We start from the raw sequence: 60,948 nt of genomic DNA, 5'->3' as shown, positions 1-60,948 counted from the left end.
GTTTCTTCCAAGAAAGCCACACCATCACCACCGTACATCCTGCTCTGACCCCAGCAAACGCTCCTCTCCACGGTGATGGGAAGTCAGAGCGCTTCTTAAAGGCACCTTGGAGGGTCTCATTGAGAGCCCTTTGTCTCCGCCTCTCTGTGCACATAATCAGCAACCTCTAATTTGTTGCTAATCAAAATAAATGTCTCCTGTAATACTCCCCGAAACAAGAGTAGATCTTTGGTGTCATCAAAGGATAGCCACCCAGTCACAGGGGTAAGGTCAGTGTTAATAGGAATATAACGAGAAGGATCCCTATCTAGAATGTATTATATTTGAAGAACAAGAATGGTACCCAGCCCAAAAGTCAACACTGACCTTGGCGTCCCTTCTAAACATCACTGCAACTTTTAGGACCTTTGTATTAAGCTAGAGCTGTGATTTGAACCTTATGTGGGTTTCTCTCTTCTTCTTCATTTCTTTTTGTTCACCTAAAGTTCTATGATTTGGATTGTCCTATAAAAATGGGTGGGGGGGGGCTGTGGCTGGAGAGATGGCTCAGCGGTTAAGAGCACTGACTGTTCTTTCAGAGGTCCTGAGTTCAATTCCCAGCAACCACATGGTGGCTCACAACCATCTGTGATGGGATCCGCTGCCCTCTTCTGGTGTGTTTGAAGACAGTGACAGTGTACTCATACATAAAATAAATAAAAATATTTCTCTGTTTAAAAAAAAGTGGGTTTTGGGCCCAGGCATAGTGAGGCACCTCTGTAACTCCAGTCTTTAGAGCAGTGGTTCTCAACCTTCCTAATGCTGTGACCCTTTAATACAGTTCCTCTTGTTGTAAAATTATTTCATTGCTACTTTGTGACTATAATTTTGCAACTGTTACAAACTTAATGTAAATATGAGGTGCATGATATCCGATATGCAACCCCTGTGAAATGGTTGTTGAATCCCCTGAAGGGGTCGCGACCTATAGGTGATACGAGTACCTAGTCAGCAATGATGCTGTACCATTCAATGAGGTAATATATGCCAAACATACTTGGTGGTGCTGGAGGACAGCAGCAGGAGGCACAATGTCGGTAATCATAAACTCGAAATAGCCACAGTAATATGCAGCTTATGAACTCAGACTATGGTAGCAGCCGGTAACATCCCTAGGTGTCAACTTTCGTTAACCTACCTGTGTCTTCCATATGCTCAGCCTTCTTAGCTGCGTCCTAACTGGCTCTTACCTAATGCGGGTGACATCTGCTTTCCAAAAAGCTTCTCCAAGCTGTGCAGATATTCAGAGTTTCTGCATCCATCATTCTAAGTCATTGAACCAATGCAGTGAAATTAATCCAGGAACTTTACTCTTCAGACAAGTGAAATTTTTGCTTTCTGTTAATTAACCATAACAATATATGAAGCTAATACGACCATTTTCAAGGCTGCTAGAACAATTCTAATTAGTTAGTCAGATTGATTGAACACCAATCAAATAATTGTTGTCCATCAATTTGAGATCACTACGGTTGGGTTACCCCCAGAGATATAGGGGTGAGCCATAGATACAGCAAGTAGAGAGACAGTGCTGAGATTCTTAAAATGACTCTCAGCTCGTGGATGCAAATGTATATATGTATATGCAGAGAGAGAGAGAGACAGACAGACAGACAGACAGACAGAGACAGAGAGAGATAGAAAAACACAGAGAGAGACAGAGGCTCACACAAGAGAGATAGAGACAGTCTTTCAGTCAGGCAGGCAGGGACAGAGGAGAGGGAGGGAGAAATAGACAGAAGGAAAGAGAGGAATAGACAGACAGACACTGAGAGGGAGAGAGAGGGAAGAAGAGTCAGACAGAAAGGGGGAGAAAGGAAGAAAGAGACAGACAGACACAGAGACAGAAGAGACAGAGAGAGGGAGGAGGAGGAAAGAGGCAGAGAAAGAACAAACGTCTCCAGAAAGCCACCCACCATACTGGCAACAATGATGGTCTCTAGAACACACCATTATTTTAATCTTTTTCACTGTTTGGGTTGACATTGCCTGCATTACCTTTTAAACAAGTAAGTAAACGCTAAAAATCAACCCTTTATTCAAATCAGGAAATAGAATGGTCTGTTCACCATATACATATATACATGCATATACATATATACATATATATATATATGCATATAATGCATATACATATATACATTTGCATCCACGAGCTGTATGTCTGTAATAACTGTGTGAAATCTTTATACAGGAAGAAGATTAAATCACTCGCTTCGATATAGGAGGGTTATCGATCCCCAGCTATTAGTCACCCCTAATCTCCTCACACACACAATAACAGCTGTACAGTCAATCAAACAACCCACGTGCCACAGCGACAGCCTGTTAAAACGCCGTGCTAAACGAATGTGACTGTAGAGGGGTTATCAGCATCTCACCATCTGGCCGAGTAACCATCTCCAGAGCTGGTGAACAGACTCTGCAGTCAGCTAGCAGAGCGGTCCAGCATCCTCATCCATCAGTAGCGTCTCTCACTAAGGACATTCCTCTGTAAATGCCAAGAGTCGCACTTTCCTCTCTGAAGCTCATTGTTAGGTGCCGGACTCTGGAAAGGGATTTGCCCTTCAGCTCTGACCTTGCGAAGGAAGGAATCCATCAGTCTATCAGCAAGCATCGATCAATCATCTCCCACAATCAAGCTGCAACGATAAATCCTTCGGAGCACACCAAGAAACAGAAGAGGTGGCTTCTACCCTGTAGGAGTTTATTGTCTAGTTGGCTAGAACTCATAACAACTCAAAAGGTGGGATTATTCAAGGCCAGATGTTGAAAGTGACAATTCAGAAGCGAAGGCAGGTGCTCACTTCGGCAGCACATATACTAAAATTGGAACGATACAGAAGCGAAGGCAGAAGGAGACAGACATTTATCAAGTGCCTCTGAGCGGTGCAGGATGACTCTCATCCACACTTCACTCCACGATCCCGCCCGCCCTGCTCCTAACTCCGTTTTACAAACTCAGACATTAGGGAAGTTGCATACAGTTACACGAACAGCTAATGACAGAGCCGTTAAAACTTCCATCAGCCTGATTTCAAGGCTCTGCTCTCCTGACTCTGAAGTGTAGCTTTTCTGAGGATTATACGACATGTGTAGAAAATTAATATTGTAAGGATTATCTGAAAAGACTTACCACAGAGAGATAATGAGAAACACCCATGGACGGAATGTAGACTTCGAGAAGCTTTAGAAAGGGTTGAAATCATCAGGGTGGGAAGAGGGCTGTGCAGTGGAAGGAAGGGAGGAAGCAGGTGAATCCCCTCCTCTTGCAAAGTGTGTTCATGACGGTGGCTGGGGAGACGCAAAAGCTCATGGTGTGAAAAGGTGTGAGGAGTGACTCATGGCGCGCCCAAGCCTCACGCAGCATGATCCCTGGTTTGGGGACCAGCCAGCTATGAGTCAGTGAGCCATTCTTGGGACACAGCTATCCCTAGCAGGGGACTGGCACAGGCCTGAGCATCCCAAAACCTTGCATTGTTTCTTAGCAAGTTTTGATGTTTGTCAGATTCATCTTCAGTCAGTTAAAAGCAATCAGGTTGGATGGAAGATAGATGGGTGGGTGGGGTAGGCAGGTGGGCAGGTGGATGGATGGATGGATGGACGGATGGATGGTAGACTGACAGATGGACAGGCAGATAGACTTTGGAGCAGAACCCAACATTAACTTTGCACGCACACACACACATGCACATGCATTGCGGTAAAAATAAAAAGCGTCAGGACCGGTTCCCAAGTGTACCCTGGTGGTCACTAGTTCCAACTCCAATGGGCCATTAAAACTAATGCTAATGTATCTCAGATTTGTAGCTCTCCCAACAGCTCTCTGCTAGTTGTGAACTCTCTGATTCCAGCTACCCGGTAAAATCGTGGTTCTTAAAGTCCAGCAGCAGCTGGCCTGTCGCGGTTCCCTGCCACAGACTCTGCCCATACTCACAGCAACCCCCCTCCCCGCCCCGTAGTTAAAGTATAAACTCCCAACTGCCCGGTAAAATCAAGACTCAACAAACTGTAACCCAGCAATCAGATTTATATGTTAAATTCTCAATACACAATACATCCACGCAATAAACTATGATCCAATTGATAAGATATAATTTGCCCATCTAGACAACACAAAATCCTGTACACATCCATCCCTTAAGAATAGTCCTAACAAACTGTAATATGTGCAGAGAGGAATCTTAACATCCGCCTCCATGTTCTCTCGGCTGCCTCCTCCTCCTCCAGTCTCCTCTGCCTCTCTAAAACTTTTCTCCCGCCCATCACATCCTTCCGTCTGGTCCAATGACAGGCCTCATTCTATCCTATACCTGCCTTCACTGCATAATGACATCAACCTACACACACACACACACACACACACACACACACACACACACGGCTTTCATTGCAGCACCCGCTTGTTGTGGGAGGCATCATGAAATGCGACACAGCAGGAAGGTGTGGGGTGCTTTCCTTTCCCACTGGATTGAGTGTACGGACTGCTCAGGCTATGGATTGAGGAGATACCTGTGTGGTAGTCAAGGAGCCTCCTAGACTGTTTTTCAACAGTATCCGGAGTGCTTAGGATAAGGCACACACCAGATCATGATATTTTCTACCCTTCACACCCTCAGGGGAAGCCCTTCTCACAATGTCAGCAAATGCCCCACAGAGCCTACAGATCTTTCCCATCATCCTTCTGACTCCTTGCTCGCACCATCCCCAGTCACACTCATTTCTTTTCCTCTCCTATGTAAGGCACCTCTCCCTCCTCTTCACTTCCTCCTCTTCTTCTTCCTCTTCCTCCTCCTCCTGTTCCTGTTCCTTTTCCTACTTTTCCTCTTCTTGCTCCTTAATCCTCCTTCTCTTCCTTCTCCTCTTCCTCCTCCTCCCCTCTCTCCCTTCCAGGTCTCAGCTCAAGTGCTACTTTCCAAGGAGGCTCTTCCTACCCCACCCTGCGATGTGCCCTTCCTGCCCCACCAGCCACACCTGTACTGTGTGTTACATTGTTTATTGTCCTCGTTCCCCCCGAAATGGCCATTACATGAGGACAGGGATTGTGTTCCCTTCACTCCAGCACCTCAAATGGTTCCCCAGGGCAAAGGCGGTACACAGAAGTTTGTGCTCACAAACACAATACATTCATTAATGGAAAAAATAACCAAGGCAAAAGTATGTTTGGATGTAATGAATACCATCGATGTTCTAACACTGTAACTCCCTATATCACATATATAATAATTTATAATGTACACACATTATAATTACAAATATTTTAAATTGTATAATAAAATCTCTTGAAAACAGACACCAAATTATGAAAGGGTAGTAGTGATGTGAGAGAACAGGAGGAAGCTACCTTTTACATGACTGACTCGACATTTTCAGTTCATTAAGTGGGACAAATTTATAATGACAGTACATTACTTTATAATTTAAAAAGCATCAGGCCTGGTGGTATATAATTTTAATGTCAACAGAGCAGGCAGAGCCAAGAGGATATCTGTGAGTTCAAGGCCAGCCACGGCTACATAGTGATTTCCATGACAGTCAGTGTCACAAGGCAAGACTTTATCAGAAAAACAAAACGAGCAACCAATGAAAAACTGCAGGACAGTGTTTTTCTAACTGAACTTTTTCCAGTGTTATTTCACTTCTCATAGAACACCTTCCTTCAGATTTGGAACCTGGGTATCTGAGGGTCGTTTCCTCTCCGGAATCATTCTTTGGTTCTCACAGAACCGATCTCAGATGTCTGTGCTGATCAGACAACTCTAAGTTGCATTTTTAGTGTTTTTTTGTTCCAACCGATGATTATGAAATAAGTTATGAAATAAGAAACAGTTCATAAAAGATGGTCACAGTCCCTATTCGGGGGCCTATCTGTATGTCCCACACATTCTTAAGATTCCGATCTCCTGGGCATCTGTGATTTCCACATCACAGCCTACCGTGATGCAATCGCCCCTTGCCGGGCTGCAAACCAACAGAGATGCTGAGCCTTCCCGCTGTTTCACAACAGTTTCCCCTTCTGCGGGGATGATGCCCAGCAAGGCTGTACGGATGAATCTCATGAGCTGAAATGACTCCTCCCTGTGAGGAAAGGGCGCAGGATGCAGGGCCTCTTGTCCCAGTGCCCCGGCCCATGTTTGTTGTTCAATTGGGCAATGTACACAGCGGTTCACAAGGCAACGCACCCTGTACCCTAGTATGTGAGCTGAGCGGCTGGCGGAGGAGCGATGCTCTGCTTCTCTGTGACCACGCCCTTTCCTAGGCTGGGCGGTACAGGAAGTCGGTCAAGTGGGAGGAAGCATTGAGCTGTGGGAACCACAGCCTGTGGGCTGACAAAGATCTGCTCCACCCCTCACCCAGGAGACTGGCGCAGACCATGATTTCTCCTTCCTCAGCAACCTTCCTGCGTACGCGGCTAACTTGACTGACTTGACTGATGTTTCCACTCGTGGTTCCATGCTGTAATCAAGTCATGCAAGTGGAAATAAACTAGAAACTAGACAGCATCTCTCCCCCCCACAACACACACACACACACACACACACACACACACACACACAATTTTTAATGGTGACAGTGAAAACGAGACGAAAGCAGATACATGATTTCAATTGATTGCTGCTGGAGCGTACAGTCTGGCTGGAACTTCTTCGTTGGCAATTTAGAAACGTATCAAAAGCTTCAAAGGTTTTCTTGTCTATCAGTAAACCCACTTCAGGAATTTAGCCTAAAGCAACCCCAGGCATATCTATAAACTATTGTTCTCATGGCCACATCAGTAAGGATAGAACACACTGGAGTGTCATTCAAAAATAGTATCTCATTTTTTAAAAAATGACAGACTTGAACCTGTAATCCTAGCTACTCAGATGGCCCCGGGGTCGGAGGTTCACACTGGGCTACTGCATGAGTTCAAGACTCGCTGAACGACTTAGACAGTCTGCCTCAGGATAAAAATTTAGGAGACAGCTCAATAAGCAGTCACTTGTCTACCATGGGCAAGGCTCTAGCTGTGAGCCCCAAAACAGTACTCCTGGTAAAGCCCATTGCATCATCTGTAAAAATATATATCCTCACATAAAATATGCATGTGTGCATACATAAAATATATGTGTATACATATACAAAAATAGGGAGAAACACTTTCTTTCTCTGGGGGGACCCTCTTGTCTTCTACTTCCTGCACTGTCCTTGGGTTCCCTCCTGGCGCCTGGCTGCTCTCTTGGTTCCCAGGCTGTAACCTCCTCTTCTCAGTCTCTGTCCTTAAGGCATCTCCCATCTACCCTTAGCTCACTGCATTTACCCATTTACCTCACCTCTTTCATGGCCTTGCTCTGCTGATGGTCCTGTGATTAAAATATCTCCCTCCATTCTCCTCCCCCGGGCCCTCCAATGTATATCCAAGTATCTGCTAGAAATGCTCACCCAGGTAGGACACCTTTACTCAGCCTCTCATATCCACCTCCCCACCCCCACACGCACAAACACCACACACCTGCTTCTTTCTCACCACACCCCACCGCAGTACATGGGCTGTCATTTCAACAGGCAGGGGCCAAAAGGTAGGATGTCATCTCTTCATGGCTTCCTTTTCTTGTAGCCTACAGTCAGACCATTAACAATCTCATAGTCTCCATCTTCAAATAGTCACCAAATCTGCCTTCGGGTCAGCCTCTCCCCACCTGACTTCCTCATGAGCTTCCGGAATGATCCCTCTGAATCCACAATGTCTGTCCATAACCCACTCCACGAAATAACCATTTTAAAAATAAGTAGATAAATAAATCAGACCAGAAGGCTTGAAACCTCCAACCACCATGTTAAGTTAAGAAGGTGTGATGAGATGGTACACCGCTCTTATTTTATTTATTCTAGATACTTCTCTGCGATTTGCCAAACATCTAACAACGAACACAGCTCATCTCTTCCAGTAAAAAAGAAAGAAAGAAAGATTTAAAAAGAATCAAATTATAGTTTTTAGCCCTGAACATAACAAATTTGTCTTCCATGAATCAGCACCAGCAAAGTAACATCTAAAAAGCTAATTTTGGACATCTAAACCTCCAAAAGCCATTGCAGGGAACAATGAGGTAATGTCCCAAACCAAGGAAAAGCAAATACACAGAACTTTAAAGCCATTTCTGCCTCATCCCTAACCACCGAGCTGGAACGAAACCTCAGATCCTTCTGACAGAGACAAAACCAACACCATTCAGTTAGAATTAACACTTTAAAGGAAACACATTCATCCTCTACAATAACTATTCCATGCAAAGGTGAATGATTGCACTCCCCTTTAAACAAACAATGGGACTTTTTATCCCTGTATTAATGAAGCAAATATTAAAGTCACACAGTGGAGTGCGGGTCACCGGTCACCTCATTGCCACACACGCCTTGTGATTCCTGCAGAGGGAGGTTAGAACCACAAACTGCAGGGCAGGTGGAAGTGGTAGGGCCCAGGGTTGTCCCAGAACCTGGTCAGAAAAGGCCACAGGTACAAAGGAATTTGTTACTGTTGACAACTTTGAAAATAGATAATAGGGAAATGAAGTAAAGTCCCCAAGTTTCACAACAAAAGCTATTATGGTCTTTAGGGGTAGGGCTTCCGGTGGCCAAACTTGTTTGCTGGTTACTATAACAACCGCAAACCATCATCCTCTCACGCTGAAATAGCTTTTATCAGGAACTTTCAAGACCGTGAAAGAACAGATCGCCCGACTGGCTTTAGCATCTTCTCCCACTCTTCTGTTTTCAGCTGCAGTTGCGCACGTGTTCAGTTCCAGCAAACAGGAAGTATCCACATAACTGCCAAAAAGAGGGCGCCACTGCCACGCCCCCTGCCTTATGTGAGGGCGCCAATGCCACGCCCCCTGCCTGAAGTAAGCTGCCCCTCCACGGGTCACTCGGTGGTTCTGATGCTGTCATAGTCGGGTTTCCTATTGCTGCGATGAAACGCCAGGACCAAAAGCAACTTGGAAAGGGTCGCACTTTCATTTCACTGTTCATTCCTGAAGGAAGTCAGGACAGAAACTCACACAGGGCAGGAACCTGGAGGCAGGAGCTGATGCAGAGGCCATGGAGGGATGCTGCTTACTGGCTTGCTTCCCCTGACTTGCTCAGCTTGCTCTCTTAAAGAACCCCGGACACCAGCCCAGGGATGGCACCACCCGCAGTGGGCTGGGCCCTCCCTCACTGATCACTAATTAAGAAAATGCCTTAACAGCTGGATCTTAGAGAGGCATTTCCTCAATTGATGTTCCCTACTCTCAGACGACATTAGCTTGTGTCAAGTTGACATAAAATTAGCCAGCGCAGATGCCACCAAAAGTAATGGGAAAGCCAGTCCCTGGAAGTTGAATGGTGGAATTAAGTGGTGGCACTCCCACATTCCCAGAAGAATCAATGTCACTTTACACTTTAAACAGGGAGATGGTCCTTTCCGAAACGTGCATCCTCTTGCCGCTGACATCACTACCCCAGTCTTAAGACCGCCAAGCCCTGGGCTCAGAGCTCTGCTCTATTCTGCTTTAAGAATGCACAGCCAGGCCTCCCTGTTGGCTGGTGAGACTCTAAGACCCTCCATGTGTTCAGTGGGAGTAATTAAGGAATCGTGCCTGTTATTCTGGAATGGTAAGCTAAACACGAGGATGGGAACACGGCACTGACCCTTACCCTTCTTAACTACATGTATGGGCTCTGCCCATTTTCCTCTTCAGGATAAGAGTCATTGTAGAGTCCACAACACTACTAGTGAGGGCCATTGGTGCCAACTAGAGAAGCAAAGTGGGTAGAGAGGAGCAAACTCTCGTTCAACTGATTCAAAGAACTGGTGTGTTAGCAAGTGTAATGAAATGTATAGTGAAGCCTTTGTGTCTGACTTTGAGTGAAATGTTCCAGCAACGCCTTTACTATGTTTGGGTCAACAATTAGAGGCTGGAAAAGTGTTATGAGTGTTTGGACCTTGAAGAAATGTTGTCTCTCTGGAAGGCCTGCACTCAGTGCTATGTGGAAGCTTGCAGCTGCTCTAATCTTGCTCCCAAGGTTCTCCTGGCAAACCTGGAGTTCTTACCTTTGATTATGGCCATGGTTGACAGGGACTGAGATTCGTGTGGGTTGCCCGGCATCATGAGCAGCAAAGGGCACGGTAACTTTGGTAACTGGAACTTTTCCAACCCCAATTAACCTTGTATGATGCCTGAATAAGGTAACTGGAGTGAGCTCACTGGGTGTCAGCCTTCCCCAAGAGGCTGCACCTCTCCGCTCCTCCAGAAAATGAAGGCTTAGCATCTTGGTGAGCTACCAAGGCACCTAGGACCAATCTCAATCAATAAGCAAATCCACTCATGGGGCCAGCCTAATTGCCTTGTAACTCAGTAACAATCCAGGGCTCTCTTAACCACGTCTTAAGTCTACCGTTGCTTTAACACAATGGTGGAAGCTATGTAAGATCAGAATCACTGGCTCAGGAAGAGAGGATCAATGTTGTCTCCCTGAATTGCTACGTTCCTTTTTCACTCTTAGGTTTACTCTGTAGTCTTAATCGGGGTTTCTATTTCTGTGATAAAACACCATGACCAAAATCAACTTAAAGTTGAAATTTCTGGTTTCTTTGGCGACTCGGTTATAATGTATTTTGCTGGGGCAGACAGGCAAATGAATGTTTTGATAAACCAGACTCGTGAAAGAATGTTTTGCTGAAGCATACATGGTGGGATGATGTTTTGCTATGGCAAATACATAAAAGGACACGTGATGCTTAGACCATATAAATGTCACTGCACAGCCAGTGGGAGCTCGAGTATCGGTTCGCCTTGCTCTGCCTCACTAGTCTTCACTGACGACACGCATGTATCAGTTCACCTTACATTGTGTTGCTGAGCTTTGCTTGTGGTGACGTCACAGAGAAAAGCGCCAAAGAACTTCTTTGGACTCTGATTGGTGAGCTTTGAGGTTTCCTGAGTGGAACTACCCTTGCTGATACGTGTGTGGTGTTTGCTAGTGGACTGGATTGGGATTCTAATAATGAAGATTTGAATCACCCCAAAGAACTATTTCTAAACAGGTCCACTTCCCCCATGTATCCTAACAACCGTTCTTTCCCACTATTCTGTTGGGTGGTGGGCTAGAGAGGGGATTGAATGCTTATAAAAGTAAATAGAGAAATATATATGCCTACATAACTTGTGGAAGAAAGGTTGTATTTTAGCTTACAATTCTACATCACATTCTATCATCCAGAGAAGTCAGGGCAGGAACCAAGAGTCAGGAGCTAATACAGAGGCCCTGGCTTGCTCTCCTCATGTTTCACTGTTCACAATGAGTTGGACCTTCCAACTTGTCTACAGGCCATTATGGTAGGGGACATCTCAGTTCAGGTTACATTGCGCAAATGATTCTAGTTTGTGTCAGGTTGACATAAAGGTAGCCAGCCCTCCTATGTTACTTCCATACCTTCTGTTTCTACAGATTCTGTCAACTTCCCAGTTTGCTCTGGGACCAGGATCAGAAGGAAGGAAATGGGTTCCTCCAGATCAGATAATAAGTTTCTGAACCCAAGGGGGAATTCACAAATGTTAGTATTCTGACTAGTGGGGAAGCCCAGGCCAAGGGGAAGGTCCAGGCAGGGGAACAAGAAAGAAGCGGTCTGAAATGACTTAGTCAGAACCCAGAAGAGGCAGCTGCGGGATGACAGGAAGCTGTGGTCACTGGCAAGGCTGCTGACCAATGCGTTGAACCTGCCAGGGTCAGAAGCCAGAAGGAAGGCAGCTCCCTAGATCTGACCTCTGAGTCTCGAGGACCTAACCACATACCTTTCATCAGCCAAATGACCCATGAATATCCCTTGTGAGGGCTTTCTGCTGCTCCTCAGGGGCTAAATCCCTATAACTGAGCCTCTCTCCCCAGAACCCCTGAAGGATCGGAGAAAAAGAATCCAGGCTACATCAAATCCACATTGGCAGCCAAAAGCAGAGCTCCAAGGAGAGAGAGAGAGAAATGAATTCACAGGATAGTTTGATATTATGTCCATTTAGCAGAATGACAGTAATGCCAGGGGGGCCTGTGAGCTCTCATGGATTCTTAATACCAGGCTTTTGTTTTCTCCTAGGGAATGGGCCTTAGATCCAATCAGAAAGCAGTTGGTTACCCCCGTAGCATTCATGCCACCATTGTGTTTGAAGGTCTGTCTTGCCATGCTGATCATCACTGCACTTAATAGAGTGCAAATCTGGGTGACACTGCACAACTGGACAGCACTGTGACCTTCCTCCTTGGCAGCCTTCACAGCATCTTCCAGTTCTATGAAAAGCTGGCTAACAAGAAGGAAGCCGATCAGGACAAAGCTGGTTTCTCCATGACTGGCGACTGCCATGTTATATGGTGTCTTCTTCAGCAGGGTCTAACTGCCAAGTTCTGATGGGCAACTAAGAGGAAGGCTACCTGATAAGGTCCTAAGACAACAGGCTTGGGAGGAGCTTGGTCCCTGAGCCCACAGAAGGGATCATAGATCACAGGGCAGACAGATCAAGAACTCAGAGTACAGATTCCTCGGCCCACTTATCTCTCTCTATACAGATACATCTTTCATACTCTGCCCCTACAGGGAGCCACACATTCTCCTGCCTAATCGAGACAAAGTTTCAAGCAAGAACAAAAGTTTGCAAGAAGGACAACGTTTCCCATGGTCCATCTTGAAATCCAAACTCCCCCATGGCCTGTAACCTCCCATGATGTTACCGTCCTTGTTCCTCTCAATTCCACCACTGGGACCTTTTTCTGACCATCTGCATACTTGTGGAATGCCGCACACACTTTCCTCTGCCTGGATCTCTGACCCTTCACACCCCACAAGAGCCTCTGTTCATACATTCCGACAACAAAGGCTTCCTGAGAAATACTGCTTGTTGAACTTGTGGGCCAGGCACAGCAGGGCACAACAGGAGGAGAAAGGCCTTGCCCTGATGGAGCTTACCTTCCAGGGTAAGAAATAACCAAAGACACCAGGAAATAGTATGCCTGTCTGTCGGGCATAAAAGGGGCAAATGGGCAAGGGGCAGTCACTCTATGCAAAGAACTTCCCTGAGATCGATCCACCATGACACATGAATTCATCTGAATTTGCATTTCATTCTAGTCTGTCTCCTCTGCTTGAATGTTAAGGCCACAGAAGCAGGAACTGTCACATTTTGGTGCACCCTGAACTAGTGCTGGATAACTTTGTTGAATAAATAGTTCCATGGAAGAGGGGGAAGCAAGGAAAGAAGTGGGAGTGGGGAGTCATGGGAGGAAGAAGGAAAAGGAGGGAGGGAGGGAAGGAAGGAAGAAGAGACCTGCAGGAGACAGGCGTGTAAAGACCAAGGAGCTAAAGAGAAGAGCAAAGGAATCATGGAGCCAGGAGACAGTCATGTGATCGAGAAGATGGTGTCAGAAGAAGATGGTGACAGGAGAGAGGGGTGTCAGACAAAGATGGTGGCAGAAGAGGGGGGTGTCAGAAGAAGATGGTGACAGGAGAGGGGTGTGTCAGAAGAGAGGGGTGCCAAAAGAGAGGGATGTCAGAAGAAGATGGTGACAGAAGAAGATGGTGTCAGAAGAAGATGGTGACAGAGGAGGATGGTGTCAACAGATGGTGGCAGAAGAAGATGGTGTCAGAAGAAGATGGTGACAGGAGAGAGGTGTCAGAAGAAGATGGTGACAGGAGAGAGGTGTCAGAAGAAGATGGTGACAAGAGAGAGGTGTCAGAAGAGAGGGGTGTCAGAAGAAGATGGTGACAGACAAAGATGGTGACAGAAGAGGACGGTGTCAGAAGAGAGAGGTAGCAAAAGAGAGGGATGTCAGAAGAAGATGGTGACAGGAGAGAGAGGTATCAGAAGAGGGGGATGTCAGAAGAGAGGGGTGTCAGAAGAAGGTGGTGTCAGAAGAGGACGGTATCAGAAGATGATGGTGACAGAAGAAGATGGTGTCAGAAGAAGATGGTGACAGAAGAAGATGGTGACAGAAGAGCAGGGTGTCAGCCTTGGGAGAGGGGAGTGGCACACTCTACGTGTGAATGGGTATGTTGACCTAAGACTGGGAATCATGGGAGGAGGTGCCCTGGTCCACTTAAAGCAGTTGAGATAGAATGAACACTGCAACCTTAGAGCTGCCTTGACCACTCCAAGGGGAAAACAGCCACCCAGTGATTCAACATCATCCCATTCCAGTTGTTACCGCTTGCAGCAGGGTAAGGACCTCAACAGCTGAGACACCACCCTCAGAAGGGAGTGGGATGGGGTAGAGATGTGTCCAGGTGCTGGGAATGCTGCCCAGGGAATGCTCTGAGAGGGGAGCCAGTGGCTGAGTGACTTCGGTTGAGAGGGAGCGAAAGGACCAGGCGGCGGCATAGGAATCTCACTTTGGGAAGGCAACTGAGCGGCATGTTCTGGGAACTTCAAATGCCTTAAGGTTTTACTTGAGGAATTGTAAGACAGTAATTCAAAATATGAATGCCCGAAGACACTCAGAGATAGAGACTGTAAACTCAGTTAACTGCAGCAAATAAAACCATTAAAAAAAAAAACCCTCTAGATAGAAGTTAAATTAAGTGAAGTCAATTCACATGATGAATTAGTGCTCAGTCACTAAAGACGATGAGACCTACAAAGACTAGTAGCATGTAAAGTACTCCATGTATTGTTAAGGGGGATAAAGGTAAGGTTCAAACTTTATATGACATGGTCCATAACATATAGATGATCAATAATCATTGAAATACTGAAACTACAACATAACTGAAGCCAAAGCTAAGAGCAATTGCTTATAAAATGTAAATAACAGTTCACTCTATCGTGGCCGACAAACATCTTGTAACCGGTGTGACTCGATCCAGGGGCTGAGTGCAGAAGGTGGAGCGGGATCTTCTCCAAGAACCACTAAAGTTACTGGATAACGAATCTCACAATGGGAGAAACCAGTGGATGTGAGGCACCCGGGAGGACCTCCAACCTTGGATCCCTTGGGAAAGGGGACAGCGAGTGACACTTTTTTGATGAAAGAACCGGCTCTGTATGCTGAAGCGGGAAAGAGGAAATGAAGAGGTGGGTAACCGGGAGTCGGGGAGGGGGAGGTCATGCACCGTGAAACTGAAAGACCAGACCAAGACAGAGCCGGCTCTGAATCAAAGGAACATGAGAAGGTGCAGCCTGTGTAAAGAATCAAAGGACATTCCTCTGGCAAAGGAGAGATGGGACGAGACTCAGAGGGACAGGAAACTGAAGAGACAAGCAGAGCCAACCCTGTATGGACACTTGAAGCAACAGGAAGTCTTTGAAGCTTGGAAGAGAGGTGTGCTTTCGGAAGCTCTCTCCCGGCTCTGCATCTGGAGCGTAGGGTGGCAAGTTGGAAAGTTGTCTGATAATCCAGGATATGGGGGTGAATCTGGTTATGGGAAATGGGTGATTTTCACCTTTGCATATCCCTACTCTCCCAATTCTAACCAGTCGGTGTTCCTTTCATAACAGGACAAAAAGGGAGCACGCATTAAGGAAGAGGAAGTTTTCAGTATTTTGCCTGAAAGTCACTCAGACTCTTTCTCGGGAGTGTCTGCTAAGCCTGTGTCTGAAAGAAAAGAGGCACCCACATGCTGACTCCCAAGGCCCCAAGGCCACCCACGGCCTCACACTGGGATGTGTTTTCCACCCACCAAAGACTCAAGGGGGAAAGCAACCGAGGAAGATGCCAGACATCAACCCCTGCCTCCTTGACGTGTAGATGTGGGTATGCATTCACAATATACATATGCACACACACACACACACACACACACACACACACACACACACACACACGCACACACACAAAACCACAACAAAACAAAAGCAAATTCAAGTCCAGCTAGCTACCCATGTTTCCCTGTTTGATGAAGGAGAACTGTGTGCTGTTCCGCTATTTACTGAGATTGGGTGTTCAGAAAACAATGGAGAAACGCTCGCAGGTTTGCTGTATCGCTTGTGAACTAAACGTCCGACTTGATCTCAGGGTCCTGTGAATACCACGTCTGTGTGATCAGAATAGGGCTCTTCAGATCAATTTCTTGTGAATAGACGCACTTTTCCAAATGTAGCTCAGCTTTTACCAGAACCCCCAAACCACTCGAGGAGACCACAACGATCCATGTTCCGCAGCATCCACCGGCACTTGTGTGTTCCCACGCAAGCTGCTTAAGTGCTCGCCCTTCTCCTCCCCTAACCCCCCCAGCCTCAGCCGCTATCGATCCTCTCTGCAGAACTGGTAGAGTCATCTTATTCAACCCTGTGAGAACTCCACTTCTCTTCCTGGGGTGAAGAAGGAAAGATCTGCAACAATTGAGAAGGCAAACTCTTTGTATGAAGAAAAATGACCCTCTCCCCGTGGGCAGATCTGAACTGGGCTGATTCAGATGGAATATTCTGGAAGCTGTAGCAGGAGGTTCTGGAAGTGATTACTGGTGCCCAGGTTCACTCTGAGGAGCACTTCCTCACCTGGGACCTGAAACAGCTTGCTTTGAGATCTTTGTCTCTGAGTTTCTTGTAAGGGGAACAAAAACAAAAACAAACAAACGCGGACAAATAAGCCCCAGTCTCACTGTGCTTCTGCCTGCAGACCGCTCCACAGAGCCCCAACCTAGGCTCCCGGCTAGGCTAGGAACGGGCAGCGGCCATCTTGCTTTCTCTGCAGCCTCTCTTCTGCTCCAAGCCTCCCAGCATCAATCTGTGGGGAGTACCTCAGTGCGGCTCTGTGTAGTCGTGGGACAGGGGACGAGGACAGTGCCCCAAGTGAGGAGGTGAAATGAAGGGTCGCTTCGAGAAGATGAAGCACGGGGCTGGGGAGGTGAATCAATGGTTAAGAGCACTTACTGATCTTACCGAGGACTCAGGCCTTGTTTCTGGCAACCACATGGCAGCTCATAACCATCTGTAACTCCGGCTTCAATGAATCCACTCCCTTCTTCTGACCTCCATGGTATTAGACAGGCACATGGTACACAGACAGACATATAGGCAGGCAAAAGCCACATAAAATAATAACAACAACAACAAAAGCGGAGACATGGGAAAATCCGCCCCCCCCCCACAACACAATTGAGAAAGAAGAAATATACAGACCAGAGAGTGGGCTCAGTATGCCAGGAGGAGGGCACAGATGAGGTATGCCTTCTGCTTTGAAATAGAAGGCGGCGAGGGAGTACCTGGCAGGCCCGTGCCAAGGTGTCCCTGAGAAATCACCATGCAATCGATCTGGTATAAAGGAGGTTTATTTGGGAGAAGGGAGGAGAATGAGGACCAGAGCAAAGGTAGAGACAGACAGGTTGTCTGTCATAGTTGTTGTGATGGGATGGGAGTAGAGTCACGAGGGTAGAGAACTCGGACAAGGAAGGACAGAGTGGGGACAGAGACCAGCCAGGAACATGTGGGGACACACAGAGAGAACTGGAGTGGCGAGCAGTCCTTTTATAGACACCTGCATCTGGCAGGTAATGGCGGCAGGCGATAAGTAAGCTAGAAGGAGCCTAGCGGGATTGCCTGTCAGCTAACGTGTTTCCCACACACAGTCATTAGCAAGGCCATGGAGAAGCCGTTCTCATGTGACCTTCTCAGCACTAGCCCAATCCCATTGCAAACCTCTTCCGGAGCTTCTGTCCCAGAATACAAACCTCCTTAGCACTGTTCCGCCTTCTGACAGAGTTCCACAGGACTGTAGAAGGCAGCTTTTAACCAACGCCTGGGGTGCTGCTGCCCACACTGGAAGGTAAATAGATACTCATCAGGGTTTACCTCAATGGTCTGAGCATCCCATCAGTTCTTAGATTTTCCCTGTGGTAACAGGCACTTAAGGAGGCAACAGATGAGCCAAGCAGATACATTCATTCTCTCTCCCTCCCCCCTCCCCCTCCCCCTCGCCGTCTCCCCTTCCTCCTCTCCCCCTCCATCTCCCCCTCTCCCCCCCCCATCGGTGTGAAGCTCACAGCAGTGTGAAGGCCCCCCGCTCTCCAGCAAGCCCTCCTGCTCTATGCTGAGTTGAGGCTTTTGCCTCCATCCTCCCCGACCCTAACTCACTCCAGCTTACATTTCACTCGATTTAGCAGAGCAGGTTACCTGACAGAAGCAGAGAACTCAGCAAATATTTCCTGAATGAATGACTGGCCACGACCCTGGCAAATGGGATCTAAGAACGGAGGAGGGAAATTCCCTGACACACTCAACATTAAAGTTCACCTTAATCTGTCATACAAGGGTTCATGTCTCACCTTTTAATTTCCAAGTGGGAGCGAAGGCTGAGCGCCTGCTCAGGCTCCCGTAACTGAGTTAAGTTCCAATACCACATACCTGAGGCAGAGATCCTTATCTTGTCTTACAGCTGAATAGACAGAAACTGAAAAGGGTTAAGGAACAGGCCCAGACTCCCATTGCTGGGAAGAGAGTTTACTTAGCTTGCAAGCTTGCTTTTCCCCCGTGCCTGGCTTTCCGAGCATCTTCTTGTGTCATTAACCTACCTTTCAGGGCTTCTTTACGGCAGCACTTTCCCACTCAGACTGCCGGGAGCTAGTCTGCTAAACGGAGTGAAATGTCTCTGGGAGTGAGCGAGGGTGGGGAGGATGCAAGCTCTCTGCTTTCTATTCCATACCCCGAGTTAGCCTGCATCTTTATTGATTTGGTTGCTCTTTTCAGGGGTTGCATGCAGGATCTTACTATGTAGCCCAGGCTGGCCGGAACTCACAATCTTGCTTCAGCTTCCCCAGTGGGAGGATGACAGATTCGTGCCACCACACCAGGCTGATGACATCTTAACAGGACTGTCGGCGTTGTACATACCCAGTAAAATTAGAAAGCACCAGTTTCAACCAAGAGTCCACAAACCTCGACCCACAAGCCAAATCCAATCCACCCCATACTTTTGAATGGTCTCAGAGATAGTAATGGCTTTTTGAATTTTAAATAGCTAGACATTTTCCGATAAAACAATACTCTTTGGTGACATGCAAAAATTACGTGGAATTCACACTCCCGTGTTAGTGGAGCATTTACGTGGAATTCACACTCCCATGTTAGTGGAGCATTATTCGAGCACATTCATTGATGAGCTCAGCAATTATCGGTGGTTGCGTTTGCACTACAAGGTCAGAACCAAGTCAACAACAAGGTGTCCAGCCACAAAGGGGTTTAGTGTCTGCTACACTGAGGTTTCTACAACTTTTCTATTCAGACCTTTTTTTTTTTTGAGAAACCTTTGCACATCATATATCAAACATTAATTGATAATAACCATAAAGTTTTTTAATGCTTCAGTGTGTGTGTGTGTGTGTGTCTGTGTGTGTGTGTCTGTGTGTGTGTGTCTGTGTGTGTGTGTGTACACGCGCGCGCACATGTCTGGAAGTACAGTATATGTGTGAGTGGACCCACAAGCCAGAGAGTGTGTCTGGTGGTCAGAGAATAACTTTGTGAAGTGGGCTGTCTCTATCTAACATAGGGACTTCTGGGGCTTGGACTCAGGTTGCCATGGTTACAGGGCATATACCTTTACCTTCTAGGCCATGTTGATGGCCTAAGCTATCTAGAATAATTCCTTGGTATACATATAATTTTGTCACCTATTAAAGTAAAAAATGTGCATACTAATGAGATGGAATATTTATTTTTACATGGATAATTATGTATTGGCTGAATACTTGATGTTGCAGAATGCAGAGTCTCTGGGTTGATCAATGTTTGTATTTTATCAGTACTGAGAATGCTCTCACATAAATATGTAGTGAAGAGTGACATGGGTACATTTGGGGGCATTTCAAAATTGTTGAAAATCTCTCTTAATCCCAAGCCACAAAGAGGTTTAGTGTCTGCTACATCAGGGTTTCTTTAGCTTTATTTCTTTCAACGTTTATTCAACACATCTTAAATAAAACTCAGAACAGCCACTCACACACAATTTTTAAAATCAAACATTGCAATACAAGCAATCTAGATATACGCTAACTTACGCAGTAAGGAATGAAAGTAGAAAAACACTGAGGTCTTTGTTTCCCATAGTTAACGCACTATGTTTCTATAAGAAAGAAAACTTTATGTGCAATAAAAATGCTACAATGGCAGGAAATAGTCTGGACTGAATAGTGCTGTTTCGGGCAGACCTTGCGGTATCTTGTGTGATGTCATGCACTACTGCGCAAATGCGTGCCTGTTGTGCGTTCAGAGGTTAAGTTACCCCAAAGGTTGCCCGGAAGTTGTTCCTCTACTTGGGTGAGCACTACCAAAAGTAACTTGGGTTCATTATGCACTTAACATTGAATTAATTTTTAATTGTTGCTCATTCAGAAAACCTTACTGTTGCCGAGCTACTTTTGAGCCCCACATTTAGTTACGCACAGTTAAGGCTCTGTGTGCTACCTTACAGAAAGTTTGCCATTCCCATCTTTACTCAGTCCTTTGCCATCCAGGGCTGTGTGGTTTACAGTGGCGCTTTGAAAGTGAACAGGGGCAGCTGGTATTTGCAAGGATAAAGGGAGAAAGCGCATCCCCTGGTATTCAGCAGAAGTCTGGATTTACCAGAAGCTCCAGAGGTAGAGGTAATCTGTGTAAGAGTGAGGGCCAGCATGTGGGACAGCAAGGAAGGGGGAAAACAAACTGAAGGAGAGAAAAATCAGGATAGCAGTATAGCAGCGTCTGGTGTCTTGCAGACAGTCCCTAGCTGCTGTGTGGCTGGCCCAAGTTAAGGATGAAAGGTCAGGTAGTGCTTTGGGCCTTGGCTTTCACATGGGAAGCATAGTTGCATTCATTTTGAGGTAACTGTGAGATGAGGGGTTGGATGTCCATGTAGTTAGAACAGACTGACCTTTTCCTGAGGTTTCCAAACTGTGAGTGTGAAAGGGCATTTTCATTCCCTAAAAAGAAATCCCGAGCCTGGGTTTTTCTCTTAACTTTTGTATGAGCATTAGCTGAGAGAGATAGACAGAGACAGAGATAGGGAGAGAACATCAGGAAGGCTTAGAGTAAGACTAAGGGCTCTAATCCAAATGAAATCCAAAGATCCAAAGCTTGTGACATCCTTTCTCTAATTATGAGAAGGTCTCAAGGGACAGGTGGCAAGATACGGAGGCTCAAGAATGGTGTCACCCTAGGCAAGTAGCACAAGACACAGGGATCTGTTGTTTCTGGACTTCCACCACCACTACAGTCTTATATTCACACACACACACACACAGAGAGAGAGAGAGAGAGAGAGAGAGAGAGAGAGAGAGAGAGAGACAGAGAGACAGAGAGACAGAGAGACAGAGAGACACAGAGACAGAGACAGAGACAGACAGAGAGACAGACAGAGAAACAGAAACACAGCGACAGAGACAGAGAGAGAGAAAGAAACACATGCATGCACCAGAATTAAAGGGGGCTTGGAGTCATGTAAAAGGATGATACCAGTCCCAAGGAATCTCTGAAAGCAAGATGCAGGAACAGCATATTTTCCACAGGTTACAAAAATTAAAACATCAGGTAGCACCAATACAAAGCACTGTTTGCTGCATCCCTAATTCAGTTCCTCATTTGGTAGAATATTCTAGAAGAAATGAATGCTTGTTCTTGCTGGCTGCGGGGGCTGCTGTGAAAGGCAATTGTCTCTCTCCTCTCTTAGTGTTTCCTGTTCACTGAAGGAAATCGTGCTGGAAGCAACCGCATTTGAGACCCAGCAAGGAACATCTGCCCTGGTTTGGCGTCACAGTGAGATATTAGCTCAGCTTTTGCACTCGGGCATCTTCCTGCTTATAACAAAAAAAAAAAAAAAAAAAAAAAAGGCATGCCAGGCTCTTTAAATTACCACTCAGGGCTTCTATTAAGTATTAGTGCACTCGAACAGATTTTCCAGCCCACCCAGGGATACAAGTGTGACCCTGAAAGACACTAAATCAAACAGTCAGATCCAAGAGAGGCTGAAGCTCCCTGCCCAGCCATTTTTCCAATCCCAGCAGCGGCTTCTGCATATGATATCATTTGTGTGGCGTCTCTACAAGAACCCTCTCTGCCCCCAACCTAGCCTCCACACACCCGTGCCTCCTCGGTACATCAGACACTTGCTCTGCTCCATCCCAGTGTGCATTTAAGGGCGTGGACATTGAGTGAATAGACATTTCTACCATGCAGTTAGCCTCCATGAAACCAGCCCTTGGGAGTAACAGTTCTGTTCATGCTTAAAACTTCAGTGCTACGGGACAGCTGCCCACACTGTATTGCACAGCTGTCTTGGGAATCTCTGTCACTAGGTAATAAGAAAATAATGGATTTTAGTACTTAGTATATGAATGGTAGGCTTATCAATGCATTTATTATTAAAATCATCTGTGAAGGCTTCCGAGGGATCCCATCAGTAATGAGTGACCATTAGGTCTTTAAAGAGGGAGAACTAACTCATGGTATTTTGCTTCAAAGAATCTGGCCTGTGGAACATGACACTAAATATTCATCTCTTTAAAAAGCTGCAAACGTCAGAGAAAGAACAAAGCTGTCAGACACTAGGAGGGCTTTGTGAGGAAGACATATTGGAACCCTGAGGTGAATCCGAGGAAGCAGACTCTCAGGCTTTGGCAATAAGTGATGACTGCTGCTTGTTAGTATCACAATACCAGAGGGGCAAGAAAGAGTATGGCATCCATGGTACCCTGACTTTGCCATGCTGCCCTGGCCAGCCTAGACTCACTGTGTAGGCCAAGTTGGCTTTGAAGTCAGAGATCTGCCCGCCTCTGCCTCCAGATTGCTGAAATGAAGGATCGCCACAAAGTTGACAGCCCAGACCGATTATAAATAAAACATGTATGTAATTAAGTCAGTATCACCATAAGGGGCAAATTGTAATACAGCCCTCTGGCAAAGTTGATGAACACAACCAGAGGTTGGGGGTGGGGTGGGGTGTCAAGATAGACAATCGGCACACAGGACTCAAACGAACCACTGAAGCTATTTTTTTTTTCATCTCTGTTAAATGGTCCAGGTAGGTATATTTTAAACTACAAGTCACAAAAATGTCCAATGAGTTGAGGCGTAAAGGTAAGAAGTTTGGGTTTGTTATTGTGTTACAAACCATGTCCGGAACTTACAGCTTGTAATAATGTGCACTTTGGTTCATGAATCTGCAATTTGGGAAGGGCTTAACCACTGGCTCTCAACCTTCCTAATGCTGGAACCCTTTAGTTCCTCATGTTGTGGTTAACCCCACCACCACCACCATGAAGTTATTTTGGTTGCTACTTCATAACTAATTTTGCTACCCTGGGTCATGGACATACCTAATATGTCAGCCCAAAGGGGTCGTGACCCACACGTTGAGAACCACTGGCTTAGAGGAAGCCATCTTGTCTGTTCCCCTTTGCATCCATGAGAGTACCTTGAAGACTGGGGATGGGCACCTTGTGCAGGCTGGCACACTCCAGTTTGGCATTTCTCACTGGGAAGCCTGAGATAGGTAACTGGGGTTCCTCTGTCACCGCTAGCCCTCTGTGGACCCCACATGGTTTCTCCGACTTTCAGCTTCTTATGTAGGATAATTCTAGCATGTCAGCTATAGGACCAGGACACATGTCAAAGCAAGAGGTAGAAACTGTATCACTTTGTAAGGCACAGGAGGGCTGGGATTCAGTCATCATCTCTCCTCCTGGGTTCTGTTTGCTAGAAGAAAATCAGGGAAGCTGGGTTCCAGAGAGGGGGGCTTAAGCTGTGACTTTTCATGGGAGAGGACCAAATAGTTTGTAGCAATATAATGAAGTTACAGGGTAGATTTGCTTCCTGTGTAAGACACAAAGGTGGAAGAGGTCCTGTGGCACCACGCGGGACTCCACGATACGGGGAGGGCAGTCTTCCATAATTACCTGTTTTCTGGCTTGGAGGAGGGGGTTGCTTTGTTTTATTTTAAGAAAAGTGTCTTGTTATGTAGCCCAGCTGGACCTGGAACTTGGGGTCCTCCTGCCTCAGTCTTTTAAGTGCTGGGATTCAGGCATAAGCTATCACACACAGTTTGCCTTACCAATTTATAGTCTCAAAGTTGCAGAAAGAGTAGAGTAACCGCACGTGTCATAGCTAGGTCAGACTAAACAGGTTGAGAGAAAAGTGCCAACAGCTTCCAGTCCTTTCCATCAGGAAATAAAGGGGCCCCCTAAGACCCATGCAGCAGAACTTGGCATCTGCTGGTTGGCCAGAATGCTATTGCGAAGTTACTCTTTGCTTCAGGAGAGACCGGAGCCAGAACGCTTAGCTTCCCCATTTGGTATCACGAAAGTCAGCAAACAGCTAAGGCACCTACTTCCGCCTCCCCAAAGTTCCACATGCTCCACACCCAGGTACATCAGACCCACACACTCAAAGGTTAAGTGGAACCTCCAAAAGTTGCTTATCTTCCTTGGCCCAGGTCAACCAAATGACCCAATATGGCCCGCAGATGAGACTGTGCCCCAGCTAATAAGGAAAATGTTTTCTGACCATGACAAGAGCTGGATTCGAAACTGGATGACCTCTTCGCCCAGTTTAAACAAAAAGCAGAACTGGCTTGCCACACATATGTGCCTTCCCACAAGACAGGGAGGGCGTGAAGCCAGACCATTGACTTAGGAGGAAATAGGTCACCTTGGTTTCAGTAAAAGTATTCTGGAGATGGGAAAAGGAAACATTACCCTGTAAACCTCGCCCAGATTTCCTACCTGAGCTTGGAGAGCTCTGTCTTTGGGGCTTACATTGATAGTTCACTGGTAAATGGAAACAGAAGATCCTGTGGGTTGGTGGATTTTGTGTAATCCGTTTACTGTGAGCATCCCAAGTTCAGCTTTAATGTTTTTAATCATAGCGGGCTTTTTTAAAGAAAAAAAATCATTTTATTTTATTTTCCTCCCACCCCCCCCCCAGTGTGAGAACACACAGTAGACCCAAGAACAAAGAAAGAACCACGCTCGAGTGGGCATTTTCTAAAGACTGATTCAGGCAAGTGCTGGGAGATGAGTCCGACAATGAAAGAGGAGATGGCTGAGTTTGCCGACCTGAGTGGCCAGGTGTGCAGTGAGAGCACAGAAATCAGAGTGAAAAAAGACCCCAGTGAGAGGCCAGGGCAAGCTCAAGCTAGGTCTTGCCTATCTGTTAGGGAAGAAATAACTCGTTAACGACGAGACAGGAGAAAAATAGGAACTAGTAAGTATGTTTCTTTAACATGAAAGACTTGTAACACGGGCGATTAAACAATTGATTACCAACGAAGCAGCTCGTGGTAAACAACCAAGCAAACGTCAAGGCCCTTGCAAGTACTCCCAGTGCTGGCTTAGCACAGGACAGAAAGTTATATAGGTCTTTATTCTAAACAATAGATTATTTGTTCTATCGCAAAATAGACTCTATAACAAAATCATAAAGCATATACAGTGGAAGTTACCACCTTTTTATTAGTATTATTATTTATAAGCCAATATTCTGCTTTCAATGTTTCCTTTCATCTGAGCATTTTAATGAAGAAGCAAAGAAAAGCTTATGGAGATCATGACCCCACATTTATAATTCAAAGGTATAATCAGTCTGGGATGACTTTTGATCTTCACAGACCATTACAAAAATAATATATTTGAACTTTTTAAATTAAAAATACCAGTTCACAGACCCATTTGAAGACACTTCAATTATTCCCAAGTCACCTAGCAATATTTTAACGTACAGAGACTATCATAGATTTACCTGTAGCTCTGAAAAACAGCTTCGTCTGAGCAGAAGCAGCAGTCCGCTCACATGTAGCATTTTATCAAACTGCTAACACCACTTGGAAACTCATACATCTTTTTGTACATGAAAGCATCTTTGAGGTAGAAAAAGTTTCATGTTCACTTCCAACAAGAGACTCCCACCGGGTTTCACATGGCAAGACAGGTGACCAGATAGAGAGTTGTCATCAAACACCAGGTTATTTTTCTTCTGCAGAGGCTAACACCAAGGGCTGTCCACACCAGGAGCACAAGTCTGAGACAGCAAGCATGCTTCTGGTAATTTGGTAAATTAGCTGGTCATCCCTCAGCTCCCCCATTTTTCTGCTACTGGTTTTGCCGGAAGTGAAACGGAACCACAAAATGATTCTCTTTGCTACATCGTACTCGACTTCCATAACGCTAGGTGGGTGAAGTAGAGGGAGCACACACGTCATTTACATCATTGAGCACTTGCCAAGGGCCCATTGCCAGCTCTCACGCTGCTGTCAGATATTCAGGTGCAGCCTTAGGAGCTAGCTGTCTGAGTTCACACCCCAGCTCATCCCCTACTGCAGAAGCATCCAACGGGTGGTTCCTCAGCCCCCTCAGCCTTACCTGCTTCCTCTACAGCAGCTGAGTATCACCACCATCGCTACCCCATTGCTACTGCTACTACCAACTCCACCTCCCAGTCACTTGGACTTTTCCCCACAGGTAGCGTGAAAAGAGACGGATACAAGTTGTGTTCGTGTTTATGCTATGGTAGCTGGACCTCAGAAGACACATATTTAGCTCAACATGGAATTCCTTAAGCCCAGAGTTGAGTAACAAGCATAGGTAACCAAACACATACACACACATATGGGGGGGGGGGGTGGATAAAGAGGAAACTGCTCTACCAGAATCATGGGGAGGGGCACACTGTACACAGGAACGGGATGTGGTTTTTTTGTTATGAGACATGAAGTTCACAATGGGGAGAGGTCATCCGAGGCTTCTAAGGAAGGTGGGGACTGGGTCATAGGAGGGCCCATGGTCATGGTGATGCAACTAGTTTCTTTCTGTAGATCAAATTTCATACTCCGGGTTCTATAAAGCCCTTTATAAAGGTGTGTGGTGAAGTGTTCCTCGGTAGGCCTGAGAATAATAGCTTCGTTGTGACTCGGGGTTTAGGACTATCTTAAACATCATCCTGTCTTAATGGTCTGCATGTACACATTTACGTACTGTGGGCTCTGTGAATTTCTGCATATAGAGTCTTGTGTATGTCCACTCAGCCTGAGAGATTTAAAGTAGATTGGGATTGTAGAACATCAGTGGGAGTGGGATTCCGGAAGAGAGTTGGCCAAACAACAGACTGGACAGTTCAGCTTAGGAGACTCTCTCGATTCAGCCACAGAGACGGCTTCTCAAAGAGCCCGGCTAGGAGCAGAGGTGAGGAGCTGACAGTCCAGCAGAGAGGTCACCAAGTGTCACTAATAAAAGGCAAAGTGAAAGAGACTATTCTCTAGACCGGCCCTTTGAGTTCTTGCATAGGTCAAAAGGATGAGAGAGTGACTCATTGCAGGGGGGTGGGGAGGGTGGGGTGGGGTCGGAAGAATCCAGGAAAACCTGATTCAGGGGAAGGACCTGGAGGTGGGAAAGATGAAGGACTTAATTTGGACCATGATAACACTGAGCATCCTTGGGACTCCCAAGAGAAATAAGAAGTAGAAATTAAGAAAGGACTCTTCAATCCTAGTCTAACCAGAGTCACATGACAAGTAAAATATCAAAATCAATTTAACATTCTATACCACATTACATTGATTTTAATGGTCACCTTACTATTAAGATTGTTATTTGATTCTATTTTAAAACTTGGACTTTTTTTTAAAAAAATTCCAAATTGAAATGAGCATACATTCATACATAGGCAGTACACTGCTTACCATAAATTATTTATATTCTCACCTTAAAAAGTGAATCTGCTGTAAAACTATCAGTTACTCAGACGCATTATAAGGAGTCTATGTAGATGAGTCCCTGTTAGCTTTAACTCTCAACCTCACTCAGTCCAAGACCCATCGAGAGGAGAGGCTACACTGAAATTACCTATCTCAGATGGACTGGTGAGCATGTCTGTGGAGGAGTGTCTTGATTGTTAATGGATAAATGAGGGCCCAGCCCACTGTGGGTGGCACAATCCCTTGGCTGGGTTTCTGAACTATAAACCAAGGCTGGTTTGAGTATAAGCCTGTCTGCAATCAAATGACATTCTCCATTACTGCTATACTTCTTAGCTATGAAATTAACTCCTTGGTTGAAGGCAGTGCTGTGCAAAATGGCAAGCAGGCTTGCCTGCCTTCAAGTTCCTCCCTCGGGTCCTTACCTTGACTTCCTTCAACGATGGACGGTAATCTGGAGCAACAAGCTAAACTAAATCTCCCCTCCCTCAAGCTGCTTTTTCTCAGGATGTTTATCACAACAACTAGAACAATGAGTTAACTTTAGTACATATTATTAAAAAAAAAAAAACCACCAAAACCACCCCTGTGTAAAACTACAGTGCTTTCTTCACATCTGTAAACTTCTTGGGAAAGAAAGAAAGAAAGAAAGAAAGAAAGAAAGAAAGAAAGAAAGAAAGAAAGAAAGAAAGAGAAAGAAAGACAGACATCTTTGAGAGCTTTGAGAATCCAAAACAGTTTCTGATCTAAGGAAGGTATATGTTAAAATTTTTACTGAGGTAATAAAATTAAAACAAGTCACAGTAATAAGCCCAAAATTGACAAGTTCCAAACAATATTCCCTTCCTAATATATGTCATATTCCCTCTTGGATTTTAACATGGCCACACCCTAATAACTTCCCGTGGTGATTACTATAAATTGTCCACGTGGCAGAATCTAGAAATGGCCAAGGAGACAAACATCTTGGTACATCATAAGGGAGTTTCTAGATTGGGTTCAGTGAAGTGGTTCTAGTCACTGTAAAAGCAACTTAAGAAAAGAAGGGCTTATTTTGGCCCAGAATTTGAAGGTACAGTTTATCATGACAGGGAAGGGACAGTGGCCAGAGCACGAGGAGCGGGTCACATGGCATCCACAATCGGGAAGCAGAGAGATGAACACTGGTGCTTGAAGTAGAAGCTTCCGGTCGTGTCATGTGATATAGACTCACATGGTGTTTTGCTGAGTCAAGACCTGTGGGAGGACATGTGATATTTGGAGAGAGTATAAATAGGACTCAACAGGGTGCCCGTATACCTAACCTTGCAACGCTTAGTTGGTCTCCTGTCTTCAGTGATCCTCACCGAGGGAGAGCTGGGTACGGCAGAGAACTCCTGGCATCGAGGCTGGTTCTGCTGGCTCCCTATCCTGGCACTACTGAACTGAACTGCTGGTAACCTGATAAATGGAGATTAGAATCACCCCCGAGGAACTACTAAGCAGGTCCCCTTGTCCTGTTTACCGTCTTTTCTCCCTGCCTTTGGGTGGTGGACTAGAAGGAGAGTCGAAGTGTTTGAGAACCCTTATTAAAGTAGGTTTTGAAAAATCTAAGTCGACAGGTGCTCCGCTTGCTTTTTAGGTCGCACGCTCGCTCGCACGCTCCCTTTAATTCAGCCCGGGCCCAGCCCACAGAACTGCGCTGCCTGCTTCCTATGTTTAGTCTGGGTCTCCTCACCGCAATAAACCTACTCTAGGAAGTTCCTTGCAGGCTATGCCCAGAGATAGATTCTATAGTGATTCTAAATCCTGTTGAGTTGACAGCGAAGACTAGCTATCACACTTCCTTACACTTCTCTTGCTACATGTGTGCGTGCGTGCGTGCGTGCCTGTGCGTGTGTCATCAGACATGAGAAAAGTAACGGTTACATATCCAAGCTCTTACCGTCACTTCTGCTCTCCCTCTAAAACAAGCTCTCTCTCGGTGTTTGTTTTCCCAACCTCACATGACTTTCCACGGGAATGTTCACCAGGAAGTTTAACTTGGCCTTGACGATATTGCCCATTGCCTGGATCCACACTGTCCACTCACCTCCTACTCTTGAAAGTGCCCTTATTGTGTCCCGTGGGCCACTGTATCCAACCAGACCTCAAGCTCCTTGATCTACAGTTACTCACACGTAGTTCTGGTCAGTGAGATTTTTACAATTCTGCTGGGAGTTTCTGGAATATTTTCCTGTAGGTTTAGATTTTTCAAAACTTACGTTAATACGGGTTCTTAAACGCTTTAACCTCCCTTCCAACAAACCACTCACCAGAGGTAGTAGAAAGGAAAGGTTAATAGGCCAAAGGGGGATGTGGACCTGTTTAGAAATAGTTCTCTGGGGTGATTCCACTCTTCATTGTCAGGATATTAGCAATTCAGTTCACTCTAATCAGCAGCAGTAGCACAATCCATTTAAAGATACTGTTCACAGATCTGTAATAGCAGTTTGATCCAGAAGAAACTGAGAGACAAGAAGCTGCTAGAATATCACGAGAGGGTCTTTGGTGTGTTTCAATGAAAAAGGCAAAGTGAACCAGAGCTAGAGAGTCATCAGCAAAGACCAGCGTCAGCAAAGACCAATGGAGACCAGCAATGAGGGGCAAGAACAATCCACTGTCCACTGGGTTATACTTATACACTTTTCAAACATCGCAGGTCCTCTCAAGCCTCCGCTCCAGCAAAACATCACACGCCCTCTTGCCAGGCAGCTTCCAGAAAAACTCCACATGTATGTTCTCAACAAAACCTCTTCCCACACGTCTGCTTCAACAAAACACCATTTCATAAGATAGTTTCCAGAAAACCATCACCCGACACAACTGAGGATCCAAAGAATCCAGAAATTTCCACTTCACTTCCCCCTCCCTTTTTAACCTATCACATCTTTAACCTTGGGTGCTGAGGCCACTGATGCCTAGGGCTGCTGCATCCAGATCACTTTGAAGAGGGTGAGGGGCAGAGGAAGAAGGGCCAAGGAGAAGAGGTCATGTGCCTGGGGTCTCGGCGCCATTCACAGACTGCCATCTTAGCTAATTCTATTCCTAGCTAATTCTATCTCTGGAGTGCTACTGTGTGCAGGTGACTCGATTAATTAAATAGCTGACTTGTTTAAGGTGTCGTCTGTTAAGTTTTGGTTCCCTACAGCTAAGCACAGTTGTCCAAGACACAATGTACAAAACAACAATTTTGATTTCCAAGATCAAAGAGCCTCTGATGACTGCCTGTTCTCCCTCCCTCAGACCTGTTCCTCTCTGGTTGCAGACATCGTATCAACTGCTTCCGCATCCATTCAGTAACACAGGGAAACGGGTCTCACCTTCAATGCCTTAATTTTGTCTCTACCTCTGAACCATGTTTCTACCTCAAATGTTTCTCCCCTCCATTCTATCATCTTGTCACCTAGACAACCCATCACAATAGCCTCTCAATGGCACCTTCCGACCCTAGTCACCATTGTTCCCTCCAACCAATCACAGAGAGAGAGAGAGAGAGAGAGAGAGAGAGAGAGAGAGAGAGAGAGAGAGAGAGAGAGAAATCAAGTGGAAATTCATACCAGGTCATACCACTTCCTTACCTGGGATTATGTCTCACCATGGCTATAAATGTCCACACAGCAAATCAGGAAGGTGAGGCAGGAAGATGGTGAATTTGAGGTCTTCCTGGGTTACATAGCAACACCCTGCTGAGACAAACAAGGGAAGGGAGCTTAAAGTGACTGTGTTCACCAACATGAGCATTTCCTACATACAGATTTACTGAAGCATGTTCCCCGATGAAGCATTAAAATTACCAGTTTTGTAGGACGTCATACAGGTGAAGGCAGGGACAAGATAGAACAAGGCCTGTCATTGGACAAGAAGGAAGGATGGGCGGGAGAAGCAGTAGAGAGAGCATGGAGACTGATGTTAAGATTCCTCTCTGCTCTTTTACAGGTTGTTATGAATGTTCTTAAGGGATGGATGTGTACAGGGCTTTGTATGTTTAGGTGGGTAATTATATATTATCAATGGGGTCAGAGGTTATTGTGTTGTGTGTTCCTTCATGTGGCGATTTAAGTTTAAGAGAGTATGTGGCAGCCGGAGACACTAGGCCACCATGGAATTGGGATGTATATTTCTGGCATGGTGGCAGCATGCCTTGGAAACTGGATGGGTAGAGAGATTGCTGCCAGGCACAGAGAGAAGCCATCAGCAGTGTGAAATGGGATGGAGCAGAGCAGGTGAGAGGCTTTGCTGACTGAGCTGAAGATACCTACCAGATATCTTGGGGTCACTATGGTGCTGGATCTAGTGTGGGGTAAAAGAAAGCCTTTATATAATTTTACAGCAACACAGTCTCACTAAATCTCAACATGCAAGTATGGCTCTATACCATATACTATGTGACAAGCTTGGAAATATGTCTAAGGCACTTCTCCTACATGAAGAAGTATTCCGGTTGTTACCAGGGGAAATAATTGTGTTGCGATTTATGTTGCAAGCATGAAATGTTACTTTTGCTTTAAAGAAATCTTGTTCCAATTGATCAGGCATTTGCTTGAAAATTTAAAAAAGGGAGTTTGTCAACAAAAAAATGGGGACTCATTCTTGTGAGTTTATTTCTTGCTGAGGTGTAGATAGTGAATGGAATTACCTAAGAGGGTCATTAATATAGTATGCCCTTTCTTTTTTTTTTTTTTGGTTCTTTTTTTCGGAGCTGGGGACCGAACCCAGGGCCTTGTGCTTCCTAGGTAAGCGCTCTACCACTGAGCTAAATCCCCAGCCCCTAGTATGCCCTTTCTAAATCAGTCCTATAATGCCAGATCTCCCACCTCCCACATACTTCAGCAAACCCAACATATCACGCCAGACCAAATGAAAATCTGTCTATAAGAATCTGGCAGCCATATATATGTTATGGTTGTGTAGCTTGGGGTTCTTATGGGGCTCCTAACAATGGGAGGGGGTGGAGGGGAGCTGTCTCTGACTCTTTTGTCAGCTGTTGGGACCCTTTTCCTCCTACTGGATTGCCTTGTGCAGCCTTAATATGAGGGGAGGTAGCTTGTAACTTGATTTGTCATGTGTGCTTGATACCCCTGGGAGGCCTGTCCCTTACAGAAGGGAAACAGAGGAAGACTGGATCTGAGGAAGGGGGAGGTGGGAGGAGGGGCTGGGAGAAGAGAGGGAGGGAAGGATAAAGAAAACAAAAAGAATCTGGCTACCACCTCAGCCACTCAGCAAAATTTGTAGGCAGAAATATAAAATAGAACAAGGCACACATTTCTTCTTGTCTTAATTTTTTTTAATCAAAAGTGTGTTGTTTGTTACAGCTAATGAATTTGCTGCTGCTTTAAGACAAGTTAATAATTGCTTCATAAACGTTTCTAGCGTGAGTAGATATAGCCCAAATAAGCAAAGGCTTTTTGGGAAACTCAGTAATTTCTCAGTAGATAAAGGAGGAGCAGAAATGATGGCTCAGAAGTGGAGAGCATTCGTGGCTCCTAGTAAAGGACCCAGGTTCAGAACCACATGGCAGCTTGCAAACATCTATAACTCCAGTTGAAGGGAACCTGACCTCCACAGGCACCAGGCACAAACATTGTGCACATACATTCGTGCTGGCCAAATACTCACACACATAAAGATAAGCAAGCCTTAAAAAAATAATAAAAAGAATATAGAAGTATCCCGAGACTAGAACCTGAATTAATAGTTACAATAGAATCATATAACAGAAATAAAGTAAATAATTGACACAGATTATATAAAATACGCAGAAATAAACACACACAGTAGTGATAACATCAGCGTCATCAGAACAAAATCAGAAAAAGATCTAGTTGCTAACTCGCCTGTCATCATAAGGAATGGATGATTTTCAAGAATTTTTAGCCATCAGAGAGAAGTGACAGATATGTGTGACTTTGGAAAGAGTCTCAGTCACTGGCCTAGACATATTGGTATAAAAAGCTCAAATACATTATTAAACTACACTGATATTTAAATAAGTGAACTCTGAAGCAAGGTAATTTATTGCACTAATATAATTTCTCGTCTGTTTTCCATCTTGAGATATGTTCTTCTCACTCTGGGAAAACTTAAGAATGAAACTCCTGCCTTTTGTTTCCAGGAGTCTAAAATAACAGTAGAAGCTAGTTCAGTCTGAGGGAAGGACACCTCTAGTACACAACAAGTTTTCCTCTGAGTCAACAGAAGAATCAGAATCCAAGGTCTCAGGTGTTCTCTTAAAGGACATTGTAATGCAATACATTGTCTCTAAGGACATTGTGATGTAATAATTGTCTCTAAGGACATTGTGATGTAATACATTGTCTCTGAGGACACAGCAGGGGCTCAGGGATGCTGGATGAAACATTAAGAGATGGAGAGATCCTGAGTCAGAAAAGCCTTTCCCAATGTGTGTGAGAACCTGACTTCAATCACCAGCACCTACATAAAAGCTGGATATTGTGACGAGTGCTGTGTACTGGTAATCTTAGTAATGGGGAGCAAAGACAGAGGATTCCGGGGGCTCACTGACCAACCAGCTCAGCCTCATCGACAGCAGGCTTCAGGCTCCAGCAATCCTATCTCAGTGAACAAGGTGGATGGCTCCTGAAGGGTAATACCAAGGTTGCCTTTGGTTTTCAATATGTATCCACACATCCACACATCCACACTTTTTTTTTTCTGAGACAAAGTTTCTCTGTGAAGCCCTAGCTGTCCTGGAACTCACTCTGTAGACCACACTGGCCTTGAATTCAGAGATTCACCCGCCTCTGCCTCCCTACTGCTGGGATTAAAGGCGTGTGCCACCACCTCCTGGCATTTTTTTTTTTAAGTAGAACATTAGCCCTGGCTTCCCCAACCGCAATAGTTCCCATATTCTAAAGATTAGCAAAAAGGCCAAAGATTGCCAATTAACCTGGAACTCACGTGGTCATCAAACTAATGGCTTCATGGATCTCTGACATTGCAGCTCTGCCTGGGAGCCCAAACATTGACACCACATGCAGGAGAGGTAGACGAATGACTCAAGTTGGGTTCCTTGAGAGCTCTGTGATATAGGTGAAGAAGAAGCTGAATCAATCATTTGCACACCAGCAGAAAAGTGTAAAAAGGACTTAGCACTGGGGAAAAAAAATGAGGTGCTGACACGGGCTAGGAATGGATGAGCCTCAAAGCCCTGCTAATGAAACATTAGTTACACAAGGTCACATAGTGTCCATGAGCAGGAGACCTCCCCAGTAGGCAAATCTATAGGCAGATCACAGATTTGAAGGGGCATGGAGCCAGGAGAAATGAGAGTCAACTGTTGGTGTTTTTGTTTTATCATTTTATTAGGTTCTTATCCCTTTACCCTCCCCCCTTGCAGCCCTATGCCACCCTAATTTCTGCTCACCCCCCAATACTAGGTAGGAGAGAAAGGTTAGAGGGGAAAGGGGATATAGACAGCTCTAGGCTACTTCCCGCTGATTAGGGTCTTTGGGTTCCTCGAGGCAAAACCAATCAATCTTTATCATCAGAATATCCAGCAATCCAGCAAACCAGCAGTAGCAAGTGACATAGCAGCAGGGGCAGCAGCAGCAGGGAGGGGCCACCTCCACAGGCCCTCAGGGTTCTCTCATTAATACCCTCTCTAGAATTTAACTATCTGCAGCCGACAGAAAGCATATGTGCCCATCCCTCCACCCACCCGGAGCACAAGACAATCATAGTTAACAGCTATGGACAAACTGAGGCAGCCTCATATTTCACACCTGGGATTGAAATAAAGCCATAACTGGATTTCTAAAGAAACCAAAATTCTCACTACAGTCAATAGTCTAGCAGTCTCACTACTGCTAGAAAATATTGGGGGTAAAGGTGGTGTGGGAATGTTCTAGACTTGATTACGGTGACAGCTGTACAATTCTTAAGTTACACTCCACATGACTGACGTGTATGACATGTGAACTTATCTCAGTAAAGCTATTACCAAAAAAATGTAGAGGCATTTTAAGCTCCTCCCCAATCTGAAGTGTATAGACATTCATACCGACCTTATGTGTATAAAGGCTTACAAAGTTATTCTAAGAGTGCATCAAGATAGACACTTCTAAAACCGCAGGCCACAACAACTAGGAACTCTGTAAAGAAGTCCGAGGCAAAAGCGATGTGGAAGATGAGGAGAGGCCACACACAGGTTCAGCATCCTGACGATGGGTGACAGGTGGCCTAGGCAAGAGCTCTGCACCCCTACAGAATGGCACACACCAGCAGAGCCCCATCTTGAGAAGCCCAAAGAAAGTGTCATCCAGGGTTATGGTGGGGGCAGGGCAACATGAAAGACCTCTACATGCTGCAAACCTCCACTCGGGGCTGGGAATTCAATGGCAGGGGTTCCATGCCCGTTGGATGACTGCAATGAAGGCTAGGGCTTCAGAGACACAGAATAGGTTCTCAAAAGGACCTACGGCAACTGCACAGGGATGAGATGAGCGTCAACAATTCATAGGTAATTTATTTCACTTATGAATCACAATGAGGTGGGGAATCCGGGTAATTTCTATGACAAGGGCTGCTTATCACTGAGAGCAATACTTCTATTTTTTTATTTCTGGTGCCTACACAAGAACCCCCACACACACACCAGCTATTTATTCCTTCTTTTGTAAAAGAGGAATTAAGTGAAAAAAAAGATTAAAAAAAAAAAACAACAATTCATGCAATAGGGGGTAGAGCCATGCTCTGCAGCGTCCTGGCGTCTCCTAGGTGGAACACTGACATTTGTTTAATCTAGAGCCAGGCCTGTTACATGTCTAGAAGACCAGCCCTCGGGAGGGGAGGCTGAGGTAGATGGGAGGGTTGGGAGTTTGGGGCTGTATCCTGAGACCCTGTCTTTATAACTCTGTAACAAATGGTGAGGGGGCGGTTGGCGGGGGTGGGGGGGGTGTTGGCCTACTATGTGAGTTGCCTGGAGGAATTTTTTAGCTAGTTATAGGCAAATAATTTACATGCAATCTTTAAAAAAAAATAAGGATGTTGCTTGTGAGATGGGAAAATATGTAAGGAGTGGGGACACCCCCAGGAAGCCCTCTAAACTAAGGCGTAGCTTGATGAGAAAGGGAACTGTGGCCTGCACTCCTATTGGCATCAGCAAGCTGAGTGAGGGGTCCTTCCTGAGAAGCAGGACGTGTCGCTGTCAGATACCTTGTGACATTGTCTGTGGCACACAAAGGAAACTCTGAGCTGGGGAGATAGAAGAAAAAAGTTCACAGAGGGTGACGCCCGTAACTTGGAAAACATATGGTAAGTGTGAGATAGTGCCAGGGAAGGGTCAGAGGGAGCAGGGAAGTCTTTGATAGCCTTTGAATGGGGTGCCCAAGCTTACTAGAAAACTAGTTCAAAGTTGAGTGGACTAGACAGCAGGTGTCAGACGGGTGCAGACTCTAGAGAAAGACTTGGGCTCCAAAGTGTGTGTGTGTGTGTGTGTGTGTGGTGTGTGTGTGTGTGTGTGTGTGTGTGTGTGTGTCCGTCTACTACCTCTGCAGCCCAGCTTTTCAAGTGTGCACAGTCAGCTCCCATCAACACATCACTCACATGGCTTGTAGGCTTCTCAAGTTGAGCACATCTTAAAGAGAACTCGTGCTATTTCCTGACACGTCTTTCCCATCTCAGTTAAACAGCAATGCCTTTCCTCTTGCTCAGGTCAAATTTTTTCAGTTTTCCTTTATTCTTCCCATGCTGCCTCCCCTTTCAGCATCCCTCAGCACACACATCCTCAATACATGCAGAACTGGACTTCCTCAGAAGACCCGCACCACCTACCACAACCCATAGCACCATCGAGTCTCCCTGCATCTGGTAACTGACCGCTAGCTGCTTTCACACTTGTTCCCTGTTGTCCGCTCTCAGTGCAATGGCGGGAGGGACAGCAAACGTGTGAGTCAGATCACATCCCTCCTCTGCCCTTCCAATACATGCTAAAATAAAAAAAAAAGCCCTGTATTTAAGAGCCCTCCCTTAAGGACAAATCAACCTGTGTCTGTGTGTTATTTATGAGAGCCAGGGGAGGTTCTCAGGCAGTTGGATATGTCGTAGGTGGGAGTGTGATGGGTTAAGATAGTAAAGGATTAAGGAGCAGGAACTCCAAACTGAATTCTGGGTCCACTTGCTAGGAATTCATCACACCCACTTACTGTCAGCTCAGTGCCAAGGCTCTGTCTTTCAAGATAAATAGAGTCTGTTGGGGATAGTTACCAAACCTCATTCAAAGGTAGGTAGATAGATAAATATATAGATGGATGGATGGATAGATGGATGGATAGTAGATAGATAGATAGATAGATAGATAGATAGATAGATAGATAAATGATAAATAGATGGTAAACAATAGATACATAGACACATAGATGGATACATAGATACACAAATGATAGATACATAAATGCATAGATAGATAAAAGATAGATAAATACTTGATAGATGGTTGATAGATAAATGATGGATATATACATCAACAGATAGATAGATAGATAGATAGATAGATAGATAGATAGATAGATAGATAGATAGATTAGTAAAAACTCAAGAGTTTTGTGGTTTTCTTTCTTTGGTTTGTTTGGTTTAAACATTTCTATGGTTTTTTTTTTCTCAACATGTATGGAAGGTTTGTCTGCATGTGTGTCTGTGCACCATGTGAATGCCTAGTGTGCAAGGAGGCCAGAAGATGCTGCTGGATCCCTCAGAACTGGAGTTACATGTGGTTGTAAGCTGCCATGTAGGTTCTGGGAACTGAATCCAGGCCCTCTGTAATAAGTGCTCTAAACTGCTGAGACATGTCTCCAGTCCCAGTTTTGTGGCATTTGGAGACATGGTATCACTCTGTAGCTCAGGATAGCCTGGAACTTGATAGGGAGAGCAGGCTGGCCTTGAATGTGTGTTGATCCCCCTGCATCAGCTTCCCAAGAGCTAAGTTTACAATTATCAAATGTAAGTCACCACATCTAGCTAAATTTGTGGGGCATTTTTTGTTCTGTTTTATCGTCGTTGTTGTTGTTGTTGTTGTTATTGATTGTTGTTGTTGCTGCTGCTGGAATGTGGAGGGATATGTGTGTGATGTTGGAGTGGGAGGGGTGTGCCATGGTGCATCAGTGTAGCTCAGAGGACAACTTTAAGGAGTCAGATTTTTCCTCCTACCACAGGTTCTGGGACTGAACTCGGGTAGTTAGTCGTGCACAGCAAGCACGTTTACCCTTTGTGCAATAGGCTGGCCAAGGTTGTTTCTTAATCATTTATCTATTAAAAGCAGCCAAATTGAACCCATTGAGTATAAACACTGGTCCTGAATAATTGTCCAGCAAAGAAATCATTCCAAGATCTCCAAGCTTTTTCATTGGCTAGAACCGAATCCTAGTTCCGCCTTTCTATTGTTTTTAGTGTAAAGTGTTACATTGTTTGCATGACTCTGCATTTTGCTTCAATGTGTCTGTTGATTCAAACACTGTTAGTCAGTCAGTGTGTCATTACAGTAACAAAGACCTGAGATGATCAATTTACAAAGAGAGAGAAGGTTGCTTTTAGTTTATGGTTTTGGATGTTCTGATACATGAATGATTGGCCCCATTGCTCCTTTGCCTATGTGAAGAGAGGCCATCATGGCAGGGGCATGTGGCAGAAGTCCCAAGCAGCAAGCAAATGGGAAGAAGAGGGAAACTGAGCCCAGTGTTTGCTGAGCAAAGGAAACTGAGGCAGAAGGAATGTGAGTTGTAGGCCAGCCTGGGTCACGTAGCAAGGTCCTCTGAGACAAAGAGAAAGAGAGGGTGAGATTTCCACAATCCTCAAGTACACACAAAATCTTGAAATCTCCCATTAGACCTTGCCTCTTAAAAGTTCCCACCTACTAAAGACCACCAAGCTGAGAACAGAGCCTTTAATACATACACCTTTGTATGATATTTCAGATCTAAACTATAGAAAATAAAGAGAAACGCACAGTTGATATAGCAAACTAAAGCTTGAAATGGTGACTCATACCTATAATCCCAGCACTCAGGAAGGTGAGGTAGGAAGATCATGAGTTCAAGACCAACCTGGGTTATATGGGAAGAGACTGTTATTGCTATTCTTTGAAGCAGGGTTTGTGTGTGTGTGTGTGTGTGTGTGTGTGTGTGTGTGTGTGTGTGTGTGTGAGAGAGAGAGAGAGAGAGAGAGTTGTGTGTGTGTGTGTGTGTTCGCGTGTGCGTTCACATGCACACACTTACACAAACCATCCACTGACACCATCGGCTGTTAAATGGTATACTAAGATCAACCTCAGGGTTCATAGATCTTCCTGGAAATTCAAGCATTATGGGGAAAGGAAATTTCCCAAAGTCTTAGAAAGTTGTAATGAATTCCAAACTACATTTCAGTCCACATGCACACCTTCTATAAACAACAATCCACACCTGCCACAAGTGACCCCCCCCACCAGTTCAATGTTACCATCCCTTGCCTGTGTGCTTGCCCTCTGCAACCCCCCCAGTTCTCACACCCAATGGGATGAGTTCAGTGGCTCTGCTCACCTGGCTGCTTGCTGCTCTCAGGGAGACATCTCCATGAGGCATCCTGTTCTTGCCTATATTGGCATACCTTCTGGTCTTTGAGTTTCCCTGACACTTGTCTGTCCTCACGAAACACAAAGAAACTCTCCAACCTTTTTCTTTCATTGATAAAATTTTAGGGTGCTGAACAACTGCTAATGTTTGTCCGGGGACTGCTGGGCTTGTGGGGGTTTTCCAGCTTATATTTTTGTTTTGTTTTGGTTGCTTGCTTACTTGCTTGCTTGCTTGCTTGCTTGCTTGCTTGCTTGCTTGCTTGCTTATCATCTGGTTACAACATATCTCTGGCCCATTTAGGTCAGTTTGGAGAATTTGTATTTAGACATGCACCCACAATGAGGGTAACAGGCAATATTTTCACGATATATTTCATCAGACTCTTCCACATTGTATATTCCTTAGTCACAACTGGTAATACACACACACACACACACACACACACACACACACACGCACAGACAGGCACAGACACAAACACAGACACACATACACACACACACACACACACACACACACACACGAGTAATTGGTGTGCAGCTTCAGTTCACTCTTATTAGCCACTCTTGGCTGATAGCCATCTTTGTTAGTCTATCTAGGAAACATGGTCAATTTCTCTTGCTGCTTAAGTACACTAGGGAGGAGGTAGTAGCCAGACTCCATACAGGGAAGGTTGGAATTGAAACATTTGTTAATGAGATTAGCTCCTACCCTATCACACTCCCTGACCACACCAAAATGCCTAAGCAGAGAAAACCTCCATTGACATCAGGATCCTGGAGGTTGCAAGGCACAGAGTGAAGCTCCATGGTGTGAGAGAGATGGTAGAAGACGCCAGAGTCAACATGTGCATCTTACAAGGGATAGGGAAGACGACCAAAGGGAACCAAGGAAAGAGAAACAGCTGCCCCCTAAGCCGGGTGAGGTCCGTCTTCTGTACAGTACCCAGGTATGGCAGAGTCACATTTCTGATGTTTCTATTTCTCCTACACCATGCTGATCTTGAGAATTAAGGCTGTGGACTGGAAAGGAGCAGTCTCCAGGACTCCCGCTTCAGAGCAGAAACAGCCGGCTGACCTGCCACCCAGATAAGCAGGGAAAAGCAGACCCATCATCTCTAGAAGCTAAAAGGCTTGGCAAAGTGAGACTTCATGACCAGCAACCTCTCTACTGAGCATCTAGTAGGAAGACTCGCTCACATACAAAACATCTCATTTGTGTCTTCTCAAGGCGTTGTCCTGCATCGGTATTTCCCAGTTTAAGGAAGGGAAACCAAGCCATTTTGCTTGCTAAATCTCAAAACCCAACAATCATCATTGACTAATTGGTGTCTTCACAATTCGCATAGAATTGTGAAGAACTGTCAGATCTTTAAAGAAATATTTGCAAACACCACCCACTTCACTTCTGCCACCTTTCTGATTGCCCCTCGAATGGATTGCCAAAAAAGACCCCAAATCCCCACTGCTTCTGCTAGCTTGCATGCCTCTGATTCATTCTCCCCTTAAAGCAATGGTCAACTCAGACCACTCTTCTGCTAACAATCTCCCAAAGCCCTCACATCTCACGGACGTAAAATATCCAAACTGCCTTCAGTGACCTGCAGCCACTTCTCCCTTATGTAATCCAGTGTCGCTTCTATGGCCACCTCTTGGACTGGTCTCCCCTTAATCTTTGCACTGGCTGCATCCTTGGCTGGAAACGGTCTTCTCCCAGGCAGCCAACATTCATGCTCCTTTCTTCTTCTTTTTGGTTAAATGTCATCTCATTAAAGTCTTGCTAACTATAGTAGGACTTCATCTCAGATGATCCCTGACAACCCCCACTTTCTGGTTCTCACACCGTCACGCACCCCATAACTCTTGGCTATAAGAGCCAGTGAATTGCTTCCAGTAAATAAGGCAGCAACCATGATGGGATGTCACTTTGCAAATTCAGCTCCAAGAAAGCTAGGTCTTTCATCCTAGGTACATTCCTTGATTTCCTTCCTTGCTTTATGACTCTTGGGGATGCAGACTATCACACCATATGTGACTGTATAGAACTCAGAGTGCAAAGGGATGGAGGATGCTACCCCGCCATTAGTCAGCAAGGCACTGAGTTCTCTTCGCCCAACAGGCAGCCACAGGCTGGCTTCTGCCAACCGTTCCACAGCAAATACAGCTGCTTTCGAAGACTTGAAGCAGGAGCACAAGTTAAGCCCCACCACATTCCTGGCACATGGAAACTATTTCATAATTAGATATCTATTGCTATACATCCATACATTTTAGAGTAATTTGTGTTGCCAAATGTGTGTAGATGCAGCCCTTCTCCTTCCACAACCGTCCCCCAGCACCATCTCCATAGTAGCTCATGCTGTGGCTGTTGGTTTAGCTCCGGCCCCACCTGGCTTGGTTCCTTTCCTGTTACTACCAAGAAAAATACCCTGAGAAAATGAGCATAAAAGAAAGGGGATTTATTTTGTCTTGCAGTTCACAGCACAGACCTCTATGGTGAGAAAACCACAGCAAACCCATGAAGCAGCTGGTCACTCTGCACCCACGATCACAGTCAGGGAAGACGGTCACGCTGCATCCATAGTTAGGGAAGAGAGGGCAGTGAAGGGATGTGTGCTGGTGGGGCTTGCGTTCCCCACATCATCTGGTCCGGGGTTTTCCATCCCAGGAATGCTCCCACTGATCATTAAGATGGTCTTCTCACTTCTCTAATCATCCCAGTTGAGACAGTCTCTCACAGGGACACCCCAAAGGATACACATCTCCCAAAATTATTCTAAACCAAAATAACACTCGCCAGCACACAAGCACACACATAAGCACACATGTGCACTCACATCCACACTCATACACATGCAAACATGTACACTCACACACATATACAAACTCATACACATGCACACACTCATACGCAAATACACACACATGCACACACACTCACTCATACTCACACATGCACTTACACACTCATACACACATAATTCACATGCACACTCACATTAGCACATTCATGTGCATGCACACTCACGCATATGCACACACAAACATGCATGCTCACACACACCCACACGCACATACTCACACTCACGTGTGCACACTCACAGTCACACATATGCATGCACACACACACAAACACACACATACACACATACAGGTTTTCCACAGATCAGTGACATTTGTCACACTTAGAACACACCTAGCATAGAGTAGCCCTACGTTTGATGAGCCTGTATCAGTGGAGAGGGAAGAGCTTTGCAAAGAGATGAAAACCCAGCTTCACCCGGAAGGTCTTGGCGCATGTTAAATGAGCAAAGCAGACAGTTTGTCTGATCTTTAGCACCTTCCTAACAAAGTGTGCTTCCTCCCCTCAGGAGAGACTTAGATTAAACAACATCGGTATCGCAGACAAGAGTGTGATTTCTAGATACTTATTTTCACAATACTTGGCACGGTAAAGAGGTGTCGCTTGTTTAATTTGGATGTAGGCGTGGTCTCAGTGACTGTTTTTACGTTCTAGGTCTCACGACACCTATCCCCTAAAAGTACACACATCCCACTTAAGAAGGCGCCCCACCTTTGGCTTTCTAAATTGCTCCACGACTCCATCTCAGAAGTTCTTTCAGACCTTTATGGGCTCTGAATTAGATGCTCACTTTGAGAGCCATTCAGAGAAAAATAAAAATTAGTTCGTCTGCCACTCTTACTGAATGGCCTCTTAAAGCCCACTGTCTCCATTGTGGTAGCCAGACAATAAGATAATTCCCAGAGCGATTGGCAGTTATTGCATTGCAGGGCCACTGTGTGGTTGCCGCTGAAGTGAAATCATTGGGTGGATGATCTTCCGTTATTACGGACCCGTGCCGTTCTCTGGCAGGAAGCTGTGCAAGCAGATCGTTCCTGCGGAACAATGATGTTTAAAACCTTAATAGTGGCCAAGCGATGGGAGCAATTTCCCTAACAGGATTGGGCTGAGGATAAACGAGATGTCTGACAAGCTGCTCTGCTGCACGGTTATTTCCTGAGCCCTCCAGGGGAACTCTGCTTTATTTATTGTTTTATCCTAAGCCCAGCCCAGTTCCAGTTACATGAGAGGCGTACTGTGGACGTGTGTGGATTAGAAGAGAAATTGGCGAATGAAAGTTATTACAAGCCCTGGGTGAGGGTTTCCTTGCCTTAAAGCAGGACCATGATGGGTTGTCCCTACTTTATTGGATCTCCTTGTTGGTCTTGCCTGGAAGGATCCACGGATAGGACTATCAAATCCCGGCTAGCCAGCATCATAGTGTTTGAGGCTTATTAAAAGGATTGAATTAGCTACCTTCAATCGTTAGTACCAGGAACTAAGGCTAATGGGTAATGAGTGCATGATTGCTTAGTAAACCTAGAACTGTCTGATGCCACAAACGCAAGAGCATCCACATGTTCTCTCTGTTCTCTCTTCATCAGTCTTGCCTCAGACACCCCAAGTTAAGTGTGGAGAAACTCAAGAATACGACTCGCTTGCTCTCTTCTGTTGGCTAACCCCTTTTACTTAAGATTTATTTTGCATTCCCAAGGTGCTCCCAAAGATGCATCTCTGAGACCCGCAAGACCCATATGTGGTTGGTAGAAGACTCAAGGCCTGTTTAACAGATAAGGAACTTGACGCATAAATAATTGAGTTGCTGGGGCGGGGAAGATAGTGTAGTGGTAAAATTAGTGCCATGCAAGCTGAGAGTATGAGTTCAGATACCCAGCACCCACCTAGAAAGCCAGGAATGGTGTGTGGCGGGGGTGGGGGTGGGGTGTGCAGCCATGGGGGTGCAGCCACAGAGATGGGTGGATCGTCACAGCTCTCTAACCATCTAGTCAAGCCAAGCAATGAGCTCTGACCTCAGGGAGAGAGAAACCTTGTTTCAAAAACAAAGGCAGAAAGTCAGAGGGGAAAACACATTCGAGCAAGCTGTCTTGAGCAGAACATAGGCCGTCAGCTTCGTTTGTCTTGCAGCTCCCAAACACCCCATCTCTGAGGAACCCCTCTCCACGCTGAGGCCCGTCTTCGGCAAAGGCCAGCTCAAACACATCTCTTCAGTGCAAACACTGTTTGTGAGGCTGCCTGGGAAGCCTGAGATCCTTCGGAGGCAACCCCTTCAGGATTCTCAAACTTTGGAGTGACTAACCCACAGAGTTTGGAGTGAGCCCTTGAAAAACCGGGGCTGTCCTTTCTTTCTTCCATTCTCCTGGGAGCCGAGTAAAAGGTGCTAGCATCCTCCGTGGGTGACACACATACTAGTTGCTGTGGGTGAGAGGAATCTTGGTACTGAGAGGTGACAGCTGTATTCCCAACTCAATCTGATGACTCACTCCACAAAGGACAGCCTGAGGCATCGAGTGGAGAGTGCAGCCAGGATGTAGCATAGCTCAGCTGACTAAATCCAACAAGGAGGAACCGACTAACAACGATTGTTGCTGCTATGTGCCAGCATTGTGCAGATCTCATTTATATGTTATTTCATTCCATTTACTCCTCAAAACAATCCCTTCACCCCCTGGATATGATATTTGTTCCTGACGTTCGTTCTGATTTTTATTAAAATGTCTTCAACTTCCGTTACGTATACGATGTGTAAGAGCTGCCCTGATTTTGTGCTGGGGTAGCATAAATGCCTTGGATTAAGCTGCTCAGTCTAATCCTGGGTGTTTGGTCACAGTTAAAGGAAGCAATGTCAACAAAATAGGGCCAGTAAGTTTTCTGGGGGTGGTGGACATTTAAATGCCAGAGCCATGTTCTCACATTTTGGGTTGAAGGAATTTTAGGTTGAAGCTAACTTCAGGAATGGCAAAGCAAAAGCATAAAGAGAAACTGCAACGTCATTAAACATCGAGTCATACGACCCTAAAGCTGTTTCCTTGACCCTCAAATTTTCTCTTACATGGGAGCAAAAGGTGAAATTGTTTATCAGTGTACTCATTATGAGTTTGGTATAAAGTGAACCCATTTTCTGTTACTTTAACAGCATACCTGAGGTTGAGAGGCTTATAAAGAACGAAGATCTATTTAGCGCACTGTTTAGAAAGCTCATCAACATGAGCGGCTCTAACATCAGCTCAGCTCCGGTGAATCCTCATGACAGATGGCATCACAATGTCATAAGCATGAGGCCGAGGTGACATGGGAAAACAAGAAGTTAAAGAGACCCTGGGATCGATCCCATGAGAACCATTATTCCCTCCAAGGACCCAGGCATCAATGAACAAACAACCTCACAGAAGGCACCACCTCTTAAAGGTTCCACTGCCTCCCTGAAGACCATGCTCCCTGCACACAAGCATCTAAATCGCAGTAATGTTGTATTACCCAAGCCTTCTAGGCTCTGGTAAGACTGGGCTGCCACAGTGACATCCAACAATAATTGAACAGAGGCCAGACTTCATTCTTCCTTCGAGGAACTGAGGGTGGGGATGTGTACAGGGTTTTAGCTCAGCTCCTTGTTTTTATTTAGACACCGGTCTTCTCGAGGATTCTCCCACCTTCGTCTCCATGGTCAAGCATGGGCTGCCCTCAGTCCTAAGTCACAGTGGAGTGAAAGGCCATGGAAGAGTCTCACGTTCCATGCGGTATCCACTCACTGAAAAGTGGATATTAGCCCAAAAGCTTCTGCTAACACATCTAGCAACAAGACACAAGACTTCTGCTCACATCTAGCAACACGCAGCAACGAGAATGACTTGGGAATGTCAGCAGCCACGGGCCCGGCTCCATACCTAGTACCAGCAGGGGAAAGCGGTGGATTGCCATCAGTCTTAGCCACGCCTACTGTCAGAGAGCCCACCTATAGGGAAGCGACACTAGGAAATCTTGCCGGTAATCACATGCCCCTGAGTTGTAGAACAAGGGTTAAGGCCAGCTCATCGATTCTTCCTCCTGCTCCATTTATGTGTCAGCCTTTCTCACAATTCCAGATCCTAAAACGACGTCAGACGTCATGCGTGCGTGTCAGAGGTTGCATCCTAAAATGACGTCAAACACCTTTATCAGCATGCGTGTCAGAGGTTGCAGATGCCTGCTCATATCCTGCAAATAGATAACAAGCTGTCTGCTGAACTCTCACCCGCGACCCTTTTCTACTTGTAGGAATGAGGTGCTGGGTCAGGGATGAAAGGGCGACCACCTCCAACCTGACCCATAGAAGCGATCTGGGTGGCCACACGTAGATGGAAGAGTTGCTACTGGATGATTACAGTACGGGGTAGAAAAAAAAACAAGGTTGGAAATGTAAAACATTCAGCCTGGAGGGAACACGCAGCCTGGGGAAAGAGGAATCACGGGCACTGAACAATAAAACCAGCAGAAAAGGGAAGCGGAAGGCGTCGTGCAGACAGGATGAATTCGGATCTTTTCAGACAGATGCGTTAGAACATTTCTATCATTTTAAAAAATGTTGACTGATTTGAATTGGCAATGCCTTCCTTCAGTGGGGTTAGATTCCTTTCTCCTAATCCTAAATGCCAGACACCAAATTCCTCTCTGCCAACATCCTAAAGAATATCAATTTCTTGGCCATTTTTCTTGAATATTTCGCATATAGAAACAAGTCGATTCTTTAATTTTGTTACCTAATTTTCTGTACCCTGATTTGTTCATAGAATATCTTGGTAACTGTATTGCCATTTTTATGGCTACATATTTTGTTGTATAGGATGTCACAATTTACCTAATTACTTCCGTGTTGACAAAGATTTGCATTGTTTCAAATCTTCTGCTCTCACTGTAACACTGGGAGCATTTCAATCACTCTAGATAAATAAGTCTATGAAATAATTCCTACCATGGAATTCAAAGGTAAAGCATTCAAGATAGTCACAATTTTGAATGCTATTTCCAAATAGCTGTTCGTGAAGTTATTCAAGTTGATTATCCCACTGGTAATGTCTGAGAGCACCCATCTCCTGGGGTCTGCTCACGTTTGACTTCTTCTCACTCTGCAGTAGTGTTTCTCAACTTCAGGGTCCTAATTCCTTAGGGGGTCAAATAACCCTTTAACAGGGTTCACCTTAGACCACTAGAATATTTGCATTATGATACTTGTACCAGGATTCATAAAAGTGGCAAAATGACAGTTATGAAATAGCAACAAAAATAATTTTACGGTTGAGGTCACCACAACATGAGGAACCATATTAAAGGGTCGCAGCATCAGGAAGGTTGAGAACCACTACCCTACAGCATTAAAAATGACTTCCTGTAGCAACTTGATTCCTATCCACAGCACTGTAAAGCCATCTTTTAATATGCTTAACAAGTGCACCCTCTTTTCTGTAAATTTTATTTTACACATTTTTTTAATTGGGCTTGTGGCTTTTTTCCTATTGATTTATGAGAATGTTCTATACATAAAGAAGATGAGATCTTGCTCATTAAATAAACTACAAATGTTTCTAACTTCAGATTTATGACTTTGTAATAGTACTTCTTTTTAAAAAAAAGATATACTGTGCGTGTGTGTGTGTGTGTGTGTGTGTGTGTGTGTTGGTATGTTTATGTGTTCGTCTGCAAGTGTCCACAGAAGCCAGAAGAGGGCGTCAGATCCACTGCAACTGAAGTAGCAGGTGGTTGTGAGTCCACTGATATGAACGCTGGACCCTCCGCAAGAACAGGCAGACAGGCTGAACTGCTGAGCCATCTCTCCACCCCTATGTGGCTTCTCCCACTGCAGGAAACCATGCCCTCTGTTCACTTTCTGAGGCACCACACTGAATTGAGGTGCTAGGGAAGGAAACTGAACTTTAATAGACTCAAGGAATGGGGCACAGCCACGGAGGAACTTCACCCTTCAAAGTTTCTTCTTTTATTTGACACCATCATTAACTACTCTCTGGTGCCACAGAACTCAGCCCACTGACTAGACAAAAATCATTCATGACGTCAGCCATAACAGTCCAAAGGAAGACAGGCTTCCTGGCTGAATCAGAGAGCAATTAAAGCTCCGAGGTCTCCAGAGAATGCAGTGACCCCAGCAGATTTCCTTCTTTCTGAAGCTACCTCCTCAGACTATCCAATTATAAGAGTCTGAAGAATCAGCCTGCAAAGGACTTGGTAACAGAATGAGGAAAGAAAAGAAAGATGACGGGGGGGGGGGGGGGGGGGGAGGATGACTATTAGAAATCGCACTGCAAGCAAGGAGTGTTCCACACAGGACCCAAACTGACCGCAGCAGACAGAATAACTTTGTAACATTTCTCGAAGGAGGGAGGAGGGATCCCTTTTCAGAGGATCATGTATCGGGGGAATAATGCAATACAGATAGAGTGGTGAGTGGGGCCCTGCTTCTCTTAAAGGTTTAGGAAGAAAACAGATCTATAACAACACCAGGAAAATGGGCCAAGGCTGCTTCCAAAAAGAATGTTTCCTGCATTTCTCAGACCCATCTGAAAGCCACCTGCATTCTGAACCAATTCTGCCTCTGTCTTGTAGGATCCTAGGAGTCTTACTCTTGTTCCCTACCTAGTCCCGACCTCCACAGGCAGTCTATCGGCTCTCTGTGGGCTTCCTCTTCCTCCGATTAGCCTCTCACTATATAACTTTTGCGCTGGATCCCACAGGCCTGGCAAAGCAATCTTCCCCATGCCTTGGCTTCTGCCTGGCTTCCTGACCCACGTTCAGGCGCCTGTTTCTGCTGGAACACTGCCCTGAACTTCAGCCTCCTTGGCAAGGGCACCAGCAGGCCAGCTGGCCCTCAGCCACCATCCTGTTCCTCTTGGAGACAGGACCGAGTTCTTTTCCAACCCGGATGGTACTCAAGGCTCCTCTATGGTTACTCTTCTTTTCTTGAGCACCAACTGAATATTTCCATTTTCCATTGTTCCATCTGATCCTAGTATAGACCTCCCTCCCTCCCCTTCGTGAGAACTCACAGATACCTGTGTCAGCAAAATCAAGTCCCGATTCATCGCACACCGACTCCACCCACTTTCAAATGAAAGTATATTTATTAAAAAGAAAACTGGAGGTCCAAAGACTCCAGGTTTGATGAATTCTGCAGCCTGCAGGTGTCATGAAGGATCCTTGGCTTCTCTCTTGCTCTGCTATTCCAATCGTGCAGCCTACTCTTCAGAGAGCTGCACAGCAGCCAACCTGATCAGGGGTGGGAAAGTCTCCACAGGATCCTAGGAACGATTCATGATTCATCCACTAGGAGTCCGGCCAGCCAGCTGTTGAGCTACTCACGGTGTGATCTCAGCCATAGTGGAAGAATGCACGCCACAGGGATGGAAATGGACACACACACAGTAGGAACTTTCTGGTTTGGGGAAGTGGGTTTACAGGGGGCTACTGTTGACAATCATAAATGATAAATCATAAAAAGGGATTAAATGTTATCTAGAAAGAGAATTGTTCTTATCTTTACATGCTGTTTAAACTGAGCTAAATGAACTCAGAGCCTGGAGCTCAAGAAGCAGTTGACTTAGGATTAATTTTTCTCCAGCCAGACTTAACCTGCTTTTCTCGGCAGCAAGAATGCAATGTGGGCTAACTCTCAGATTTTCTCGTAGGCACTGCTCTGCAGGCTGAGCTGAGGTTGCAAAGTTATCAGGATGAGGCGACAAGTCTGACCCTGTGCCATTGTCTACCCTGGTTTGCTCGTTGGAAGGAACCTCAAGACTCTAATCATGTCAACATGGCGTCTAAATTGCCCTCCTCTGAGTCCCATCTAGCCTCCCGGGCCTCTCTCTTCCATTAACAAAAACAAACCGTTGTCCACATACACCTAAGATTACCATGAAGAGCTAAGCTTAAATAATAAAGGAAAAAAATTTATGCAAGTTTTTATAAGCAAAACACCCCTCAGAGCCCAGGCCTTGCCTGCTGCTGCTTCATGCTACCACTGCCCAGAAAGTAAACAGAGCAAGAGGGAACATTACAGAGATTTGGGAAACAGAGAAATCATCCTTAGGTGGGCCTGAAATTTTTTTCTTTATTAATGTTTTCTACCATTAAATTTAAGTATGAGCGTGTTCAAAGATACTCAGAAGCTGAAAGGCTAACCCAGTAAATGATAGATTCCTGTTAGTAACATTAAACACCTGCCAAGTTTGCCACATTAGCCTTCTATATATTTCACTATGCATGCATGGATGTTCTTCCTACATGTATGGCTGTGCAACCCATGGTTTGGAGCTCAAAGAAGATGTTGGATCCCCTGGAACTGGAATTATAAACAATTTTGAGCTGCCATGTGTATGCTGGGAGTCAAACTCCATATATATATTTCAATTTCTATATTATATATTTCATCTGTTTTTTAAAACAAGGTTTATATAAATTGGTATTGGTTATTTTTCTGGTAGATGTAATAAAATCCTTGCCAAAATCAACTTAAGGAAGGAAGGTTTATTTTGGCTTTTAGTTTGAGGGTAAAAACCATTTCGGGAAGGAGGTCACAGCAGCAGGACGCTGAGGCCCCTGGTCACACTGCATAGTCAGTCAGAAATTAGAGAGGTCGGGGTTGACAGTCAGGCCTCTCCTTTCCCCTCAGTCTGAGACCCCAGCCCATGGGACAGTGGCATCCACATTTGGGGTGAGTCTTCCTGGCTCTGTTAAACCTTTCTGAAAACATCTTCACGTGTTTCCATAGTGACTGTAAGCCCCCCTGAGTGACAGTGTGACAGTGTGGATTCATCGTCACAATACTGTTTCCAGTCTTTTCTTTTTTTTTTTTTTTTTTTTTTTTTTTTTTTTTGGAGCTGGGGACCGAACCCAGGGCCTTGCGCTTGCTAGGCAAGCGCTCTACCACTGAGCCAAATCTCCAACCCCTGTTTCCAGTCTTTATCCTCTTAGCTTATTCTAATCTAGAAGAATTTTCTTACCTTTATGTTTATTTATTACTATTATTATTTTTTAATCATGATGACCTTCAAAGACAACACACAAGTAAAAAGTCCCAAATTCTGGACCATTTGGTTTTTTACCCCAAGGCATTCTTTAACCTGTTTTTCTAGTTTGAGTGTGCGGTGAAAAGGCAAGCCTGATTAGTCTCAGGCTGAATTTGTCAGGAGCACATAGCTCATTGAAAGAGTTTAATAGAAAGAAGTTAAATGAAGGGGCTGTTTCCAAGCAAATGGGCAGGCACAGGGAGTAACATAGATGGGGTGGGGGGTGGAGAGGCCCTCTGCATCCCTGTTCTCAGGACTGAGCTGATCAATAAAGCACTATGGGGGTTGTAGTTTTGAGAAAGATTTCTATAGTGAATCCTAGATCTAAAAGGAACACAGCAGCCATCGCCAGCATGCACCTAGGGAAAGCATGAAGCAGTGGAGCCCAGCCACCAACCCACTCCTCCATGCTGGGCATTCCCCCTACACACACACACACACACACACACACACACACACACACACACGCTCACAATCATAGGTGACAGGGGAAGTCTCCAACATCCAGACTAAACTGAAACAGACCAAACGTATTGATAAGGGTAAACAGAGAATGACACACAGCTTAAACATTTTGGCCTAGGATGCTTTGGAAGGCATAAGAAGATACAAACAACCGTGGCATGAAACTATTTGAAAGAATGTATACCTATCAGGCTCAGTATAATTTTTCCCTTTATATCATTCCCCCCACTCTCGGCATAGCAACGATTTACAGTGTGCTGTGTGTTATTCTTAATTAGGGGATGATTTAGACTATGCATGAGAACATGTGGGGACTATAAGAAAACCATTGTTGGGCTGGGGATTTAGCTCAGTGGTAGAGCGCTTACCTAGGAAGCACAAGGCCCTGGGTTCGGTCCCCAGCTCCGAAAAAAAAAAGAACCAAAAAAAAAAAAAAAAAAAAAAAGAAAACCATTGTTTATCTAAGAGTTTCGAGCATGCATACATGGATTTGGAGGACCATGAGGAGTCCTGGGACTAATCCTTCACAAATGCTGAAGGCAGCTTCATTCTCCGAGATCTTCGTTCAAAGGTCACATACAAGAAACATTCAATAAATATCTGCTGTATTAGCAGGTGGGGTGATCCAGCACCTTTAATCCCAGCATGCCTAAGGCAGAGGCAGGCAGATCTCAGTGAATTCCAGGACAGCCTCTAGTCTTCAGAGTAAGTTCCAGGACAGACAGGAAAGGGTTACACAGAGAAACCATAACTAACTCTAACTAACTAACTAACTAACTAATTAATATTTTGTTGTGTTGAGCTCCACTGTGGAAGACCCCAAGCTGAACCTTACAAGCTCTCACTGTCACAGAGATTCCTGTAACCACTCTCCTCACAGTTAAAGAAAACATTCCACTCACTCAAGCCATCTTTTATACAATGTATTTTTCCCCTCTCTGGAAGCCCAGGGCTTGCATCATTTCTATGAAAACATAGCCAGGGTCATATAATACACCCCCTTCATTCACCCTGCAATGTTTCAGCTTGCTTGGAAGGTGGCCTCTGGTTTCCAAATAACAATTTGAAGTACCTTTAAATAGAATACATTAGTTTTTAAACAGACATCTAAAGTGCTCGACATTTGCATGTAAAAGTGTCATTAGGTTGAAGTGCTACTAACGCTTGGTGCTTCACAAAGGAAGTGATTGAAAAACCTCTGTGGGCTGTAAAGAAAAAGATGAGGTGTGCTGAGACTGTCAACCCCCCTCTCTGTCACAGCCAGAGGCAGATGGATACATTGTTATAGGAAACCTGGAGGCTCCTTTTGGCTGGAAGATCTTAATTGAGCTATGTAAATTAACCAGTCCCACCTGTCTTGTGACTAAGCTAAATTGGTTTGCATCTAAACCTCATTATCCACACATAGTAACTTCAGTATGGTTTGACAATATAGACATCTGTTGGAATCCATTTTTTTTTTTTTTTTTGTTCTTTTTTTCTGAGCTGGGGACCGAACCCAGGGCCTTGTGTTTCCTAGGCAAGCACTCTACCACTGAGCTAAATCCCCAACCGGAATCCATTTTCTTATCAGTAAGACTAGAAAGATGAATTGATTAATATCTATGGCTACCAAGCACTATGACTCCATAAATCTTTTGAGACTCTGTAATGGATCAGGTATATTCGTCCTATGATACTGACTGAAAATATCCTAAATATATATCATATGTAAATGCACATGAAATACATGTTATGTAAAAATAAATATAATATATATGTACATACATACATATATACATATCCTAACTCTCCTGAACAAAAGATAATTTGTTGTCTAAAGAACATATTTAGCTTTATTCAATACCTTTACATTTCCAAAAAAATATATCACAGCCAGGGTGGGAGAGGAGGAACTAACAGACATCATGAAAAACCACCAGATGTTCAGTGGATTCAATTCCTAGTTCTGCCAATTACAAACTATAAGAACTTGGTCAATTTACCTACCCTTAGCACAATATGCAGAATGTCTCCGATGCCAGATCTTAACTCATCAAAGGCTACTGCCCAGGGTGTGGTGGTGTGTGGAGGTGGGGTCTGTGGAAGGTGAGAGCCACCCCAAACGTGTTGGTGCCCCATAAACACAGGCCTGAGAGCTGAAGCTAGCTGCCTATGGCCAGAGACTAGGGGTGCACCAGATCAGTGTCTATAAAATCCTTGATCTTGGGACTTCTAGCCTTCAGAGGGTAAGGACTGACTTCCTGATGTTTGTAAGCTGCCTGCTCTGTGGGATGCTGTTATAAATGCCTGGAAAGACTGAAGTGCCTAGGATTTCAATCCAAAGTAAAACAACTGTTCCTCTCCAGTGCTATAGATGTCCTACATGATAGCCTATATGAGAGTTCCTGGCATCTTACTTGGAACCCTGTGATGAACTTATCTATTTATTCATCTATGTATATGATGGTGTATATGATGTATATGTAGATGTATATGATGTATAGGTATATATATATGTGAATATAGCTGTATATGATGTGTATGTATATGACATATATGTATATGATACATGTGTAGATGTATATGACATATATGATGTACATGTGTATATGTATGTGTATGACATATATGTATATGATGTATATGTAGCATATGTATATTATGTATATGCATGTGCATGTATATGTACATGTGCATATGTATATGTATATGAATATATATTGGTTCGTATTGGTTTTTCGAGATAGGGTTTTTCTGTGTAGCCCTGGCTGTCCTAGAATTCACTCTGTAGACCAGGCTGGCCTCAAACTCACAGAGACCTGCCCATCTCTGCCTCCATCAGGCCTGGTACTAATGAAATAATATTTACTGGCATTTTCCTTATTATAGCCTTTATGAAAATAATTGATTGAAACTCTCAGGTAAGACTGCCCATCATGTCAATTAAGGTTTGCAATTAATATTAGCGATTCGACAAGTCCTAGACTCACCTAGGACACAAGTCTCTAGGCATGCCTGTGAAAGATCATCTGGATCAGGGTGGCCCTTGAGCAAGTTCATGACGCCTTATTGAAACTGGGTTAATTGAACTGAGAGGATCCGCCCCGAATGTGGGCGGCACCGCTCATGTCTCCAATCCCAGGTGGCATAAAAAGGAGAGTTACGCCAGAGCATTTGTGGCTCTCTGGTCCTCATCTGCAGATACAACTTGCCTGTACTTAGGCTTCTCCCAGAACTGTGAACATAATTATACCCTCTCTTTCCCTGAGATGCTCTGGTCAGGGTGTTTTGTTGCAGCAATCGGAGAAGAAAATATAAGGTTGCTAGTCTACTTTGACTAACTTGATGAAATGAAAATTTGCTAGAAGGGTTATGAGAGGGCTCAGAACCCTCAGAGAAGAGTAAAGAATCAGGCCTAGAAAGAAAAAAAGAAAGGAAGAAAGAAAGAAAGAAAGAAGGAAAGAAAGAAAGAAAGAAAGGAAGGAAGGAAGGAAGGAAGATCCCAGAAGGCCTGTGTCACCAGAAATGTCACAGTCTCTGGTGTTACTACTGGAACAAGTGAAATCTCTTTAGTCTCTGTGTCCGCCGAGTGAGACTAGGTTCCAGGGTGACACCCGTTTAGGTTGAGTCCTACAGCTTGCCTGCAGTGTGGCTGGGGTGAGCGGGGCCTCTCCGTCCCGCCAGAATGGAACCGAGTGACAAGCAATTTCCCAAAAGAAAATATTCCTGTCGCTGCCAAAAGATACTGAGCAGATAGAGGACTGCCAAAAATCACACAAAAAAATTTCCACTAAACACCCTGTGCTTTTGTGTTTTGGCATCAAGGAAGGGCTTGGGAGAAGAAAGTATGTGTGGAAAAGGCTTAAGTGCACGCGCCTGCACTTTCAGCTCTTGGGAGGTAGAAGCAGGGGTGTCACGTTGTAAACCCCAAGCCAGTCAGATCAACAGAAAGAGGGAAAGAAATTTGAGGGGAGGGTGTCAGGGGGTAGACAGACATTATCAAAGTCCAACAAGCTGACCCTATCACTCGCATCAGATCTTTCCTCAAAAGAACGTTAGGTTCGGCTACTCGGACGCGGTGTGTGTGGGGTGTTTGTCTCTGTAAGTCGTAGTCATTCCCCACCAGCTACCCTGCATCTTCATCCCTTTCAGGGCACACTGCATCTCCGAATTTCCAAAACACATAGCAGGGCTGGGTTCGCACTGCTCCGCCAGGCTTGGGACTAAGGAGGCGTGGCCTTCGATCCCAGATCTGACCTTCTCTGGGCGCAGCTCTGCGGCTTCGCTCAGCTGCTAAGTTTTCATTGGCCCTGCCTGCCCGGCTGTCCAAAGGGCCTTTCTCTTCTGTATGAACCATGTCTACTCCAGGTCCATCATGAACACAGCAGGCTATAGAGACCATTGCATGCCCGTGAGCCAAACTTAGTCATTTGCATCTCCCTCTGTCATTCTCTCTACATCTGACCGCTTTGGTGAGCTGTTGTTAATAGTTCAAAGCTGTCCAGAGTCTCACAAGCACTGACCAACTTTCTGTCCTTTTGTTCCCCCAACCTGAATACTTGGGCTCCATACAAACCTTGTCGCATTCACTTTTTCGTGACCCACATTTATGAACCTGACTTATAGGCCATCTAGATCATCCAGACTCTCCTCCTTCATAAAGATCACATCCCATAGCGCTTGGCAAATCCCTATGCCATGTCTAAGGGCCCAACTTTTTAACTCTCCTGTGAACCAAGTCCTATTCTTCAGGCCTAGGTCTCCAACACTTCCCTTTAAATGCCCAGTTCTCCCAGTGATACCCACCTGTGTTCTATTGCGATGATTCTCAACCCCTTACAGATCAAACAACCCTTTCATGAGGTCACTTAAAACCATCAGAAATCACAGATATTTACACTACGATTCCTAACTGTAGCAAATTACAGTTATAAGGTAGTAAAAATAATTTTATGGTTGGGGGGAGGGTCGTCACCACAACATGAGGAACTATATTAAAGGGTCCTGGTACCAGGAAGGTTGAGAACCTCTGCGCCATTGTCTTCACGTCCCTGATATGCACAGGGACCTGCACCAGTGGCTCATGTGAGCTAGTGCACAGGGGACTTGTCCTCTCATGTCACCTCCCTCTGTGTAGCCCTTGTCTCAAGCATGGATGAGTACTTATATTACACAACGTCCCTGCTTCTGCAACTCTCGGACCTGTCTTCTCCCCTTCCCCACATCTCACAGCCTCGTGAACCAGGCACTGAGGAACTCCTTTGCTTATGTAAAGCCTTTCCTGGTTCAGGCAGTTCAGAGGCAGAAAAAAAAAATGCCCTGATTATCGTAGCTTCCTGCTCTGAGTCACTAGTAAACCTCCTGCCTGCATGCTGAATCACAGGATTTTTCTCTTCCTCTGTGGTAAATGTCAAGCCTGTAGGTATCCGCTATTATTTCTGCCTCCGTCTTCCTCCTCGCTATCTGACTCTTCTCAGAGATTCCAAGTTTGGGGGTCCCAAGAAGGGCTTTTAGCACATACTCGGTTCTCTTTCTCTTGAACTCTACACACTGCAAGAAAAGCCAACTGTGCCCTTACCTCACCCTCTCGTTTTGCTGCGTTTTCCTGTCAAGTAAAAAGATAAGTCCATCTATCTTCATCTTGTAATTCCTTTCACTACAACTTACAAGAGTGTGTGTTCTTTCTGAGCAGACAGCCAAGCCTCAGTTATATGCTCTCGTATGCCTTGCTACCCACAGAAAAGGCCACGTAACTGTGACCACGGCTGCCTCTGACTCCATTCTATCCGATAGTGCTTTCAACAGACGTAGTACTTTCTGGAGTCCGTCAGCCACCGTGTGCATCTCCGCGCTCAAACACTAGACCACATTCATCAAGGACGAGTACCGTCATGTGCGGCGCAGAGGAAGATGCCCACCCTGGTATTACCACAAAGATGCTCGACCCTCAGATGACTCAGCCTTGATCACGTGGCTGATTAGCAACATCGGGGTGCGCGCAACCGCTACTGCTGCAAAGAGGTAGCCAATCCCATACCACACGGGGAAAGGTAGCCATGTTGGATATGCCCCTGGGTGTGCTCTGCCCCCAGATGTATCAGCTCTATTTGAACTCTTTATCGCCATCTCAGGGCCATGTGACTGCTCCTCCTCACTCATCTTTGGTTCTGTCCCTCTTCAGGCACCAATTGTGCTGTGTGACTTAGGGGAAATATGAACAAATGTCTCATTACCCCAGATAGGGCCCCCATAACAGACCAAAGAAACTGTTCGTCTAAGTCGTGTTTGTGAGCAAGGAGGTTTTTTTTTGGGGGGGGTGTTTATTTTTTATTATTATTTACTTTATTTATCATTGGGTTTTCTTGAGACAAGTTTTCAGTAGGGAGTGACCTGGAACTCTGTAGACCAGGCTGCCTTAAACTCATAGAGATCCTCCTGCCTCTGCCTCATGAGTGCTGAGATGAAAGGTGTTTGCCACCACACCGAGCCTTACGGAGGTTTCTTACAGGAGTGAAGGATCGTGCACAGGATCATGGATGGTTGCAGGTTGCTGCATCACCAAAAGCCCACGGACGATTCATGAGGATTCACAAAGTTGTATCCCTAGATTTCCTGGACCAGCTCGCAGAAAGCTCTACCAAAACTCGCCTCACTCCTAGCAAATGTTTACTGTTATCATAACCCTGAGAAGGACTCTCACAAGCCTTGTAACAGCCTGAGCTTCCTCATCCTCTTGAGACTCCTTCCAAGAGTGTGGTGGTTCGAATGGAAATGGCCTCATAGGCTCAGGCATTATTGAAGGTGTGGCTCTGTTGGAGTGGGCGTGGCCTTGTTGGCGGAAGTGGGTCACAGGGGGTGGGGCTTTGAGTTTTCACAAGCCAAGCCCAGAATTACTCTTTATGATACTTGTGGATCGAGATATAGAACTCTCCAGTACCATATCTGCCTGCATGCCCCCATGCCTCCTGATATTACAATAGTGGACTAAACCTCTGAACTGTCAGTCAGCCCCAATTAAATGTTTTCCTTTATAAGACCTTTATGACCTTTATGACCGTGGTCATCTCTTTGTAGCAACAGAACCCCAAGGTGAGGAGAGAATATGTCATCTCATAGGAACTAGCCACACAGCAGCAGCATCACACAAAGCTCCTCGCGGGGAAGGGGTGGGGGTGGGGGCGCGTATCATAAGGCATAGACGAGAAAAATACCACAAACCAAGATGGATGGTCAAATATGAGGATCCAGTGCCCAGTCCGGCTTCGTTATGGATAATGTAGGTCATTGTAGAATATTTGTCTCTTTGGCATGCATTTTCTCCCTATAAAATGAAAGCTTTACACCATATCTGATCTCTAAATCACCCGTGGCTTTTATATTCTATAACTTCAAAGCAAAGCAGATGAGATCCTCTAAGAGATAAGAAGACACGTTAAACCAGAGCGAGGGGACCGCGGCTCTGCTTGAGGCGCAACCACTGGGGAAGGCAGAGACTTCCTCCTCCTGAGAGTAGAAAGGAGAGCAGAGACTCAGGGAAGTGAAGGCCTCAACCATAACTGTTTAGCCAGGGAGAGCTTAGAGCAGCAGTTCTCAGCCTTCCTAACACTGCGACCCTTTAACGCAGTTCCTAGTGTTGTGCTAGCCCCCAACCATAAAATTCTTTTCTTTGCTACTTCACAACTGTAATTTTGCTACTGTCATAAATTGTAAATATCTGATAGGCAGGATATCTGATATGTGACTCCACCACCACCAAGGGTCACAACCCATGGGTGGAGAACCACTGGCTTAAAGCAAGGTCTTCTCTTTTAAATGACAGTCTTCAGAGTTTGTGCAATGTGAAGACAACTTTCATGCTGCATCAAATTTCCCATCCCTGTCAGGTGGGAACTGTGGATTGACCATGTTAGGCTAGGAGCCAGATGGCGTACTGCAGAGGCTGGATGCCCAAGACTGAAGGTACAGCCTTGTAGTCACGTAGGATGGCAGTGGGTGAAACACACACAAGCAGACCTTAAACAGGCGATCAAGTTAACTGACTCAAAAAGAAAAACTTCTGGAGCTTAAAAGGGGAGAACAGAGAAATGAAAGACCTCGGAAGTGAGGTTGTAGACCAGAACTTGTCTTGGAATGGAGTTTTTAAAATAGTTATTATATCAGTTTAATGGGTCATGACCAGCTTACTGTAGAAACTATATTAACAGAGAACGGACTTGTCGGGGTAAATCACATGGAGAACGGGGAAGTGATTTGTTGTGGAAACTTCATCTCAATGGTAAACATACATGCACTGAATTGTTTTATAAAATGATTTTGTC

The 60,948-nt window shown here is 45.2% G+C and overlaps 3 long non-coding RNA genes across 13 annotated transcripts; 2 read left to right on the top strand and 1 right to left on the bottom strand.

The window, feature by feature from the left end:
- The first annotated feature begins 8,337 nt into the window (after positions 1-8,337).
- On the top strand, positions 8,338-13,959 carry LOC134479695 (uncharacterized). Its single transcript, XR_010053322.1, has 2 exons — positions 8,338-8,918; positions 12,146-13,959. It is a non-coding gene; the product is annotated as an uncharacterized LOC134479695 (long non-coding RNA).
- A 1,988-nt stretch (positions 13,960-15,947) lies between these two features.
- LOC108351463 (uncharacterized) lies at positions 15,948-31,355 on the bottom strand. 11 transcript variants are annotated; one of them, XR_005486983.2, is made up of 6 exons: positions 18,147-31,355; positions 17,705-17,792; positions 17,157-17,288; positions 16,908-17,001; positions 16,637-16,786; positions 15,948-16,367 (listed from the first exon to the last, which is right to left on the bottom strand). It is a non-coding gene; the product is annotated as an uncharacterized LOC108351463 (long non-coding RNA). The 11 variants fall into 11 exon arrangements; XR_010053317.1 differs by having other exon boundaries at positions 18,741-31,355; XR_010053315.1 differs by having other exon boundaries at positions 16,908-17,288; positions 18,741-31,355.
- A 26,143-nt stretch (positions 31,356-57,498) lies between these two features.
- Positions 57,499-59,670, top strand: LOC134479694 (uncharacterized). Its single transcript, XR_010053314.1, has 2 exons — positions 57,499-58,651; positions 59,139-59,670. It is a non-coding gene; the product is annotated as an uncharacterized LOC134479694 (long non-coding RNA).
- Positions 59,671-60,948: the final 1,278 nt, after the last annotated feature.

The sequence above is a fragment of the Rattus norvegicus genome, chromosome 7 (assembly GCF_036323735.1).
Source record: "Rattus norvegicus strain BN/NHsdMcwi chromosome 7, GRCr8, whole genome shotgun sequence".
Taxonomy (NCBI): Eukaryota; Metazoa; Chordata; class Mammalia; order Rodentia; family Muridae; genus Rattus; species Rattus norvegicus.
The sequence above is the reverse complement of the archived record's forward strand: the minus strand, read 5'-3'. Positions and strand labels throughout refer to the sequence as shown.